The sequence below is a fragment of the Bombina bombina genome, chromosome 6, assembly GCF_027579735.1.
Source record: "Bombina bombina isolate aBomBom1 chromosome 6, aBomBom1.pri, whole genome shotgun sequence".
NCBI classification, from domain to species: domain Eukaryota; kingdom Metazoa; phylum Chordata; class Amphibia; order Anura; family Bombinatoridae; genus Bombina; species Bombina bombina.
This window is the reverse complement of record NC_069504.1, coordinates 404,919,639-404,991,727: the sequence shown is the minus strand read 5'-3', so window position 1 is coordinate 404,991,727 and position 72,089 is coordinate 404,919,639.

The following is a 72,089-nucleotide window of genomic DNA, read 5'->3' as shown; positions in this document are numbered from 1 at the left end:
GACAAATCTACTTATTTATTTAAAATAGAGTATATGCGTTCTTTATTAAAAGAAGTGTTAATTACTTTGGATATTGAGGTAACCAGTCCTATTGACGTTCAGTCTAATAAACGTTTAAATGCTGTTTTTAAACCTCCTGTGGTTTCCCCAGGTGTTTTTCCCATTCCTGAGGCTATTTCTGATATGATTTCTAAGGAATGGAATAAGCCAGGTACTTCCTTTATTCCTTCTTCAAGGTTTAAGAGATTGTATCCTTTACCAGCAAAATCTATAGAGTTTTGGGAAAAGATCCCAAAGGTGATGGGGCTATTTCTACTCTTGCTAAACGTACCACTATTCCTATGGAAGATAGCACTTCCTTTAAGGATCCTTTAGATAGGAAGCTTGAATCTTATCTAAGGAAGGCCTATTTATATTCAGGTCATCTTCTCAGACCTGCTATTTCTTTTGGTGATGTTGCGGCTGCATCAACTTTTTGGTTGGAAAATTTAGCGCAACATGAATTGGATTCTGACATATCTAGCATTGTTAGCTTACTGCAACATGCTAATCATTTTATTTGTGATGCCATTTTTGATATTATCAAAATTGATGTTAGATCCATGTCTTTAGCTGTATTAGCTAGAAGAGCTTTGTGGCTTAAATCTTGGAATGCTGATATGACATCCAAATCTAGATTACTATCTCTTTCTTTCCAAGGTAATAATTTATTTGGTTCTCAGTTGGATTCTATTATTTCAACTATCACTGGAGGAAAAGGAGTTTTTTTGCCTCAGGATAAAAAACCTAAGGGTAAATCTAAGGCTTCTAACCGTTTTCGTTCCTTTCATCAGAATAAGGAACAAAAACTCAATCCTCCTCCCAAGGAATCTGCTTCCAGTTGGAAGCCTTTCTCAAATTGGAATAAATCCAAGCCATTTAGGAAACCAAAGTCTGCCCCTAAGTCCGCATGAAGGTGCAGCCCTCATTCCAGCTCAGCTGGTAGGGGGCAGATTAAGGTTTTTTAAGGATTTTTGGATAAAATCTGTCCAAAATCATTGGATTCAGAGCATTGTCTCTCAAGGGTATCGAATAGGATTCAAAGTAAGACCTCCTGTGAGAAGATTTTTACTCTTATGCATTCCTGTAAATCCAGTAAAAGCTCAGGCTTTTCTGACGTGTGTTTCAGACCTGGAGTCTTCAGGGGTAATCATGCCAGTTCCTCCTCAGGAGCAAGGTTTGGGGTTTTATTCAAACCTATTCATTGTACCAAAGAAAGAAAATTTGTTCAGACCAGTTCTGGATCTGAAAATTTTGAATCGTTATGTAAGAGTACCAACTTTCAAGATGGTGACTATAAGGACTATTCTGCCTTTTGTTCAGCAAGGACATTATATGTCCACAATAGACTTGCAGGATGCATACCTTCATATTCCGATTCATCCAGAACACTATCAGTTTCTGAGATTCTCTTTTCTAGACAAGCATTACCAATTTGTTGCTCTTCCATTTGGCCTAGCAACAGCTCCAAGAATCTTTTCAAAGGTTTTGGGTGCCCTACTATCTGTAATAAGAGAACAGGGTATTGCGGTGTTTCCTTATTTGGACGATATCTTGGTACTAGCTCAGTCTTTACATACTGCAGAATCTCACACAAATCAACTAGTGTTGTTTCTTCGGAAACATGGTTGGAGGATCAATTTACTAAAAAGTTTCTTGATTCCTCAGACAAGGGTCACCTTTTTAGGCTTCCAGATAGATTCAGTGTCCATGACTCTGTCTCTAACAGACAAGAGACGTTTAAAATTGGTCGCAGCATGTCGGCTCCTTCAGTCTCAGTCATTCCCTTCAGTGGCTATGTGCATGGAAGTTTTAGGTCTCATGACTGCAGCATCGGACGCAATCCTCTTTGCTCGTTTTCACATGAGACCTCTACAGCTTTGTATGCTGAATCAATGGTGCAGGGATTATACAAAGATATCACAATTAATATCCTTGAATCCCAATGTACGACACTCTCTGACATGGTGGATAGATCACCATCGTTTGGTTCAAGGGGCTTCTTTTGTTCGCCCAACCTGGACTGTGATCACAACAGATGCGAGTCTTTCAGGTTGGGGAGCTGTTTGGGGTCTCTGACAGCACAAGGTGTTTGGAAATCTCAAGAGGCGAGATTACCAATAAATATTTTAGAACTCCGTGCAATTCTCAGGGCTCTTCAGTTCTGGCCTCTACTAAAGAGAGAACAGTTAATTTGTTTTCAGACAGACAATATCACAACTGTGGCTTATGTCAATCATCAGGGTGGGACTCACAGTCCCCAAGCTATGAAAGAAGTATCTCGGATACTTGCTTGGGCGGAATCCAGCTCCTGTCTAATCTCTGCGGTACATATCCCAGGTGTAGACAATTGGGAGGCGGATTATCTCAGCCGCCAGACTTTACATCCAGGGGAGTGGTCTCTCCATCCAGATGTGTTTTTTCAGATTGTTCAGATGTGGGGGCTTCCAGAGATAGATCTCATGGCCTCTCATCTAAACAAGAAACTTCCCAGATACCTGTCCAGGTCCAGGGATGTTCAGGCGGAAGCAGTGGATGCGCTGACACTTCTTTGGTGTTATCAACCTGCTTACATCTTCCTGCCTCTAGTTCTCCTTCCAAGAGTGATTTCCAAAATCATCATGGAACAGTCTTTTGTGTTGCTGGTGGCTCCAGCATGGCCACACAGGTTTTGGTATGCAGATCTGGTTCGGATGTCCAGTTGCCCACCTTGGCCACTTCCGTTACGGCCGGACCTACTATCTCAAGGTCCGTTTTTCCATCAGGATCTCAAATCATTAAATTTGAAGGTATGGAAATTGAACGCTTAGTTCTAAGTCATAGAGGTTTCTCTGATTCAGTGATTAATACTATGTTACAAGCTCGTAAATCTGTCTCTAGAAAGATTTATTATAGAGTTTGGAAGACTTACATTTCATGGTGTTCTTCTCATAAATTCTCCTGGCATTCTTTTAGAATTCCTAGAATTTTGCAGTTTCTTCAGGATGGTTTGGATAAGGGTTTGTCTGCAAGTTCCTTGAAAGGACAAATCTCCGCTCTTTCTGATTTATTTCACAGAACGATTGCTATACTTCCTGATATACACTGTTTTGTACAGGCTTTAGTTCATATTAAGCCTGTCATTAAGTCAATTTCTCCTCCTTGGAGTCTTAATTTGGTTCTGAGGGCTTTACAGGCTCCTCCATTTGAACCTATGCATTCTTTGGACATTAAACTACTTTCTTGGAAAGTGTTGTTCCTTTTGGCTATCTCTTCTGCTAGAAGAGTTTCTGAGCTATCTGCTCTTTCTTGTGAGTCTCCTTTTCTGATTTTTCATCAGGATAAGGCAGTCTTGCGGACTTCTTTTCAATTTTTACCTAAGGTTGTGAATTCTAACAACATTAGTAGAGAAATTGTTGTCCCTTTATGTCCTAATCCTAAGAATTCTTTGGAGAGATCCTTACATTCTTTGGATGTGGTAAGAGCTTTGAAATATTATGTGGAAGCTACTAAAAATTTCAGGAAGACTTCTAGTCTATTTGTTTTATTTTCTGGTCCTAGGAAAGGTCAGAAAGCTTCTGCTATTTCCTTGGCTTCTTGGTTGAAACTTTTGATTCATAAAGCTTATTTGGAGTCGGGTCAAAACCCGCCTCAGAGAATTACAGCTCATTCTACTAGATCGGTCTCCACTTCGTGGGCTTTTAAGAATGAAGCTTCAGTTGATCAGATTTGCAAAGCAGCCACTTGGTCCTCTTTGCATACATTTACTACATTCTACCATTTTTATGTATTTGCTTCTTTGGAAGCAGTTTTTGGTAGAAAAGTTCTTCAGGCAGCTGTTTCAGTTTGATTCTTCTGCTTTTTGATTTAAGTTTTTTTTCTTTCAAAAGTGAAAATAAACTTATTTTTGGGGTGTGGATTATTTTCTCAGCGGAATATGGCTGTTTTTGTTTTATTCCCTCCCTCTCTAGTGACTCTTGAGTGGAAGACTCCACATCTTGGGTATTGATATCCCATATGTCACTAGCTCATGGACTCTTGCCAATTACATGAAAGAAAACATAATTTATGTAAGAACTTACCTGATAAATTCATTTCTTTCATATTGGCAAGAGTCCATGAGGCCCACCCTTTTTATGGTGGTTATGATTTTTTTGTATAAAGCACAATTATTTCCAAATTTCCTTTGTTGATGCTTTCTACTCCTTTCTTTATCACCCCACTGCTTGGCTATTCGTTAAACTGAATTGTGGGTGTGGTGAGGGGTGTATTTATAGGCATTTTGAGGTTTGGGAAACTTTGCCCCTCCTGGTAGGATTGTATATCCCATATGTCACTAGCTCATGGACTCTTGCCAATATGAAAGAAATGAATTTATCAGGTAAATTCTTACATAAATTATGTTTTTTCCCAATGTGGCCATAGAAAATATTTTAACCAATTTTTTACAATGTATTAAATGTAATTAGATAGTAAATTGCAACATTTTAGATGGAGTTGACCTCCACATCAAATTCCGGGTCACTGTGGGTTTAAATAGGATTCAACTGTGATTATGCCTGATGAAACGGTCTGGAATAGACTGAGAAACGCGTTGCAAATAAAACACTGCTTGTTTTAAACCACGACCCAGTTCTTCTGTTGTTTCTTTGTCCTTTCAACAGGACACCGACTACTGAACTTTTGTGTACTGACACTGTCAGTTTTTGAGACGGATCTCGGCCGTGTGAGCAGAGTGGGGGAGAACATACCAGCTTCCAGAGCACTTATCCAGCTATTGGCCCCAAAGATCATCAGTGCTACCCTCCAGACGCCCGTCCAGATTCCATAGGTCCCCTGGGTGAGACCTCCAGCGTACTGACTGCTGGTTATTGAACTTCATCCTGCTTCTTTGCACCTTATTCACCTAAGGTGCCACTTCTCTTGTGAGTAGTTCACTGCACTTCACATTTATATTTTGTTGTGTATACGATTTACACTATGTTGGCGCCCCTTGTTCATTCTTTATTTTAGACATCCTGACCCACCACATCGTGGACACAAGAGGAGCACGCCAAGCACCTAAGCACACTATATCCTTTATGTCTTTGGATTGGACATTTTAAAATACAAATTTATTTTGGACATTTATATGAACTTTGAATTTTGAACTTTCACTATATTGTTATATTGAATGTTTTCACTTTATATATTGTTGATCAATTGCTTTTATTGATTTTTTATATACCCCTGTGCGTTCACATTTGATTATTCACACGTGTATTCACATTTGATTATGCACATTTGTTTTTACAATATTCACTGCTTTCAATAGCCCTATTGTTGTCTACGGGCACCAATTAACAGGTTTAACTAATTTCATCTGTGATTTTAGCGCACCCTCTTAGTTCTTCCTTTTAGGAATTACTTTATATATTATGTAAATCGAATTTCTACAATAGCATTCGTTCTAACATTCAAATTCAGATATAAAAACATTCGCCCATCCCTAGTAGCCAATTTAGCAGAATTTTTTTTTAAGGATAAAGGGCCAGCATTTATAAAGAGAACAAGTTAAATCTATGTCCTAGAAGAAATTATATATTGGAGAAGGGGGTCTTTTTAACCTTATAGACTTGAGGAGACAACAAATAAAAGGGTGTTTACCAATGGGCAGATTATTAATATATTTATGTCTAGCAGAAATTGCAGATCTAGAAAGATTTATAGTTCTATAAGCTAGACCAAGGTCGAAAAGATGAGAGAGAAAAATTAAATCTTGAGTTATAGGAGCTGAAAAGGGATCCAGATTCCTAGACATGAATCAATAAGACAATCTGGTCCATGCTGAAAGGTAACATGTGTGGGTACCTGGAGCCCATGATTCTTGCATGAGAGTTTCAGCTGCATCCAAAAGTTCATGGAGATTTCTGAGTTCCCCGTCATTGATGAAGCTATCAATCTGAGAACTGATTGAAAATGAGGTTGTGAGGGTTGCCTTCAGGATCTAAAAGAAGATCTGAAAGAAGAGGGATGAGAAGGGGAAGTTTGAATGACATTTTGAGAAGGGTAGGATACCAAGCTTGAGTTATCAGAGAAAAAGAGAGGAGGTTCCTGCGAACGACTGAAATTGTCTGAGCTTTGATAAAGATATTCTTGTCTAGGCACAGATTAATGAAATCTTTGGTAATGTTAGACAAATTTCTCAATTTTGTACCACCTAGATGATTAAGAAATCTGACTGCAGAAATGTTGCCCATCCAAAGGAGGATGTAATCTGGAGAAAAAGATTTTTCAAAGCTGTTTACAGTGAAGAACCTGGCCAAAAGTTCCAAACAGTTTATGTGGAGATTTTTATCTTCTGAGGACTATTTGCCCCCAAGCTCCCCAACCTAAAAGGCTGGCATCTAACTCTATTATTACATCTGGGGATTTTCCAAAAATAGCTCTCCCATTCCAAGTTTCCATGTGGAAAAGCCACCATGAAAGCTCCTCTTTGGTTTCCAATGATAAATGAGAATAAGAGAAACCTTTTTGTAAATAAGACATTTTTATCGTTGAAGTTCATGGTAGTGTAGAGTGGCAGAAAAGATAGCCTGAATAGAAGATGAAAGTAACTGATTGGTTTGGAAAGTGTTTTCGAAATCTCCTTCTTTATTTCTTTATTTTCTTTACTTAGGGAAGGCTCAAAGTGGCTTTCGTGGTATCTATAAGAAAATCGAGGAAAACAAGAGATTTGAAGGGGGTTAGAATAGATTTCTCTTTGTTTACCGGAAAACCTACGTTTTCCAGTAGGATCATGGTGGTGGTCAATTGAGTTTGAAGAGAGAGAATATTCTGATCATCAAAAGAATATAATCTAAGTAAATAATTAGATGAATTCCTCTGAGTCTCAGCCAAGATATCACAGGTTTGAGAAGTTTTGTAAAACTCCAGGGAGCAGATGAGAGGCCAAATGGAAGACATATGAAATTCAAAATGTTATCTTCCCAAGAGAAAGTTAGATATTTTCAATGTGCTGGTGCTACAGCAACAGTCAGATAAGTTTGTAAAGATCCAACCTGACAAGCTAGTTATTGTCCAAAAGACAATCTCTTAGAAGATATATACCTTCCTGCTTGAAATAGTTGTATACAACAAAAGCATTTAGGGATCTGAGATAGATGACAGGTCTGAATTGGCCATTTTCTTTTTAAGTATAAAAATATTGCTGGAAAAGGCCAGATGAAGATTTGAATTTGGAATAATTGCATTTTTTTAATGAAGATTTTGATTTTCTTTTTGAACCAGAATGCTTTCTCTGTGGGAAAAATGAATTGGATTTGGGTGTGAAATTGGAATTGGGGGAAAAGATAAAATCTATTCAAACTCCCTGAACCACTTGCAGAACCCAAGGATCTAATGTTATAATAATCCAGTTGTGGGCAAATATAGCTAGTCTCTTACAACTTTGAATGGCAAAGAAGAAAGAGTGTGTAGAGGCAAGAGATTTACCTGCAGGTGAACAATATTGTGACCTGATGCAGGCTCCTCTTTGTTGCCAACAACAAAGTGTGTGATGGGAAAAATTGTAGGAATGGATAAATTCTTGGTAGTATCTTGGAAATTAGAAGTGGGAAGGATTTTTTTGCTAAAATTGAGGTCTGGATAAAAGAGAGGCGCAGCCGTTAAAGCGACCTCTTCCTATACCAGCCATGTGAGAGAAATTCTGGTGATAAAGGGTTTTCCCCATAGAGGTTTTTACTTTATTTAAAGTAGTAAACATATTGGCGTATATATGTTAGATCTTTTAAAAATGCATCGCCAAAGAGAAGGCCATCTTTATCAAAGTGCAATTTGTTAACTGCAAAATCGCAGATTTTTGGATCAATTTTATGAAGTATGTTTTTATTTTCTTCTTCAACAAGATGTTTTGATTTGTTAATGTGTTTTTAAAAAAAACATTATGAGGCCTATGTATTAAAGGTCTTGCGGACCTGATCCCACAGTGCTGATCAGGTTCGCAATACCTTGCTGAATGCGGAGAGCAATACACTCTCCGTATTCAGCATTGCACCAGCAGCTCACAAGAGCTGCTGGTGCATAGCTGCCCCCTGTAGACTCAGGGAGGTGTCAATCAACCCGATCGTACTCGATCGGGTTGAATTGTGGCGATTCCTGTCCGCCTGCTTAGAGCAGGTGGACAGGTTATGGAACAGCGGTCTTTAGACCTCTGCTTTATAACTGCTGTTTCTGGCAAGTCTGAAGACTCACCAGAAACACGGGCCCACAAGCTCCATATGGAGCTTGATAAATGGGCCTCATAGTCTAAAGAGGAGTCAGAATCAGAATTGATGGAAGATAAATTATCTGAGTCCTCAAAAAAATTGTTGGAATGATGGGAAGTAGAGGATTCTGATACCTCTTCTTTATTAATCAGTTTACATTTTTCTTTTAATATTCAACAATAATATAGCACCCTTATCTTGAATGGGAAGCAAAAGAAAGAGGAAGATGGAGAGTGCATTGGTCTGTTTATGGACAGTATGGATCCTCTGATTGGTCCATTTTTACTTTAGTCTCTAACCTAGTCCCATCATTGGTTAGTTACATAGGCTCTTTTTTATCTGTATTACTTTAACTGTTTATGTGATTTCATGTTCTTTAAATGCTTCACACTAGTAGTAAAAGAAAGTAAATTAAAATATGAAGTCTCTGGTCTTGTAACAAAATCACAAATAATTTAAATAACTAGTAAACTAACTGAGGAAACGGCCAGGAGCTAGTGGCCGAGAAACGCGTTTTTAAGCTCTTTGTTACTTGTAATCTCAAATTATTGTATTAAAATTATACTGCTTTTAATTATACTTTGTTGCGGTTTTCATCCAGCAAAGATTTGGACTGTTTTTTATACACGCCTCGCAAGAGGTTTTTATTTTTTAAGCCGTCTATATAGCACACTGTGCTGCCTGATCCTGACACAGGAGAGATAACTACATCTAGACTTGACGCTGACATCAAAGGTTCCGTGTGAACTTTAAGGAGAGTCCACGGCTGCATCACCAATACCCTGGAGGATCTATCTCTCAGCGTACTGACACAGGATTCCGTGTGAGCTTGAAGGAGAGTCCACGGCCGCATTCACCGATCCCCTGGAGGATCCATTTCTCAGCGTACTGACTGCTGTTAAAGGTCAGCCTGCACATTCGCACTTCTTTCCACAAGAGTGCCAATTCCTTTGTGAGTACATTTGCTTTTACTTTTCAAGTTTATATCCACTTTTGAAGTTGTCTGCACTATGAGGCGCTGTCTTTTTTTGTCTACTTCACAGATTCAATGAAGGATCACTCAGTCACAAGACCAGCTGCCCAACGCCTTTAAAAACTTTTACCATCTTATGAGAGACTATTTTTTGAACTTTTATTAATATTATTATTTATTATTTTATGAATCTTCATTTACCTAGGTTTTTTCACATTGGTTTAGAATTGTATTGAGATTGTTTTTGTTTTTTTCACATTTCACTCTTTTTTTTCACCTCTCATCAACTAATTATTGGTTTTAATTTTATTCAAACATTATATGGTGACATTTTATGGTTATTGATTCTGTAGCTGGCGCATACTAATACTATATATCTTTATATAGTATTTTTTACAACTGCATCACCCTAGTTTGTATCTTAGTTTGTTTGATTGAAAGCTGGCATGCTTGGCTGTAGGTTAGGTACCTAGGTAAAAAAGAGGTTTTGATTCAGCAACTGGGCCTACACCCGAAGTGAACCTTGGGGTTTACAAGGGAAGCTTGGCCCCCCTTGAACTCCCCAGATGGTGGCAAAAAAGATAGTGAAGATGTGTGAATTACAGTACATCGTATGTATGTTTGATGCAGTGACTCAATGCACTCTTAGAAGATTTATGAAGTTACATCGTGCTTTACCCACAGCTGCTTGGGTAATGTCAGGTTTACCCGGGTAATGCTAGAATTAATCAATTTCTTACTTTACTCACAACATATAAATATATATATATATATATATATATATACAGTATATATATATGTTTATAAACTTTTATATATGATCAATATATCCCCTAGTCCTATATGGATTCTGAACTCAGTTAAAACCATACTTGTTTAATTTTCTTTAGATTTGTTTTCTCAATCAATTAAAAAAATGGGGAAAAAAAACTCAGTTATTCATTTAAATAATAAACGTATTATGAACATTTGTATGATTTTTTAAATGTTTTTAATATATACATTATTACACTGCAAAACATTTTTTTTTTACTTAAATCTTCTGATTTAGTTTTCTATGCTAATTATACATCTGGCTAGGACTATGTCATTTATATTTTACATGTACCAGTTAGCTTATACAGCATTGTGATATTAGTTCATTTGAAGGCTCTAACATAGATCCTCTGTCGTAACTGGTCAAGCTAAATTTGCCTCTAGTATGCTGAGGTATTGCAAGTTTGAATTACTTGAAAATATATTAATTGCTATGAGCGTGTGTAATCATTAGCAGTTAACTAGATTACGAGTTTTGAGCGCTATAGAGAAATTAACGAACGCAAAAAAAGTTACGTTATTTAATTTCCTATAGTGATGCCATTACAAGTTTCAAACATATACTCCTTTTGTGTGCGATATGGTTGCGTTGAGCTCCATACCGCACACAATCAGAGCGCTGCTGAGACATGATCGTGCACGATTTCCCAATAGACATCAATGGATAGAGCCGGTAAAAAAAAAACCTTACTCCTTCGATTGCGGAAACAAAAGTTCCGTAATGCAGCTCCATTGATGTCTATAGGGAAATAAAAATACAGTTTAAACCTAACACCCTAACATAAACCATACATCTAAACACCCCTAATCTGCTGCCCCCAACATCGCTGAAGCCTGCCTACAGTTATTAACCCCTAATCTGCCACTCCCGATATCGCCGCTACCTAAATAAAATTATTAACCCCTAATCTGCCGCTCCCGATATCGCCGCCACTATACTACATTTATTAACCCCTAAACCGCCAGATCTCACATCGCAACAAGCTAAATTAAACTATATTAACCCGTAGATCTAACCCTAACGTAACCCTAACTCTAACAAAACCCTAACCCTAATGTAACCCTAAACCTAACCCCAACACCCCCTAACTTTAACATAATAAAAGTATAGCTAAATTAAATTTACAATTATTAACTAAATAAACCTATTAACCCCTAAACCACCAGCCACCCCACATTGCAACAAGCTAAATTAAACTATATTAACCCCTAAACATAACCCTAACCCTAAACCTAACCCTAACCCCCCCTAACTTGAACATAATTAAATTAGATCTAAATTCAATTTACAATTATTAACTAAATAATACATATTTAAAACTAAATACAAACTTACCTGTGAAATAAAACCTAAGCTAGCTACAATATAACTAATAGTTATATTGTAGCTAGCTTGGATTTTATTTTTATTTCACAAGTAAGTTTGTATTTATTTTAACTAGGTAGATTAGTTAGTTAATAGTTATTAACTATTTACTAACTACCTAGTTAAAATAAATACAAACTTCCCTGTTAAATAAAACCTAACCTGCCATACACTAAAACCTAACATTACAAAAAATAAAAAACTACCATTACAAAAATAAAAAACCTACCATTACAAAACATAAAAAAACTATCATTACAAAAAAAAAGGAATTATCCAAAAAAATAAAGATTAATCCTATTCTAATACACTTAAAAAAACACCCCCCCCAAAAAAAAAACTACGCTAGAATAAAACTATGCTAGAATAAACTACCAAGGGCCCTTAAAAGTGCCTTTGTAGGGCGTTGCCCTGAGATAAACAGCTCTTTTACTCAAAAAAAAAAATACAAATACCCCCTAACACTAATTAGCCAACAGAATGAGAGCTGCTTAAATCCTATTTGCTGATTTGAATAGCCAATAGGATTTTAGCAGTCCTATTTCCTATTGCCTGATTTAAATTTTTCAGCCAATAGGAATGCAAGGGACGCTATCTTGAATCGCGTCCCTTGCATTGAAGATTCAGTGTACGGCGGCGACCGTATGAAGAGGATGCTCCGTGCCGGATGTCTTCAGGATAGACCCGCTCCGCACCGACTGAATGAAGATCGAAGAGGCTGTCTAGATGAGGACTTCGCCGGCTGGATGAAGATAGAAGAGGCCGCCTGTATGAAGACTTCTTGCCGCATGGTTGATGACTTCGCCAGCTGGATGAAGATCCTTCAAGCGGGACTTCAACAACTGTAAGTGGATCGTATGGGGTTAGTGTTAGGTTTTTTTAAGAGTTTTTTGGGTGGGTTTTTTTTAGGGTCTGGGCAATGTAAAAGAGCTAAATGCCCTTTTAAGGGCAATGCCCATACAAATACCCTTTTCAGGGCAATGGGTAGCTTAGGTTATTTTAGATAGTTTTTTATTTGGGGGGGGGGGGGCTTTTTTATTTTATAGTTTAATTTTAGTTTAATAATTATAATAGTTTAATCGTTAGTTTATTTTATTTTTTTAATTTGACAGGCAAGTTTTAATTTAATTTAATATAGGGAAATTTAAATTAGTTTATTTAATTGTGGGGATGCTAATGGTTAAGGGGTTAATAGTTTATTTTAGTATATTTCGTTGTGGGGGGCTTGCAGTTTAGGGGTTAATAGGTTTATTATAGCGGCGATGTGGGCGGACGGCAGATTAGGGGTTAATAATATTTAACTAGTGTCTGCGATACTGGAGGACAGCGGTTTAGGGGTTAATAAGTTTATTATTGTGGCGACAATGTTGGGAAACAACGGAATAGGGGTTAATAAATTTTTTTAGTGGCGGCAATGTCGGGAGCAGCATATTAGGGGTTAATAAATGTATTATAATGTTTGCGATGTGGGAGGGCCTTGGTTTAGAGGTTAATGGGTAGTTTATGGGTGTTTAGGGTACTTTGTAGCACTTTAGTTATGAGTTTTATGTTACAGATTTGTAGCGTAAAACTCATAACTACTGACTTTAGATGGCGGTACAGATGTAGGCTGTAACGCTCACTTTTTAGCCGTACCGCAAAACTCATAATACTGGCGCTATGGGTATCCCATGAAAAAATGTAATTATTAGGTGTGCTGGACTGACATTGCGTTACAGGCTAAAAGGTGTGCGATACACCTATACCGACAAGACTTGTAATAGCTGCGGTGATGTTTTAACGCTAAAAATGCCATATTTTCAGCATTACAAGCCGCAACACAAAACTTGTAATCTAGGTGAATGTTTGTTAAATGCAAAATAAAATAAAATATCACCCTCTAAAAAACCACAACTCATAATACATAAACCAACCATTACTCAGAACCTAGTATCCAACTTGCTAAAATATAATCACAGTCAAGGACTTTCACTTGAACTTCTACTCTAAAAAATATTATTAATAAAATAATAGTGATATTTAGTTAATCAACTGGGGATGCCTCGGTAACAGCATTAAAGTAATACCACATGGTCTATACCACACCATTTTGAAAAGTTTCCAATTTACTTCTATTTTCAAATTTGCTTTGTTCCCATGATATCTATGTTGAAGAGATACCTAGGTAGGCATCTGGAGTACTACATGGTAGAAAATAGTGATATATACAAAGACAAGCAAACAAAGTGTGTTTGTGCACTTCAGATATATGAGGTATTTAATTATACTCTGCCATCAATTGCCCCTCGGATAGTAAAATAATACAGAATTTATGTCAGAGATATGTATACAGACTTACTGGGAGTCAAATCTTCCGTGATGCAGCATCACACTCGCTCCATCTCAATTTCTCCGCTCATCGAATTCTCACCGCTTCTGGGTTCAGAGGTCAGTGTATTCCGTCCGTTGTTCGCTAGGAGAGCCCTGTGGGTAAGTCCAAATACTATCCGAAAATAACACAATCCCAGACCGGCTCCTCCTAAAACGGCTTTATTTCTTCAACTTAAAAAATAGACGTGAAGGGGAGACGACTTTATATGTCTGTGTTATTACTTAACCTGTAGGTGCTTTTGGAAGTGACAGGTTGTGCTACTAACTTTTTTATATGCTGTTGATGTTTATTTTTTAAGTTGAAGAAATAAAGCCGTTTTAGGAGGAGACGGTCTGGGATTGTGTTATTTTCAGAAAATAGTGATGCCATCTACTGCTCATTCAAATGGATACTATTCTTGCAAAACCGCTGCCATATAGTGCTCCAAAAATAGGCAAGCTCTTAAGCATACTACTCTGCTTTTCAATAAAAGATACCAAGAGAACAAATACAATTTGATAAAATAAATCATTTAGAAAGTTGTTTGAAATTGCATGCTCTATCTGAATCATGAAATATTTTTTTGGGGGGTTATATCCCTTTAATTGTTTATTATTATTATTATTATTATTATTATTATTATTATTATTATTATTTGTATAATGAATATGTCTAACATTGTCACAAGAGGTTAGGAAATTAACCATGGGAGTCATTAACCAAAATAAAGCTCTAGGACCATTGATATAAAGAACTGGTAACTGTTTATACTATTGAACACCATCTGCTTCCTCTACAGTAAAGATACAGCAGGAGTGTTTGCAAAGTCTTTGGTGAAAATAATAATATTCTAAGCCAAGCTGAAAAAGCAATTACATTTTTAAGGTTCTGGGAACTGAGGGCAAATTGCAGAGAAAAATAATCTTTCTGTTGAATTACAGAAATGTATCTGTTTACAGGAAGTAAAAAAAAAATTGTTTGATAGCAAGTGATTTACCTGGGTGCTTTATAAATCTCGAATGTTCCCCAAGTGTGCTACAAAAGGAGAATTCATGTGGAAACTTTGTGTTAAACTATTGACTAAATTTGGATGGATAAATTGACATTTTTGTTTGTTTGAAAACTGAATGCTCTTATACTAAAAATACTTTTTGAGTCAGATCTTTTTGAGTGCGAATTTTAGCCACTAGTAAATGGACATCTAAAATATCAGATGCTAACATATACTTTTTTTTTTACAGGTTTCACCGGAAATTTACTAAGTTTTCCTTTACTTGATGGGGAAAACGTGCTGCTTTTTCTAATACACAATACAAATATCTTATATTTCCTAATACATGATACAAATATCTTATATTTCCTAATACATGATACAAATATCTTATATTTTCAGTCCATTACAAGTTTAAATAAATTTGATATAGTACAAAAATGAAAAATGCATTACATAAAATGGCTGTATGTTATTTTAGGTCAAGAAACGCAATGCATAGACTTTACATAAGTTCTGTATTGTTTTCACAATAACTTGATTTTTAAGTGGGTTCAAGGCCAATTTGGTGATTTGGCATATGGGATTTAAGTTGGCTCTGAGCCATATAGACACCATTCTTTAGGTGTTAAGGGTCCTGTGAGTGTGGTGTGTGGTTTTTGGTACAATTTGTGATTTTTCATTAGATATGCTATGGGGAGCCCTACTTTGTTTTGAAGTAACTTTGTAATAGTACCTTTTAAGATATGGAAAAAATATTTCATTCAACCATGTGTTTAAAATGATTCTATGTAGAGCAACATATGTATCTCAAAAGAAAAGGATTGGGGTATACATATACAATGACTCACTGTAGTGTTTCAAAATAATGAGACAGTAAACAAAATTCATTAAGAGGTTTCAAGTTTCTGTATTAGTAAACACAGCTAATTCTTCGAGGGATGGAGAGATACAAGAGCTTTGGCAAACCATGTGCAAAGAATAATGTACCAGATTGTATAGATGGAGAGACTTGAGGCTGGTGAAGCTAATGAAGATAGAGAGACCTCTAATTTTAACACAGGAACTCAGTAAATATTACTCCCTAGAGAGTGCTCAACATTAGGTGTACCGAAGGAAAGTAGTTCAACTATCATAATGAACTGACACTAAATTCATTATTCCAATACCAAAATAGCTATTTTTACTGAATTTCGTATAGTCCTTGATATAGATCATTGATATATTGTGGAACACCTGTTTTTCCTACATCTGATAAAGTCTAAATCAACATTTTAAAATATTGCTAAACTAATTACGCCTCCAGTGTTACCAATAAGGACTGAAATTAAATGCAAACATATGCAGCAGCATTAATCCTCTCTGCCACAATGCTCTATTTATTAACTTCCATTACACCAGAATTACTCACCACAGTTCCACTTCTAACATATTAACCCCTGTCCACCCATAAAGCCCAATATAATGCCTCCCTACTGTCTGCTGGTGTTTACCTAATATAATGAAACCATCTGTATAACAAACATCATTAATGGCAAATATTATCATTTCATTAAGCTCCCTTGGGTGCTGCTCCCACCCACAGCACTGTAAGTTACTCTACCTAAAAGGAATAGCTAGAAGAGTTGTTATAATGAACTAAGAAGAGTAGTGTAAAGAGATAATAAGTTAGAGCTGATGCTGCTAGATGGGAACAATCTTGCTGTAGAAGTATGTGGATGATGGGGTTAGAGTTCAAGTTCAATTATTGCTTTTTGATAATAGGGAAGAGGTCATTTATTACTTTTTGATGATAGATAAGAGTGGTTTTCAAAACAGAAAATATTTTATGCTGTGCCCATGCAATTATGTGTTTAAATTGGACATAAACACTAAATACATGTTATAAGTATAGTATTGGGGACATTCCCTACCCCCCTCCAGTCATGGGTGCCGCCATTTTGAAATCTGGCTTTCATTGTATTCCAGTGCTGATATATGCAGCAAGTCTCCATCAGATACCTGCAGTGTAACCTAGGTTCTAAAATGGTGGTGCTCATAATTAGAGGGAGGTGTATAAAATGTATTAAATTGTTTAATATTCCTTATAAAGGGGCGTTTTCAAATTCCGAAAAGATTTTGGACACAAACTAGTTTGTCAAAAGCATTTGCAGCCTCTCCAACTTCTGTGTTGTTTCATGTTGCACATACTTAAAAAATAGAGAGCTGAGAAGACTGTTAAATTAACTGCTTCGAATATAGACGTAAAAATAAACTGTGAAGACTAGAGATGACTATAGTGAATCTAGTTCACTGTGAAATCAAGAGTTTCATGCTAAAAGTAAATTCCATTTCAGCTGCTCTATATGCCGCATAAAAACAGAAACTTTCCTTCAAAAATCTTTATAATTCTTTTTTTTAATCTATGATTGTTTTTATAAACCTATTATGTGTATTTTTTTCAAATAATTTGTGTTATATAAATTGATATGCAACAAATATATTTTACATTTTACATCATTTTAATCTATTATTATATACGCAAACAATAATATATAGAAGTGTTTAAAAAACTAATACCAACAGCACAAATACATGTATGCTGTACATCTTCAGTCATTCAGGTAATGATCGCCATCTAGTGTTCAAATGGGAAACAGGCTGAAAAAATGGAAAGCAGTGCTAAGTAGAAAAAAGTATAACTATATCTTGCCTAATACATATTCAGTATGTTTTTCTTATATATATAAAGATCAGGATCTTTAGTTAATACCTGTGGTAGAAGAAAAATATTACAAATATTGTAGTATTGTTTAAAAGCATTTATTTAAGATAAAGACATACAAATGTCTGAGTAATCTGAAGAGCTGAAGAGTTATTTGTAATAACTGATTATTCTGAAAGGACAAAAACCATTATAAAAGATGTAAACATAATCTTGATCAGAATTTATTTTTTAAAAATGACCTTGTCATTTTTTTGTTGTCAAATCTTTTATGGAAGGCCAATAATTATGTTTATCAGAGTGCCCTGCTATTGTCATAGGTTCTATGTTGAATGCTTTATTTATTTTATATAAGTTCTTCTCTATATTTTTGCCTTATTGTGTTTGCCATTTCTTCCCAGCGCACTGTATCTACAAATGATACATTCTTAAAACTTTCTAGATAACATATATTATAATGCATTGCTCTTTAAAGGGACATAATACTCATATGCTAAATCATTTGAGAGTGAGGCAGCATATCTGTAAAAAGCCGACATGAAAATATCACCTGAACATTTATATGTGAACTAAACTGAAAAGGAAAATAACATGACTGTGCCTGCACATGCCATATGCACACTACCTTGCAAGTCCTGGCAGTAGCATCCTGATTGGCTGCTTACAGTGGGGTGTAAATACTTAAAATATTTTGAGGTAAAATATCTTCCTTTTGTACATAGAGGTGTTCAGGTGATATTTTTAGTCAACTTTTTACAGCTATGCTGCATTACTTTCAAGTTCTTCAACAATTGGGTATTAAGTCCCTTTAAGTGTTTTTATTTGATCAAGTTCAAATACCTCAAGAGTTTGAATATAAGTTCTGGTTCATAGATTTTCTCATAAATAGGTTTTTATATTTATTTTGATAAAATATTAGGTAGTTTGTGTTCAGGTGAAAATATCCTTAAAGGGAAATTAATAAATGTCTTGATACTGAGGTTGTGGCATCTAAAAGAGAGAATTTTAAAATGCATTATAGTTATTTATTATTATTGAAATAGACTGCAGAAAAGAAAAAAAATGATGCTTGTGGATTTTGTGACTGTCCATAAGGATTAGTTGTAGGCAAAAAGGAAGTGTGCAGCATATACAAGTGACAAGGAGATAAACAATTAGCACTCAATAAAAGTATATACATATGTATACAATATCTATTATAATATATTAATATATTTAGAAAATAATACAGATCGCAGTAACAATGTTCATCAGTCAATAAAGGTAATTTGTTCAAACAATGGAAAACAATTATGTAAATGTTATGAGGTATGCAAGCATCAATTCCATTATAAAAACATCAAATCAGGTGTGTAGTTTATGTATTACTTTGCATTGGTGCCAAACAAATGTGATTAGATGAGCATTATTGGCATACTGTTTTTTGTTTTAAAGTGTTGGAAACAAATATACAATTTTTTTCTAGGCACATAATTTAGTCATAGAGATTGTTGATATAATGCTATAGCATCACCGGTGTCAGGTGAAAACTGTTACTGTTAGATGCTGCCACAGTACTCAAGCTGCGTACCATGCACTGAAGGACATGAGTAAATTAATTATCATAGGGAACTTCCGGGCACTGGCCATGAAAGGCTGCTTAATTGCTAGCTGCTAAAGGCTTCTACATCAATCTAGCTAAAATCAACATTTATATACACCATCGCTTGGTTATACACATTATAAGAGTCTCAGCCGAAGGAGCCCTTTAATTAAAACTAACCATTATCCCGATCAAAGCCAGCTACAATTAACTGGAGACTTTCTGAGGTTGAGTCCTCCTAACTAACCCCCCGGTGGAGCACCTTCAGGCCAAAGTCGTTAAGAAGTACTTTGAAAGTACAGATCCTGCCCATCTATAGTTGGGATTATTTGTCAAGCATACTGGATGGAGCCCAAGGAAGCTATTCTACTTGAGCAGATCACCAACATCTTGGATGAACATTTTGCTCATCTCACAAGAGCAATAGATGCAGCATGGGGAAATGATGGCAACACAGTCCCGCAGCACAGCGTAGACATAGTGAATGTGCTACCGCCTAGCCTAGAGCCTATTAAGGAGGGGAACCTCTTAGTAATAAAGCTGAATGAGTTACCACTAACAGAGGCCCAGTATAGTACCGTGTCTGTGGACACCTCAATTATACAGGTAGCCAAGACAACAACAAAAGCGGACGGGCGACTGCCTAACGTGATAAACGAAACAGTGGCAGTCCTGCATTGTTTTTGAGCACAGCCTGCTAAGGAACTCTGCTTCTCCGTGGCAAATTCAGAGAAGTGACTTCAAGAGATGCATTCCACCTTGCTTGGACCTCTGTTGTGGTCCTATATACCCCAAGTCCTGTATCGTTGTGTTGAAGACCGGTGTAGGTTAGTTAACAGCATATACCTGGGCTATGGAGATGAGTAGTAAACTCCTCACAACTTCTTATGTACGCAAACACCTAAAGCCACACAGACTTTTTGACCATTCATTTGCGAACTTAGTGTGGCCTGGACTCACAATTATTATTCGCTCAAAATTATAAGTTAAATAGCAGTCTTTTTTATTAGGCAACGCATGAATATGATAATGCTTAATCATAAAGTTTCCCCGTTTTTACCGGGTAATGGTTTGCTATAGTGGCTACAGCAGCAACCTATAGATTTCCTTTATTTGTGTAACTTTATTTTTTTGTTCTTATACACATCTTTGTTAGTTTTTTGCTTACTATAAGAGCTGATGAAACAAGAGGCCCAGTTTAGCACCTTATCTGCATAGACCTTTTGACCTCTCACCTGTGAACTAAATGTGGCCTGAACTTATAATTATCACTCGCTCAAAATTGCAAGTTAAATAGCAGTATTTTTGTTAAGCAAAGCATGAACATGATAATGCTTAACCATAAAGTTCCATCGTTTTTACTGGATAATGGTTTGCTACAGCAGCGACTTATAGATTTAATTTATTTCTGTAACTCTGTTTTTTTTTTGTTTCTCTGCACATGTATGCTAGTCTTTTGTTTACTATAATAGCTAAGTACTACAACCACATATATTCCGACAATAACCATATATAGTCTCACCTATTCAGAAACAGCAATTCTACTCCCATGTTGCCTTATTGTAAAACTCTTGAGAAAACTTAGGTTTCAACTCTTGGGAGGATCACAACTGCATATGAAAAAAAAAATATTTGTATCACCAAGACAATTGAGCTATTATGACAGCATAGACAAGCAGTCTGAGGTGAAATATATTAAACTTAGGTAAGTTGCTGTTAATGCAAGCACAGCAAAACAAAGCACACTGATTTCTCAGATCTGTTATTGCCTCACAGATAGGAATCAGTGTAGAACTGCAAGTAATTACAAAAGTCTTTTATGGTCACTAATAAGCAACACTAAACTTCCTTTATATACCTGACTGCAATAAATTGAGAGATTATGCAGGAGTGGTTGTTTGTGCAAAAAAAGAAGAGAGAGAGCAGCTTGATGTTTCTAGTAGTACTGTCTCTTTAAATAGCACACCGGAGCAGGTCTTGTGAATAAGCAAGTAAGTTGAAAGGAGCACAGAGTTTGTATAAACAGAGTAGAGCTTTAGTTGTTATGGCTGTATATATATGCAGTTAAATTGAAAGCAGATTCTATTTAAGCAAACCTCTCTGTGCTGTAAAGCTCAAGATGTAATGTGAGCTTAAAACAGATAAATAGTCCTTACTTTACAAAGGTAGTGTCCCAGGCTTGTCTGTGTAATGCAGCAGGGAATGCACACAGCTTGAACTCCAGGCAGGCTGACAGGTTTAGTTCAGTACTTCAGTAGAAATAAATGAAGCTTGTAATTTTGCAAAGCAATGATGTCCGTTTGCAAACAGGTAGCAGAAGTGCAATTAATCCAATTAGGAAGTATCAAGAAAGGAGTCTGAAATGAAGGCTTAATTTCCAAGTAGCAGGAACAAACAAACAAACTGTGAAATAGTACTATCTGCACTAACTAAGCACCTGTTTAATATCAGGTGATCCCTTAAGTAAAGGGAAAGGTAAAACCATGTGATGTGGAAATGGAAGGAGAGATGCAAAACACAGAGTGGAATCCTCACACTTATCTTGATGTTTCTAGTTGCTTTGAATTGTACCTAATACTTATCTCTTGATGTGGTGGTAAATGGGGTCCTGCTGTCTGTGGCCGGGATGGTGAGCCCTCAGCCTGGGATGGCTTGTCTATCATTAATACTAACTTGGATAACTTGCCCCATATGAATAGTAATATAGGTTATTTTACTGTATCTCTGCACCAGTTAAGTGCCTCCCCCCTGAAAACCTATAGCTCATACTACATTATGTGCATACCTCAGGTGAACCACTACTATCTCGATCCATACAACTATTGATTAATAATGATTATATACCTGTATGAACCCAGCCTTGTCTCTTCCCAGACATATGTACATATTTATAGCCCCTTCTAATTTTGGTGATGATGGACCGCTTATGACAGTATAAATCTAGACATACCCACACACCCTAAACGCCTCTGGTAGACCAGGTTAAAAAAGTTTCCTTTTCCCCCTTCATGACAAATATTCAACAACATAAAATTAAAACCTGAGGTTCAGACATTGAGATCCAAAAGTGGTCTCCTACAGTTGAGTTAACCTTCTGTTTTTTTATCATTTACTACATATGGTAAGAGGTCCAAGAGTGGCCTTTTTGAAAAGTTAAGAAGGTTCAAACAATATTTTCACTGGCGTACTGTTGAATTGTTTCTCTTCTCTTCACAGCAACTGTAAATATTACTAACAATAAGCTATACAGACTGCAGATATTGTTTGTTACATTTGCAATTTTAATGGGTAACCTATGCAAAGTATCTTGTTGCAAGCAATTTAAAATGCTGTAATACTTTATTTGTATGCCAAATAAAAAAAAAAAATTATCATATATGCTAAAAGCTGACTAGTTAATATTACATTTCCCTATGTGAAAAATAAATATATACTACCACAAAATTTGTCCAGAAACCACATCCCATTTTTAGAGGTAATTAAAGGGATAGTCTAGTCAAAATTAAACTTTCATGATTCAGTTAGAGCCTGCAATTTTAAGCAACTTTCTAATTTACTCCTATTATCAATTTTTCTTAGTTCTCTTGGTATCTTTATTTGAAAAGTAAGAATGTAAGCTTAGGAGCTGGCCCATTTTTGGTTCAGCATCAGGGTAGTGCTTGCTAATTGGTGTCAAAATGTATCCACCAATCAGCAAGCGCTACCTAGGTGCTGAACCAAAAATGTGCTGTCTCCTAAGCCTACATTCTTGCTTTTTCAAATAAAGAAACCAAGAAAATGAAGAAAAATTGATAATAAATTAGTAACTTGTTTAAAATTGCATACTCTATATGAATAATGAACGTTTAATTTTGACTAGACTATCTTTTTAAATCATCAAATCCAGATGCCTGTATTCGGATTGACAAGGAAGCACATATCTGGCATATACAATACAGTTACTTTCTTTCTATCTCAGATCAGGGAGAAATTTTGCTCCAAAATCTTGCAGGATCATAATGATATTCTGCAAATTAAAAACAACATCACACCGCAAAGAAAACATGTGAACTGAGTACAGCTTTTGCTAAATGGCTTGAATTTTTGCTTTTTTCACTATGTAGGTGAAAATTGAGAAAAGAGATAACTCATCAGAATTCAGTAACTGTTAATTTTATCTCAAATGAGGAGAAAATTAAGTATAAATCACTAAACATTTTCTTTTATCTATTCCACATGGATAAATGATAGACATGTGCATTGGTAATTTTAACCCTTTAAGGTCATCTGATTTTCATTAGGCATTCCATGTGTTTCGAACCATCCCAACCCCATTCCAAACCCCCTCCTTACACTTTATAACCCCTAAACTTCCACAACCCCATCTAAAAAAACTTACACTACGCAACCCCTAAAATACTGCAACCCCTTAAAAGGGCCTTTTGTAGGTCATTGTTTGAGCTCTTTTGAAAAAAAAAAAACAATTACAAAATCCCCCTCTTCAATACAAGAAACCCCCAATGACAATCTACCTAAAAAACCTATCCTAGAAAAAAAGCAAAAATAAAAATCTTATTCCTATTGTTAAAAAAAAAAACACTCCAAAAAAGCCCTAACTAACCACAAAAGTTGTACTCACTGTTGGGAAATCCTCTTGATCCATTGGTCCCTCTTCGTCCTGGTTCCTAGGGCCCAACTTCCACTGCCTTCGCTCCGCAATTTTCAACCACATCAGACCCTCTTCATCCTGGCGCGGGGGCCAAACTTCACGGAGGTGGACTTTGGAGGCCTCTTCCACCACCTCTGCATCTTCTTTCTTCGACTCTCTTTTTTTTGAGCCCTCGATTTTATGCGGTTGCCACCACAAACTGAAATTTTGGAAGCATGAAAACATAATATAGGGGTATCACTTAATTCAGATCGACTGATTTTGAATCAGTCAAACCCTATTGGTTGATTTAAATCAGCCAATAGCAAGAACGTTTTTAAATTTTAATTATCCTTTTCTTTTGGATGATTAGAATTTAAAATAATTCTTGCTATTGGCTAATTTGAATCAGCCAATAGGGATAGAAGAGAGACAAAGAAAAGAAGATGTGGAGTGTAAGCAGCAGAAGAGGCCACCAAAGTCTGTCTCTGCCACCGTGAAGATGGGCCCCTGGGACCAGGAACAGGATAAGAGAGCCCAAAGTCAGATCAAGAGGAGCTGGATTTCCTAACGTTGAGTACAACTTTTCGGGTTAGTTAGGACTTTTTTGGGGTGTTTTTTTATTTTTAACAATAGGCTCTTATTTTAACATTTCTTTTCTAGATTTTGTTATTTTGGGGGGTGGGGTATACTTGTATTATGGGGGGGGTAGTAATTGTTTTGTTTTTTAAAAGAGCTGAAAAAACTTTAAGGCAATGCCCTATAAAAACCCTTTTAAGGGTCATTGTAATTTATTTTGTTGTTAGGGTTTATATTTTTTTTATTTTTAGTGTTTTTTTATTTTATGGGGTATGTAGTTTAGAGTTAGGTATAATAATGGTGTTTTTTATTTTGGATACTGTAATCTATTATTTTTTGTAACAGATTTTTTATTTTATTGGAACAGGTTTTTTTTGGTAACTTATGGGGTTTAGTTTAGAGTGGGGGTTAGTTTAGAGGGCGGTTAGGTGTTAGGTAGAGTAGGGTTAAGTTGTGCTTGGGGTTGTGGTGGATTAGGTTTAATTTTTTTGTTACTTAGATTTTTTTTTTTTTTCTAACTTAAAGATTTTAGTTTAGAGGGGGATTAGGCGTTAGGTTAGTTTGCATTTAGGGTATGTGGCAGTATAGGGGTTAATAGCATAGTACTTGTGGTGGGTATGTGGCAGTATAGGGGTTAATAGTTTAGTATTTGCAGTGTGCTAGTGGTGGTATAGGGGTTAATAGGATAGATACTTGCAGTGAACTAGTGTAGTGGTGGTATAGGGGTTAAAAAGTAGATACTTGTGGTGGGTGTGTGGCAGTTCAGATCTTTATTAGTGTAGTGTTAGTTTGTGTTTGTGGGGTACCTTGGTTTAGGGGTAAATTAGGATTAGTGGTTAGTCACACGGCAATTCTATTCCAATGTGTCCTTTACTATACATCGCCAATATGGGCGGCGATGCTGGGTGTTGTCTATAGCCAGCATTGTCAACCAATGACATGTATAGTAAATGCCTCTCGGTGGATCCTTTGGAATCATCTGGGCCTTAGTGACACAAGTTAGCAAGGAGGGGGATAGGTCTGGTGTAGAGATGTAGATTTGGTAACTAACTTATGCGCAACTGGAGTAGAATGGACAAATCTATTGAGATATATATGTATATATGTATTTGTGTGTGTGTAAATGTATATATGTATGTATGTTGTTTCTTTGTCGTGTCTATGTTGCTTTTAGTAGCAGCTTACATAGCATCTAGGCCATAGTTTCTACATATATTTGAATGCTATGACTAATTTTTATAATGGTTTAGATTGCGCCCTCTCTAAAATTGATTATGCAAAATAATTTAATAATATTTTGTATTCCAGTGCTGATTACATATTTACATTTTTGATTGATTACTCATGAATAAAAGTAACAATTTATATTAATTTATATTTAAATGTATGCATGGTCTACTAGCTTGTTTCTTACCAGTTAACCTTGATGGAATATAAAATTCTTTAAGAATAACACTAGTTGCCCTGTATCGCCTGGAGTTAAATAAGGTACATGTATTGTTGAAAATTTTATAAATGCAACACTTGTATAGACTAATTTACATAGGCATACAAACATAAGGCAGGGCATTTTTCAAGGACAAAAACAATCTCCTTTTTGAATAGAAAACATAAATGTAAGTTTTGGATGTGTGATATGAAAGGAACTATTCATTGGGATTTCATGATACAAACATTTCCTAAGATAAACCATGCATATGGGAGATTAACTAATAAACAAAAACCTTAGGCTAACATCATGTTGTTCTTTTGAAAAATGTCTCTTTTGTGCTGCAATTAAATAAATTAATTCTAATTCTTAGAAATATTTTTTTTTATCATTCTGGCTTTATACATTGTAAAACCTTGTCATTACTTCAAAGAAAGCATCCCAAGAAAACAGATGATCAATTCTAACGGCTAGATTTGGAGTTTTGTCGGTAACGACCCGAAAAACTAACGCTGGCTTTTTTTTGGCTGCACCATAAAAATAACTCTGGTATTGAGAGTCCACATAAAGGCTGCGTTAGGCTCCAAAAAAGGAGCGTAGAGCATTTTTAACGCAGCTTCAACTCTCGATACCAGAGTTGCTTACGCAAGCGGCCAGCCTCAAAACGTGCTCATGCACGATTCTCCCATAGGAAACAATGGGGCTGTTTGAGCTGAAAAAAAACCTAACACCTGCAAAAAAGCCGTGTTCAGCTCCTAACGCAGCCCCATTGTTTGCTATGCGGAAACACTTCCTACGTCTGCACCTAACACCCTAACATGTACCCCGAGTCTAAAAACCCCTAACCTTACACTTATTAACCCCTAATCTGCCGCCCCCGCTATCGCTGGCCCCTGCATATTATTATTAACCCCTAATCTGACGCTCCGTAAACCGCCGCTACTTACATTATCCCTATGTACCCCTAATCTGCTGCCCTAACATTGCCGACCCCTATATTATATTTATTAACCCCTAATCTGCCCCCCACAACGTCGCCTCCACCTGCCTACACTTATTAACCCCTAATCTGCCGACCGGACCTGAGCGCTACTATAATAAAGTTATTAACCCCTAATCCGCCTCACTAACCCTATAATAAATAGTATTAACCCCTAATCTGCCCTCCCTAACATCGCCGACACCTAACTTCAATTATTAACCCCTAATCTGCCGACTGGAGCTCACCGCTATTCTAATAAATGTATTAACCCCTAAAGCTAAGTCTAACCCTAACACTAACACCCCCCTAAGTTAAATATAATTTACATCTAACGAAATTAATTATCTCTTATTAAATAAATTATTCCTATTTAAAGCTAAATACTTACATGTAAAATAAATCCTAATATAGCTACAATATAAATTATAATTATATTATAGCTATTTTAGGATTCATATTTATTTGACAGGCAACTTTGTAATTATTTTAACCAGGTACAATAGCTATTAAATAGTTAAGAACTATTTAATAGCTACCTAGTTAAAATAATTACAAAATTACCTGTAAAATAAATCCTAACCTAAGTTACAATTAAACCTAACACTATACTATCATTAAATTAATTAAATACAATACCTACAATTACCTACAATTAAACCTAACACTACACTATCAATAAATAAACTAAATACAATACCTACAAATAACTACAATGAAATAAACTAACTAAAGTACAAAAAATAAAAAAGAACTAAGTTACAAAAAATAAAAAAATATTTACAAACATAAGAAAAATATTGCAACAATTTTAAACTAATTACACCTACTCTAAGCCCCCTAATAAAATAACGAAGACCCCCAAAATAAAAAATGCCCTACCCTATTCTAAATTACTACAGTTCAAAGCTCTTTTACCTTACCAGCCCTGAACAGGGCCCTTTGCGGGGCATGCCCCAAGAAGTTCAGCTCTTTTGCCTGTAAAAAAACCCATACAATACCCCCCCCCAACGTTACAACCCACCACCCACATACCCCTAATCTAACCCAAACCCCCCTTAAATAAACCTAACACTAAGCCCCTGAAGATCTTCCTACCTTATCTTCACCATACCAGGTTCACCGATCCGTCCTGAAGAGCTCCTCCGATGTCCTGATCCAATCAGCCAATCAGATTGAGCTTGCATTCTATTGGCTGTTCCGATCGGAACAGCCAATAGAATGCAAGCTCAATCTGATTGGCTGATTGGATCAGCCAATCGGATTGAACTTGATTCTGATTGGCTGATTCCATCAGCCAATCAGAATATTCCTACCTTAATTCCGATTGGCTGATAGAATCCTATCAGCCAATCGGAATTCGAGGGACGCCATCTTGGATGACGTCCCTTAAAGGAACCGTCATTCGGCTAGTAGGCGTAGGGAGAAGAGGATGTTCCGCGTCAGAGGTCTCCAAGATGGATCCGGAAGAAAGAAGATTGAAGATGCCGTTGATAGAAGACTTCATCCGGATCATGGACCTCTTCAGCTCCCGCTTGGATGAAGACTTCATCCGGATCATGGACCTCTTCAGCTCCCGCTTGGATGAAGACTTCAGCCGGATCATGGACCTCTTCAGCCCCCCGCTTGGGCTTGGATCAGGACATCGGAGGAGCTCTTCAGGACGGATCGGTGAACCTGGTATGGTGAAGATAAGGTAGGAAGATCTTCAGGGGCTTAGTGTTAGGTTTATTTAAGGGGGGTTTGGGTTAGATTAGGGGTATGTGGGTGGTGGGTTGTAATGTTGGGGGGGGGGTATTGTATGTTTTTTTTTACAGGCAAAAGAGCTGAACTTCTTGGGGCATGCCCCGCAAAGGGCCCTGTTCAGGGCTGGTAAGGTAAAAGAGCTTTGAACTGTAGTAATTTAGAATAGGGTAGGGCATTTTTTATTTTGGGGGTCTTTGTTATTTTATTAGGGGGCTTAGAGTAGGTGTAATTAGTTTAAAATTGTTGTAATATTTTTCTTATGTTTGTAAATATTTTTTTATTTTTTGTAACTTAGTTCTTTTTTATTTTTTTGTACTTTAGTTAGTTTATTTCATTGTAGTTATTTGTAGGAATTGTATTTAATTTATTTATTGATAGTGTAGTGTTAGGTTTAATTGTAGGTAATTGTAGGTATTTTATTTAATTAATTTAATGATAGTATAGTGTTAGGTTTAATTGTAACTTAGGTTAGGATTTATTTTACAGGTAATTTTGTAATTATTTTAACTAGGTAGCTATTAAATAGTTCTTAACTATTTAATAGCTATTGTACCTGGTTAAAATAATTACAAAGTTGCCTGTCAAATAAATTTTAATCCTAAAATAGCTACAATGTAATTATAATTTATATTGTAGCTATATTAGGATTTATTTTACAGGTAAGTATTTATCTTTAAATAGGAATAATTTATTTAATAAGAGTTAATTAATTTCGTTAGATTTAAATTATATTTAACTTAGGGGGGTGTTAGTGTTAGGGTTAGACTTAGCTTTAGGGGTTAATACATTTATTAGAATAGCGGTGAGCTCCGGTCGGCAGATTAGGGGTTAATAATTGTAGGCAGGTGGAGGCGACGTTGTGGGGGGCAGATTAGGGGTTAATAAATATAATATAGGGGTCGGCGGTGTTAGGGGCAGCAGATTAGGGGTACATAAGTATAACGTAGGTGGCGGTCGGCAGATTAGGGGTTAAAAAAATTTAATCGAGTGGCGGCGATGTGGGGGGACCTCGGTTTAGGGGTGCATAGGTAGTTTATGGGTGTTAGTGTACTTTAGAGCACAGTAGTTAAGAGCTTTATAATCCGGCGTTAGCCCAGAAAGCTCTTAACTACTGACTTTTTTCCTGCGGCTGGAGTTTTGTCGTTAGATGTCTAACGCTCACTTCAGACACGACTCTAAATACCGGAGTTAGAAAGATCCCATTGAAAAGATAGGATACGCAATTTACGTAAGGGGATCTGCGGTATGGAAAAGTCACGGGTGAAAAGTGAGCGTTAGACCCTATTTTGAGTGACTCCAAATACCTCTAACGTTGGTTTTCATGGCTAACGCCAAACTCCAAATCTAGGCCTAAATATTGTATCTCAAAATAATGAAAGTTACATGTTACAAGTTACCAAATTGATGGTAATCTTTTTTTTAGAAAAATTGTCTTGATGCTTAAGGTATAAATTTTTTATTTAAAAGGACTTAAAAAAAAATTAAAGCTTTTTCTTTAAACCTTTAACAACAATTCAATTGTTACTGCTGATGTATAGCATGGATTCATAGGAAAAATAATTTAATTTCTATAAATGCAGGCAATGAAACCCAAACATGAGGGTGGTAAAGTGCCAGAAATTTTGTTATGAATACCACTTTAGGCATTTTTACATTGGGTTCATGTTTAATGAAAGTATTACAGTTAGCAGTCAAACCACTATGAATGAAAAATTAATGGGCTACTTTATGTTGACATCATTTCTATATTTCAATTACTTTTCATCTAGTTTAAAAAATGTTTAGATACCTGCAGTAAAGGTAAATATGGAGTAATAAAATGAGAAAAAAAAATATTTGGTTGGAGATCTAAAGATCATTCAATCAACTGTCTTACAGAACTATGAGCTAGGAGGCAGATAGAGTACTGGAATTTAATTATTTCAAGTTTGGAGTTTGAAATTAATATTAACACATCAAACAAGTAACTCACCAGCAGGCTTTTTAGTTATACTAAACAAATACCTTTAGTGCAGAAATCTGATGACAAGCAAGGCATTGCCATTATAAGTTTTTTTATTAGTTTTTTATTAGTTTTAAGCATACCCACATAGCTGATTATTTATATTTTGAAAACAGAATATGAAGATTATAATATTTGTGCTCATAATAAATAAGTAAGTAAGTAATAAATTAGAGCATAAGATAAATTCTACCGTGTTCTAACATATGCGTGTCAGAAAGCATGGGTTCGCTAAAGCCTTCACATAATAGCTGAAAAACTCATATTGGCTATCACTTGAGCGATAATCTGATGGTTCTCTAAGCAAAAAGTGCACTAAGCCAAAAGTAAAATTTTATGAATTATGATCTATGTTATAAAGCAGTTCCATAAGGTTTGCAGAATGTTTTGTACTGTATAAAATATCATTCTTTTTCATAACAGACACACAAACAAAGTGGTTCTAACAATACAAATATTTTATGTTTTCATACATGTTTCAGGCCTATTTACGTGTAAAGCAAAATTATTGTATTGCTCTATTGTATAATAGTATGTGGCTGTTAAGCAGGATCATCAAGGTATGTGTTATTTTTAAAATGTGATTTTGTATTAAAATATAAGTTAAAAACACTGCACATTGTAAGGTTGTCAAGCCCTTACCTTAGTGCGGTAAGGGCCACTCAGCACTTCTCTGCAGCGTACAGTGTCGCTCTGTGAGAATGGTTAACATGGCTGGATCTCAGGGCCGTGCTGAAGAAGGGAGATTTTACACTGGAGATAGCCCATGCTGCGAAGAGATTCTAGAGGGCTGAACTAAGTTTAGCACACAGGAGCTGCAGCATTTTTCTATGGCCTTTAACACCTGTGCTAAAGGTAGCACTATTTATGACCTGAATGTCCTAAGTGACCCTGCAGTGATTTAATTTATGCTATAAAAATCCTAGTGTTCTTGCCCCAGCATTGCTTTCTTGGTTTTAACCCTTGCTTACATCCTGACAAGCCTTATCCCTACTAGTTCCCTGATCTAAAGACTGATTTACTGGCTATTGATTAGTGTAGGGTTTATTGTGGTTTAGGGGTTAATAGTGTAGTGGGGTAGTTTGCGATGGAGGATGTGGTGGTTAAGGGGCTAATAGCGTTGCAAGGTAGTTTGTGACAGTTTAGGGTTTAATAGTGTAGCAGGGTAGTTTGGGACGGGGAACTGGTGTTTTAGAGGATAAAAGAGTAGTAAATGGGTTATTATAGTAGGGGGCTTATTGCAATGGGTGTTAATGCATGAGTATAGGTGTTAGTTTGTATTTTTTTTAGCTTTGCTGCAATAGCACAATCGCATTATTGGGTTCTTAACATTTTGCTAAGCACACAATACCATCGCTACCCAACGTGCAGGTGTGGTAACACTTCACTTGTAATCTAGCCCAGTATAATCAAACAGGAATAAAAAAAACTAGGATTTGGAAAAGCAAAAAGGGTACTCTGTTGAATAGTTGCAGTGGTCATGGAGTAGATTATCATTCAAGGTTGAGGAGCCAGGAGTGTCAAATATCAGCACCAGGTGAAAGTTTACACTCAAGGATGTCTGGTAAAAAAAAACAGTAATATATTAGGGAAATAAAATTAAAAAATGATATGGCAAGATATGCAATATGCAGAGGGAGAGAGAGAAAGAGAGATACACACACATATTCATAGATATATACAAAGATTTAGCCAAAATATTTTTTTATATTTTTTTACTTACTGTCCATTTATGTATATTTTTAAATATTTTTTTTAGTTATTCCTACAGAACCCATACCTTGATGATCCTGCTTAACAGTCACGTATTATTATACAATATAGCAACACTTACATTTTGCTTTACACATAAATAGGCCTAAAACTTATCCAAACATAAAATATTTATATTGTTAGAACCACTTTTTTGTGTATCTGTTATGAAAAAGAACACATATTTTATTATGTTATTTTATACGGTACAATAAATCATACAAACCTTGTGGAACTGCTTTATAGAGTAATTCATAGATCATGTGTCCCAATATGACTTTCTAACGAAGGAATCAAAATGAAATTTTACAACTTAACATACTTACAACAAAGACAATAGAAATTTGATCCAAATTGACTTAAACATGTGGAAATGGAACACTTTGTCAAGCCCTGAACCTAAAGCCTAAAACAGAGATGCAAACAATTGCAGCATTTCCTCACATCAATGAACACAAGCTATACCTTCAAAGATTAAGAAAATAAAACTCTTTGTTGGACATGTGATAATAATTTGTAGGAAAATACAGTCATAGTTAGAATGAAGTGCTATAAAAAAATTGCATTCGTAAAAAAAATATGCAACAGCATTACAGAAAACGTACAAATGGATTCGAACATATTTTTTATCTGATACTTTGATTAAGATTTGGATTTCATTTTCAGCTGGGTAATGTAAAATATTGCAAAATACCAATATACTACATTGAACTAGCAATTGATTTCCTTTTGTCTATGTTCTCTTGTGTTCTTTTTAGACATATAGAACTTTGATTTATGACAAAAGTAAGATGAAGGATAATTTATTCATTATTGATGATGATTGTCTCATGTTTTGGAAGGTAGGTATTCTTCAAGGCATACAAGGTTGGCAAACGTCATTTGAAAACAGCAGGATCCAGTAAAGCCCCAGAGATCAACATGTGTCCAGCTGAGCCCAGGTTCAGAAAGAATACCACCACAATGAAGACTGCCAGCATTGACTAAGTGTAGGCTGGCACTTTTAAATAATATAATATAGTCATGCTGTTATCACATGTTGTAAGATCTAAAGAGCATGTCTTAGCAAAAAACAGCAGCATCCACATGTGAAACATCTGTTTGTAGCACTGGCGGAGAGCTGTCGTTGTGACACTTGTGACAGATTCCTTTCAATAACCTGAGGCAAATAATAATGAGATGTAGAATGGCTTTAGATGAACCCATTGATCGAGCCCCTTTCTGTATTTAAAATATATTTAACCAGCTGCAACTCTGAAACCTCCCAGTCAAGGAAACTACTATTAAATATTCTCTTTCACCTTCACTCTCTATCTCTCACTAGTCTCCTAGTCCTGGCTGAGCTGATTTCCATCAAGTCCATCAAGCAATAAGGAATGCATATATTCACTTGTAGATCAGTCATCCTCTACTCATATCCAAAAGCATGCCTCTATAGGACAATGGGATCATATTAAACATGGCTAGTGCTCCACCTGACCCTGTTATTACAGACATAACATTTATACAAATAAAACTGAACACTACTCTCTCAATTGATATGACAAGGAGGGCTTCGACATGTAAATAACTCTTTTTATATCTAATCAGGCTGTAAGCTTTTATTGAGAAAGCAAAACATAATTTGGGAAGTTAATTTATTCAACAATGAAAACAATAGAAATATATTCAAAACTATTTGAAACTATGAAGGCACTTTGAGGAGGTTCACTAATGATTCCTATTTGAGTGTATTTTATTATGTATGCAATACACCTCTTTGCTTATTATTCCAATAAAGATTAAAGGGACATGAAAACATTTCATGATTCAGACACAACATACATTTTTTTAAAGTTTCCAATTTTCGATTGTCTGAATTTATTTAATTCTGAAGGTATTCTTTGTTGATGAGAATACCTAAGTAGATACTGTGCATGTGTCTGGAGAACATTCTTGCAAAAATGGTGCCATGTAGTGCCCCTGACCTGTGCATGCTTCTGAATCTAACCACCTGCTATTTTACAAAGGATACCAAGAGAACAAAGTACATTTGCTAATATAAATATATTGGAAAGGTTTTTTTGTTGTTTGTTTATTTGTTTTAAATTGTACATTCGATCTGAATCATGAAAGAAAAAGTTTGGGCTTCATGTTCCTTTCAATTGAACAAATGTAACATTTGTCAAAAGCAGAAATTATTTTTTAAAAGTGACAAAAATAAACCAAGCAATAAAAAGAATTTAAATATATTAAGGCTGTTAAGAAAGAATAGTTAAACATATTTAATAGAATACAATGAATATAATAAATATATCCACATTAATAAGTGAACACACTTAAAACAATAAAAATAGGGGGGAACTTTCGGGCAGCGGCCATGATCGGTCGCAAAGCTGTGTGCTGCTGCAGTTTTTTTCTCTAATAAGCGTAGAAATCCACATTTTAACAGATCGATCTACTTCATTTATGTATGGAGCTGACTTATAACTTAGAGGCTGCAACTATTTCAATCAGTGTTCCAACAATCACTGCTGGCATCGGAGCCCGGAGCCGTTAAAAGACCTCGGCCTACAACACACCCCCCGGCAGGGCGCCTGTGGCCCTGTCGTTAGGCGGCACCTATAGTGCTGTAATTTATAGCAGCATACTTGAGATTCTGCACTTCTGCTATTATTTTACTCTCAGGCAAAGAGCTCACTATGGAGAATGCTACAGCTATTATTGAAGACATTTACAGCCTGCTCAAGGGCTATTTAAAGACATATGAGGCGACATTTCACAAGGAGCCCTCAGGCGGTAGCGCGATCACTTTCACACAGCCTGAACTAACAGTCCTAAACCCGCACCGCAAAGAGGGAGATGATACCCCGGAGATTTGGAGCCTGCAGCCCACCAATATTAAACTATTACCAGACCCTAAGGTCAGCCTGAAAAAGTCAGATACCAGATCCAGAGGGGAGACGGCTACTAGATTAGAAAATATTGGCGGGCGTCAAATGAGCCTAGCAGACGGAAAAAAAGTGCCTACCTATGAGCAGTTCCTCCCACACACTAACAGCAGTGGGGACACTCGGAGTTAAGAACAACCTGGCTGGAGCTCCTGGAAAAGTATCACTGCAGCAACCGACCGCTCTAAGACCAGAATCTATACAGCATGGCGGCTTCTTCATTACAGCTCCATCTATTGTCCGGCCGCAGGCGGTGAAAAGGCCAATGAAATGGAATCTAATTGGATCTTCTTGGGGGAGTTTGGTCCGCTTCATTCTCGCTGACTATCGAATCGCAAACGAAGGAAGAGATCCGGTATTGGATGACCTGTATATTACTTGCTAACCGATATCAGATTCTCTGTTTGCTGATATCGCCATTTGGGGCTTTCCATACTAAAGCAAATTTTACTGGCAAGTGTCGTCCTTTTTTGTTATAACCTTCTTATAACTTTTGGGTTGCTCTCTCTAGGGCAACTCTGAGGTCTGTTTTCAGTAACTATATTGGAGCGAATTGGGACTGCTAGAAACACTGAAGCATGCTAGCCCATACGCTGATGTCCTGTCTGAGTTTTTCTTGCCTTTTATTAACTTTATTGTTATTATTCTCTATTTTGTTGAATCCTCATGATGAGACTTACAGTTTTTTACACAGTAGAGCTATGGAGTTGCATATGTTTCCCGCAATGTTCTTCTACCTTATCAAAATGCTAATAAGTATTGCATGGGGCACAGATGTATTTTATTTGGGTTAAGGCGCTGTAATTCTTACTAATGTTGACCTAATGCAGTTAAAAGCTACTATATTGAGATGAGTCATCATATACAATATTATTTTTTTGTAGATTGGTATCGGTGTTCTGCCTGCGGCCGGGGCAGATATACTGGTGCCCATTATAAATGTACAACATTATAGAAACATAGAAACATAGAAACATAGATATTGACGGCAGATAAGAGCCATAGGCCCAGCAAGTCTGCCCGACCTTACCTAACAGTATAGTATTATATTGTTATGTTTTTTCATTGTCCATCTCTATATCATTACGACTTTTTAATATACTGTATCTTATTATGCCTACATATCTATGCTTGAATGTGTTACCGTTGGTCAAGAGCTTACATATACTACCCCTTATAGGATCAGGACGTCAAGCTTAGTTAAGTTTTATTCTGGTATTGAGATTGATGTCTGACTCTTGCAGCAGCTATCTACTGTCCTATCTTTGGGCTATCAATATAAATATCATTAATAGCAGCCCTATAGGTTATGACCCCATTAGGAAGAGAGAGTTTTGACCACACTGTGTGATAACCAAGTTTATTTCTCATACAAATCTCCAGTTTTTATTTGAGAGCCTATATCTGTTCATGCTAGATTTTACCAGAACCCGTTCCCATAAAATACAGGAGGAAAGTGGTTGACCTAAATACTAATATAATTAACCTCCCCACTGTACTCTAGAGTAAAAGTTTCACACCGTGTTTTGAGATAAAATTGAAATCCCGTGCCATTTACACAATTACCTCCCTTAAGCAGTATATGCCAGGCTACCCAGAATGTTTAGTAGTGTAATTCTATAAAATCTAGGTTTCCTTAACGTGAGCTCATCCTAATGATGTGTAGTTTTTCAACACCCATTCTTACAACTATCTATTTTAACATCCTACTATAAAATACACTATACCCCAACAGTATAGCAAAATAAAAATAAAAAAATAAAACAATTCTGAGGTCAATGAGATCCACAAGTGGTCTCCTCTAAATCAGATAGCTCTCTCCACATATTATTATTCTATTAGATGTGGGGTCCAAGAGAGGCCTCCTGCATAGATCTGAGGGCTTAGTTCCTTATCCTGGCTTATAATTCCTTAAACTGTTTTTTTCCTTTACAGCAAACTTTTAATTCATAGAGAAGATATCGTTCACTATTCAAACACTTATAAGATGCCCTCTGGGTTTTGTATTTTTGTTACAACAGTTATTACTTATTGTATGTGTTCCTTCTTTCTGAAAATGTATACTGCTGTAAAGCTTATTGTGTATGCCAAAATTTTACCTCAAATAAAAAAAAAAAAATAAATAAAAAAAAATAAACACATTTGCTCAAGAAAAAAAAAAAAAAAAAAAATACTTTTAAACTGGAGCAAACTCGATCTGTGTAAAGTTTGGCCAGATTCTCTCGCACATGTGTACAGCTGATAAAGGGGTATGGCCTTGACACACCATTTTCTATTTTTTTATTCTTAAAGGCCACATTAGTCTTACTACCTCTATTTTAATTTTTTTTTATCTGTCACAAACAACCATTCTAATAATGACAATAATAATGACAACAATTTGCCTTTGTTTTTGTGAACACTCTTTCAGTCCATTAATGAAAAATACCCTGCTAACAATTGGCTAGATTAAGAGTGAAGGGCTATAATTTCCAAGTGAGCGACATTGGGTTTTCAAGGCTGTTTGTGTGCAAGTTAAATTTCGCCTGTATTACAAGTTGAAAGTAAATGCAAACACGTGAGTGCAATTGCAATTTACACTAGATTAATTAGTCGAATAAGAGTGACAAAACACTTCTAAAGTACATTTAAAAGTACAGTTACACTCATAATAATACTAATAAAAATTATTACAAAATTGCAATAAAAAGTTATAAGGGCTCAAAGATATGAGACAGGGACAGACTGGGAATAAAAAGCAGCCCTGGAAAAATATAAAGACCAGCCCTAATTTCCATTGAGTCGGTAGAATGCACATGCCCCATTTTTCTCAAAGGGGATTACTGGGATACTTAAAAAAAAACGCCAAATGGTGGTCATAGTAACCACCCTGTCACATAGTAAACAAGCAATGTGTATATAAAATTACCAAAAATCTGTCTGAGCATGGTTAAAAGTGAATAAAAGTGACATATAAGAGGCAACCAGAATTGCACAAATATGGAACCTCAATGCAGAAATAAGTGTGATAGTATTGAATATGTTATGCTTAAAGGCAGAAATGCACAAATGAAAAAGGAAACAACATTCAAGAGAGTGCAAAGCGTGTCCTCAGGACCTACTCCAAAGCTGGTGTCTGCGTTGCTATGGTAACGCACCGTTTAATGCATTGATGTTCTTTATTTGTGCAATTCTGGTTACCTCTTATATGTCACTTTTATTCACTTTTAACCATGCTCAGACAGATTTTGGGTATTTCGATATACACATTGTTTGTTTACTATGTGACAGGGTGGTTACTATGACCACAATTTGGTGGTTTTTTGGTACTAATTGGGGGTGGGGTTTTGTTATGTTTGCACTTTAAATTGTTTGAAATGTTTATACACTGTGTCTGAGGAAGGGGATACTTTGTCCCCGAAACGTTACTACTTTTCACAGTGAAAGAGTTTTTTTGAAAAAGACCAGAGAGTGCAAGTTTTTTGTTTTGCTATAGTCACTCTCTACTAGTACCCTGGCAGTTGTGGCATTAAGTGAGAGTGCCATCGATCCTATATTTATATGTGTATATATGTACAGTATTTACAGACATATGTACACATATAAACACAGAAATACATATGTACACACATGTATACAAATATACAAATACAAATGTGCAGAATATTGGATTATGAAATATGCAATGTTATCTTCTTATGTTGCACTTTAAAATAACCGCAATCGTGTTTGCAAAACTTGTGGGTGGTTTTTTCAACTTTTTTAACTCCCTTGAAATCTATGGGAGAATGCGATTTTGTGTTCTATTTGTCACTGCGATTTTGCAAACTCGAGAGCGCAAACTTTTTACTTTTAAAGGGACATAAAACAAGTTGGGATAGAGACAAAATAATATAATATGTACTTTAATTACTTTAGCTGCAAATGTATACTGCAGTGCCTCGTCATTAACCCTTTCTTTTTAGTTTCTGAATTGTAGAGCTCTAACTCCCCCCACACATTTCCTTCTATGGCTGTAGCTATAGCAACCTTTGTTTTGGTAAAATGAAGAAGTCAATAGGGATTTTCTGCTGGAGCATGCCTAGAAGCTGTGAACTCAGTTGAAATACAATGCCTCTGTCTAAACACTGATAAGGGGGGTGGAGTTAGCTGCTCCAGACAGCACAGCTTTGTAACTAATTTTCCTTATGTTTGAAAATTATTTTAAAATACTTGCCAGCGATTTTTAAATATTTTTTTTTATGCAAACTATTTTTACTTAATTAGCCCTTTTAGGATATGCACAGATCTCACCCTGTTTTATGGCACTTTAAATCGTAATACGAGCACAAATCGCTGAGCGCAAATAAATTAATTTTAACGGTTTTAATGCTCAAACACAAGTGCAAACTATCGCTCCACTCCTAATCTATCTTAATGATTGCAAAGTTAAACAAGGATTTTTCATATTTTGATATTTGATAGAATATCTTTATATCTTGGACAGATTATCAGGCAGGTAAGCCATGCAAGAGATAATAAGTGAGCTCGGAATTAACATTTCATTATACAGCTAAATGCAAATCTTTGGAAGTTGTTAAGACCATTATTTTTCTCTCACTCATTTATAATTCATATCACAAGGTAATCTGAAGATATATATTTTTATTACTGTTATCATGGTAAAATAATCAGTAACTGACTTGATTAAGATGTAAAAGCTTGTGAGATCAAGCCTGTGATTGCTGCTAATTGCACATAATCAACAAACCCTTAAAACATGTTAATTTAAAACATTTGAAATAAAGCATTAATTTATTGAATTAAAAAGGTGGCATTGCATTTACACATAGACGATGAAATCAAATATATTATGTGATTTTAGAAATGCCTAGATTTTGTATAAAGCAATTGTGAGGATCAAAAAAGGGTATGCTCTTATGCTAAAACAGTTGACAGTCTAAGTAATTAGTTTGTTTGGAGGTAGTAATAGATATTGTAATGATTTCATAGGGGCCATTCCATGAATGTCAAAGGTGCTAATAACTAATCATTCTCGGCCAGATTACAACTTTTGCATTATGAGTGGCTCGGTAATAACTTGCAAGTTATTTCCACCGATCACCTTTAATAGCGCTGCTATTACAGGTTTTCCAAAAACTTGCGTTTGCGGCAATATGGCAGTGATGAGCTCCATACCGCACACAAATACCAGCACTGCTTTGAGCTGGTTTAACATGCTCGTGCACGACTTCCCCATAGACATCAATGGGGAGAGCCGGCTAAAAAAAAGCCTAACACCTGCAATGACGGAGCGTAAAGCTTCGTAACGCAGCCCCATTGATTCCTATGGGTAAAGAAAATTTATGTTTAAACCTAACACCCTAACATAAACCCCAAGTCTAAACACCCCTAATCTGCCGCCCCTGACATAGCCGCCACCTTCATTACTTATTAACCCCTAATCTGCCACCCCTAACATCGCCGCCACCTACATTACAGTTATTAACCCATAATCTGCCGCCCCCAACATCGCCGCTGCCGCCACTATACTAAAGTTATTAACCCATAAATCTCTGGCCTCCCACATCACTAACACTAAATAAGTTATATTAACCCCTAAACCTAACCCTAACCCTAAGTCTAACTTTAATATAATTAAAATAAATCTACAAAAAACTTACTATCATTACCTAACTAATTCCTATTTAAAACTAAATACTTACCTATAAAATAAACCCTAAGCTAGCTACAAAATAACTAACGGCTAGATTTAGAGTTGGGCGGTAGCCGTCAAAACCAGCGTTAGAGGCTCCTAACGCTGGTTTTTACCGCCCTCTGGTATTTGGAGTCAGTCAGGAAAGGGTCTAACGCTCACTTTGCAGCCGCGAATTTTCCATACCGCAGATCCCCCTATGCCATTTGCGTATCCTATCTTTTCAATGGGATCTTTCTAACGCAGGTATTTAGAGTCGTGGCTGAAGTGAGCGTTAGATATCTAACGACAAGACTCCAGCCGCAGAAAAAAGTCAGTAGTTAAGAGCTTTCTGGGCTAACGCCGGTTCATAAAGCTCTTAACTACTGTGCTCTAAAGTACACTAACACCCATAAACTACCTATGTACCCCTAAACCGAGGCCCCCCCACGCCGCCACGCTATTAAATTTTTTTAACCCCTAATCTGCCGCTCTGTACACCGCCGCCAGCTACATTATCCCTATGTACCCCTAATCTGCTGCCCCTAACATCGCCGACACCTACATAATATTTATTAACCCCTAATCTGCCCCCCCCCAACGTTGCCGCTACCTTACCTACACTTATTAACCCCTAATCTGCCGACCTAACCGCACCGCTACTATAAAAAAATGTATTAACCCCTAATCCGCCTCACTCCCGCCTCAATAACCCTATAATAAATAGTATTAACCCCTAATCTGCCCTCCCTAACATCGCCGACACCTAACTTCAAACATTAACCCCTAATCTGCCGACCGGAGCTCACCGCTATTCTAATATATTTTTTAACCCCTAAAGCTAAGTCTAACCCTAATACTAACACCCCCCTAAGTTAAATATTATTTTTATCTAACGAAATAAATAACTATTATTAAATAAATTATTCCTATTTAAAGCTAAATACTTGCCTGTAAAATAAACCCTAATATAGCTACAATATAAATTATAATTATATTGTAGCTATTTTAGGATTAATATTTATTTTACAGGCAACTTTATAATTATTTTAACCAGGTACAATAGCTATTAAATAGTTAAGAACTATTTAATAGTTACCTAGTTAAAATAATTACAAAATTTCCTGTAAAATAAATCCTAACCTAAGTTACAATTAAACCTAACACTACACTATCAATAAATTAATTAAATAAAATACCTACAATTATCTACAATTAAACCTAACACTACACTATCAATACATTAATTAAATACAATACCTACAAATAAATACAATTAAATAAACTAACTAAAGTACAAAAAATAAAAAAATATTTACAAACATTAGAAAAATATTACAACAATTTTAAACTAATTACACCTACTCTAAGCCCCCTAATAAAATAACAAAGACCCCCAAAATAAAAAAATGCCCTACCCTATTCTAAATTAAAAAAGTTCAAAGCTCTTTTACCTTACCAGCCCTGAAAAGGGCCCTTTGCGGGGCATGCCCCAAAGAATTCAGCTCTTTTGCCTGTAAAAAAAAACATACAATACCCCCCCCCAACATTACAACCCACCACCCACATACCCCTAATCTAATCCAAACCCCCCTTAAATAAACCTAACACTAAGCCCCTGAAGATCTCCCTACCTTGTCTTCACCTCACCGGGTTCAGCAATCGGTCCAGAAGAGGGTCCGAAGTCTTGATCCAAGCGGCGGCTGAAGAACTCCATCATCGGGCTGAAGTCGGAAGTCCATCATCGGGATGAAGTCTTCTATCAAGCCGCATCTTCAATCTTCTTTCTTCCGGAGCGGAGCCATCTTCTTCCCAGCCGACGCGGATCCAACCTCTTCAAGCGACGCCTACTCGCCGAATGACGGTTCCTTTAAATGACGTCATCCAAGATGGCGTCCCTCGAATTCCGATTGGCTGATAGGATTCTATCAGCCAATCGGAATTAAGGTAAGAATATTCTGATTGGCTGATGGAATCAGCCAATCAGATTCAAGTTCAATCCGATTGGCTGATCCAATCAGCCAATCAGATTGAGCTCGCATTCTATTGGCTGTTCCGATCAGCCAATAGAATGCAAGCTCAATCTGATTGGCTGATTCCATCAGCCAATCAGAATTTTCCTACCTTAATTCTGATTGGCTGATAGAATCCTATCAGCCAATCGGAATTCGACGGACGCCATCTTGGATGACGTCATTTAAAGGAACCGTCATTCGGCGAGTAGGCGTCGATAGAAGAGGATGTTCCACGTCGGCTGGAAGATGATGGCTCCGGAAGAAAGAAGATTGAAGATGCTGCTTCATAGAAGACTTCATCCCGATGATGGACTTCTTCAGCCGCCGCTTGGATCATTCATATAACAAATCAATAATTTTGCAAAGAAAATGAAGGTGCAAGAAAGCTTGAGAATTGAAGAAAAAGCAAAGCCGTGGTGTACGGAGCGGCAGATTAGGGGTTAATAATAATATGCAGGGGTCAGCGATAGCAGGGGCGGCAGATTAGGGGTTAATAAGTGTAAGGTTAGGGGTGTTTAGACTCGGGGTTCATGTTAGGGTGTTAGGTGCAGACTTAGGAAGTGTTTCCGCATAGCAAACAATGGGGCTGCGTTAGGAGCTGAACGCTGCTTTTTTGCAGGTGTTAGGTTTTTTTTCAGCTCAAACAGCCCCATTGTTTTCTATGGGGGAATCGTGCACGAGCACGTTTTTGAAGCTGGCCGCGTCCGTAAGCACCGCTGGTATTGAGAGTTGCAGTGGCATTAAATTATGCTCTATGCTCCTTTTTTGGAGCCTAACGCAGCCATTCTGTGAACTCTAAATACCAGCGGTATTTAAAAGGTGCGGGGGAAAAAAAGCACGCGGAGCTAACGCACCCCTTTGGCCGCAGAACTCTAAATCTAGCCGTTATAGTTTTATTGTAGCTAGCTTAGGTTTAATTTTTATTTCACAGCTAAGTTTGTATTTATTTTAACTTGGTAGATTAGTTAGTAAATAGTTATTAACGATTTGCTAACTATCTAGTTAAAATAAATACAAATTTACCTGTAAAATAAAACTAATATTACACTAAAATTAAATAAATTACTTTAATTAAATACAATTAACTGAATTACAAAACAAACCCCACTAAATTACACAAAATGAAAAAAAAATTATCAGAAATTTAAACTAATTACACCTAATCTAATAGCCCTATCAAAATAAAAAGTCCCCCCCAAAATTAAAAAAAACCCTAGCCTACACTAAACTGCCAATAGCCCTTAAAAGGGCCCAAAGAAATCAGCTCTTTTACCTGTAAAAAAAATACAAACAACCCACCAACAGGAAACCCACCACCCACACAACCAAACCCCCAAAATAAAATCCTATCTAAAAAACCTAAGCTAATCAGCCAATGCTCCAATCAGACAATAGAATGTGAGCTCAATCCTTTTGGCAGATTGCATCAGCCAATAGGATTTTTTACCCTTTAATTCCGATCTTCAAGATCCAGTGAAAGAAGAGGATGCTCCACGGCCAGATGTCTTGAAGATGAAGCCGCTCCGCGTCGGAAGGATTAAGATAGAAGATGCCGTTTTGTCGAGGACTTCTGCCCACTTGGATGAAGACTTCTCCCGGCTTGATGAGGATTTCCGGTCTTCTAAAACTGTAAGTGGATCTTCGGGGGTTAGTGTTAGGTTTTATTAAGGGTTTATTGGGTGGGTTTTATTTTTAGATTAAGGTTTGGGCAATGTAAAAGAGCTAAATTCCCTTTTAAGGGCAATGCCCATCCAAATGCCCTTTTCAGGGCAATGGGGAGCTTAGATAGGATATTATTTGGGGGATTGGTTGTGTGGGTGGTGGGTTTTACTGTTGGGGGGTTGTTTGTATTTTTTTTTACAGGTAAAAGAGCTGATTTCTTTGGGACAATGCCCAGCAAAAGGCCCTTTTAAGTGCTATTGGCAGTTTAGTGTAGGCTAGTTTTTTTTTATTTTGGGGGGGGGGGCTTTTTATTTTGATAGGGCTATTAGATTAGGTGTAATTAGTTTAAATATTTGATCATTTCTTTTTTATTTTGTGTAATTTAGTGTTATTTGTTTTTGTAATTTAGTTAATTGTATTTAATTAATATGTAATTTATTTAATTTTAATGTAATGTTAGGTGTTAGTGTGAGGCAGGTTAGATTTATTTTACAGGTAAATTTGTATTTATTTTAACTAGATAGTAAATAGTTAATAACTATTTACTAACTAGTCTAACTAGTTAAAATAAATACAAACTTACATGTGAAATAAAAATAAAACCTAAGATAGCTACAATGTAACTATTTGTTATATTGTAGCTAGCTTAGGGTTTATTTTATAGGTAAGTATTTAGTTTTAAATAGGAATTATTTAGTTAATGATAGTAATTTTTATTTAGATTTATTTTAATTGTATTAAAGTTAGGGGTGTTAGGGTTAGGGTTAGACTTAGGGCTAGGGTTAGGTTTAGGGGTTAATAACTTTAGTATAGTGGCGGTGGTGATGTTGGGGGCAGCAGATTAGGGTTTAATAAGTGTAGTTAGGTGGCGGCGATTTTGGGAGCAGCAGATTAGGGGTTAATAACAGTAATGTAGGTTGTGGCGATGTTAGGGACAGCAGATTAGGGGTTAATAAGTGTATGTAGGTGGCGACGACATTGGGGACAGCAGATTAGGGGTTAATAATATTTAACTAGTGTTTACGATGCAGGAGTGTGGCAGTTTAGGGGTTAATATGTTTATTATAGTGGCGGTGATGTCCGGAGCGGCAGATTAGGGGTTAATAATTTTATTTTAGTGTTTGCGATGCTGGAGGGCCTTGGTTTAGGGATAATAGGTAGTTTATGGGTGTTAGTGTACTTTGTAACACTTTAGTTATGAGTTTTATACTACAGCTTTATAACGTAAAACCCATAACTACTGACTTTCAGTTTACGGTACGGATCTTGTAGTTATAGGCTGTACCGCTCACTTTTTGGCCGGACAGACAAACTCGTAATACCGGCACTGTGGGAGTCCCCTTGAAAAAGGACTTTTTAAAAAATGCGGTAGTTACGTTGCGTGATGGCCAAAAAAGTGTGCAGTACAGCTGTACCTACAAGACTTGTAATACCAGCGGTAGTGAAAAAGCAGGCTTTTTCACTCATAACGCAAAACTCGTAATCTAGCCGTCTATTACTTATTGTCTCTTTGGTTTGCTACATTACCTTTTTTATTTTACCCCTTTATTCTCCTTTGTATTTAGGCATATCATAGTAATTAGCACAAATCACCCACTTATGGATTCATACCCCGACTTTTTTTTTTATCTACTTACAAGAACAACATTCTCACATTAACAGTATATGCATATAGGTATTACTCTTACAAACAGAGGACATGTATAGTCATTACGCTCACGTATAGGGAACACACTTATAGTTAGTGGCATCATTTCTTATATGGGAGGATACATTTTCATGCTACATAAAGAAGGGTGGCATATAGAAAGCAGAAAATCAGTCATTCTAAATGCATAGGCTTTGTACACATGGGGGTAGATTTATCAAGCAGTGGGGTGTTTTTTTTTAAGATTAGGGCTTTGGGCTTGATAAAGAGCTGAATGCCCTTTAAAGGGCAATGACCATACAAATGCCCCTTTAGGGGCAATGGGTAGCTTAGGATTTTTTAGAGTTAGGTTTTTTTTATTTTGGGGGGTTGGTTGAGTGGGGTACTTTTAGGGGGAGGGGAATTAGTAATTTTTTAAGGTGAAAGATCTGTTTAATTTAGGGCAATTCCCTACAAAAGGGCTATTGGTAGTTTATTGTAAGTTAGGGGGTGTTTTTATTTGGGGGGGAGCTTTTTTATTTTTAAAGGGCTATTAGATTATGTGTAATTGTTTTTATTTTTGATAATTTCGTCTATTATTTTTTGTAATCTTAGAGTTTTTATTTTTTTCATAATTTAGTGATTATTACTTTTTGTAATGTTAGATTTTTAATAAAAAATTGTAGTGTTAGGTTTTTTAAATTTTTAATTTAGGTTTTTAATTGGTAGTTTTTTTATTTTATTAGAATAGTTATGTTAGGTTAATTTATAGTTTAAATTTTTTTAAAAAATATTTCACAGGTAAGTTTTTATTTATTTAAAGATAGTTATATTGTAATTTTAATTTAAAGTTAGGTGAGTATTAGGTTTAGGAATTAATAGTTTAATTTAGTGTTTTGTGATGTGGGGTGGCGGCGGTTTAGTGGTTAATAGGTTTAGTTTAATAGTTACGATGTGAGGGGCTGGAGGTTTAGGCGTTAATAGGTTTATTTTATTAGTTACGATTTGGAGGGCTGGAGGTTTAGGGGTTAATACTTTATTATAGTGTTGGCGATGTGGGGGTGGCGGTTTAGGGGGTTAATAGGTTTATTTAGGTGTTGGTGATGTCAGGGGGTGGCGGATTAGGGGTTAATAACTTTTATTAGTTTCAGCAATGTCGGGGAGCGGCGGAATAGGGGTTAATAACTTTTATTAGTGTTGGCAATGTCGGGGGGCACCGGTTTAGGGATTATTCATTTTTTTTAGTGTCGGCGATGTCAGGGAGCGGTGGAATAGGGGTGTTTAGACTAGGGGTTTATGTTAGGATGTTAGGTTTAAACGTAACTTTCTTTTCCCCATAGACATCAATATTGTTGCGTTACAGCGATCTCCTTTCAGCGTTTGCAGGTGTTGGCTTTTGTGCGGTATGGACAAACGCACCATAATGCACAGCACAAGGAGGTTTTTCAGTAACTCGTAATTTCAGCGATATGGAGAGTGCAATAACGCAAATTTTGTGGCATTATTTCCGCGCCCTGTTTAGCCAAATCTTGTAATCTAGGTGATTGTGCTTATTTTTAGACTCCTAACTAAGCCCCACAGTGTCAGATGTATACACTCATTTACAGTCTACTGCTGGCTTCTGTTTGTCTAATCTGTCTTTTCATATGCAGGGAAGAGGGAGGGGAAAATGTCTGTTTTCAGCCCCTTTCACTGGGTGTCCCAGAATACCTCATTAACAGTGCTAAAATTGGAACTTCTTAGTGAGTTTTTAAAAGTTTTTACTGGATTTTTAGATCAAAATATGTGCATATTCTTCTTTATAGTAGTGTCTATTACATGCAGTTATATGTAAATTGGTGTATACTGTCCCTTTAAAGTGTTCCTTAGTTAATTATTTTAGACCTTGTTTTATATTCTTTTTTCCTCTTTTTTTCCTTTGCTTTTTCTTCAATTCTCAAGCTTTCTTGCACCTTCATTTTCTTTGCAAAATTATTGATTTGTTATATGAATGTTTATTTTACTGTTATTTTCCACCTGTTATGGATCTTATACACTGTGAAACTTATTTTGGTATGTGCTTTGGTTTGATTATATTTCGTTGTACTCTTTTTCTCAATTAACCTTTACTTGAATTTAATAAAAATAATTAAAATGTTTATATTTATGTACAAAACACCGAATGGGACTGCACTTTCAGATTGGAAAGGGTACACATCCCATGACCCTGCAACATGCTCAGCCCTGGGTGCTTAATAGCACTCTCAAGAAGCTGTGCTGTCCCCAGAGTCCCATTCAGTTAACCCTAGTCAAGTCTGGGTGCAAGGCCCATAGGGAAAATTACAAAATAAATTAATACAACGCACAGAGAAAGTCCATTACTCACTTGCAAGCTCTCAGCTAAGATTAAGAGCAAAACTGGAAGAGTTAGTTACCGCATCTGGTCAGTCTGAGAGTGCAGTCCCCTTCCATGTTTTGTATATGTCTAGGGTGATTACATAAGTCTGTGAACCCTTGACTTGTTCCCAGTTTGTTTGATTTAGAGCTTGCATTTGTATGACCGTATCAGGGACCTAGGTTTTGGGAGAGACCATGATGTGATACCTGGGCTTGTGACTCTTCCAGTTTTGCTTTTAACCTTAGCTGTGAGCTTGCAAGTGAGTGCTGGACTTTCTCTGGGTGATATATGTATGTATATATATATATATATATATATATATATATATATAGTATCTTACAAAAATGAATACACCATCCAAATTTTAGAAAATATTTTATTAGAACTTTTCATGTGATAACACTGAAGAAATGACACTTTGCTACAATGTAAAGTATTGAGTGTACAGCCTGCATAACAGTGTAAATTTGATGTCCCCTCAAAATAACTCAACACACAGCCATTAATGTCCAAATCGTTGGCAACAAAAGTGAGTATATCCCTAAGTGGAAATGTCCAAATTGGGCCCAATTAGCCATTTTCCCTCCCCAGTGTCATGTGACTCGTTAGTGTTACAAGGTCTCAGGTGTGAATGAGGAGCAGGTGTGTTAAATTTGTTTTTAGCGCTCTCACACTCTCTCATACTGGTCACTGGAAGTTTTACATGGCACCTCATGGCAAAGAACTCTTTGAGGATCTGAAAAAAAGAATTGTTGCTCTACATAAAGATGGCCAAGGCTATAAGAAGATTGCCAAGACCCTGAAACTGAGCTGCAGCATTGTGGCAAGACTATACAGCAGGTTCACAGGACAGGTTCCACTCAGAACAGGCCTCGCCATGGTCGACCAAAGAAGTTGAGTGCACGTGCTCGGCGTCATATCCAGAGGTTGTCTTTGGGAAATAGACTTATGAGTGCTGCCAGCATTGCTGCAGAGGCTGAAGGGGTGGGGGGTCAGCCTGACATTGCTCAGGCCATACGCCATACACTGCTTCACATTGGTCTGCATGGCTGTCATCCCAGAAGGAAGCCTCTTCTAAAGATGATGCACAAGAAAGCCTGCAAACAGTTTGCTGAAGACAAGCAGACTAAGGACATGGATTACTGGAACCATGTCCTGTGGTCCGATGAGACCAAGATAAACTTATTTGCTTCAGATGGTATCAAGCTTGTGTGGCGGCAACCAGGTGAGGAGTACAAAGACAAGTGTGTCTTGCCTACAGTCAAGCATGGTGGTGGGAGTGTCATGGTCTGGGCCTGAATGAGTGCTGCCGGCACTGGGGAGCTACAGTTCATTGAGGGAACCATGAATGTCAACATGTACTGTGACATACTGAAGCAGAGAATGATCCCCTTACTTCAGAAAATGGGCCGCAGGGCAGTATTCCAACATGACAATGACCCCAAACACACCTCCAAGATGACCACTGCCTTGCTAAAGAAGAAGAGGGTAAACCCTATTGAGCATCTGTGGGGCATCCTCAAACAGAAGGTGGGGGAGCACAATATCTCTAACATCCTCCAGCTCCGTAATGTCATCATGGAGGAGTGGAAGAGGACTCCAGTGGCAACCTGTGAAGCTCTGGTGAACTCTATGCCCAAGAGGGTTAAGGCAGTGCTTGAAAATTATGGTGGCCACACAAAATATTGACATTTTGGGCCCAATTTGGACATTTCCACTTAGGGGTGTATTCACTTTTGTTGCCAACGGTTTAGACATTAATGACTGTGTGTTAAGTTATTTTGAGGGGACAGCAAATTTACTTTGTTATACAGGCTGTGCACTCACTACTTTACATTGTAGCAAAGTGTCATTTCTTCAATGTTGTCACATGAAAAGATATAATAAAATATTTACAAAAATGGGAGGGATCTACTCACTTTTGTGAGATACTATATATAGTATTCCTTGTATTTAACCGTTGGCACCCTATCAGCTGATTGTAAGGTGAGTGTACTCTCTGCTGGACTATATATATATATATATATATATATATATATATATATACATATATATATACTCCTAATCCACCTCCCTCACATCGCAAATACTAAACTAAACCTATTAAGCCCTAAACCAGCAAACACCCACATCACGACTACCTAAATTAAACTATTAACCCCTAAACCTAACACCATCTAATTTTAAATTAAACTTTAATATAACTACCTTAAAGGGCCATAATACCCAAATGTTTAAACACTTGAAAGTGATGCAGTATAGCTGTAAAAAGCTGACTAGAAAATATCACCTGAACATTTTACCTCAAAAGTTTCTCAGTAGCCACATCCCCTTGTAAAAGACTTCTAAGCAGCAAATCAGTATGTCTGTCCAGGGACAGGGGAAGGAGCGAGCTTTCGTGCACACTCATCTTATTTCCCTATTCAGTGTAAGGAAGTTTACAATGAAATCTCATGAGAGTTAAGTGAAATCTCATGAGATAACAGTAAAAGAGTTCATGACCTCAGCACTGTTGATGCTGATTGGCTGCTGTTCATTTCTTCATTTATTTTCCTGTCAGCTTTTTACAGTTATACTGCATCAGTTTCAAGTGATTTGGCATATGAGTATTTTGTCCCTTTAACATAAAAAAAACTTACTTGTGAAATAAATAAAACCTAAGCTTAAACTATAAATAATCCTAACATTACTATTTAAAAAAAATATATATATATCAAAAATAAAAAAACTAAATTACAAAATTAAAAAATCCTAACACTACGAAAAAATAAAAATAAAAAACATTACAAACTCTAAAATTACGAAAAATAGAAAAATTCTAAGATTACAGAAAATAATAAATTAAATTATTCAAAATAAAAAATAAACCTAATCTAATACCAATATAAAATCAAAAAGTCACCCCAAAATAAAAACACCCTCTAATCTAACACTAAACTACCAATAGCCCTTAAAAGGGCCCTTTGTAGGGCATTGCCCACAGTTTTTTTTTTTTTTTTTTTTTTTTTAATTTTTTTATTGAGGAAAAGAATAGAACAGTACAAAGTAACCACTTACAAAGGCCCTCAACCCGTAAGGGCAAATTATAGTAGTATACAATAATATTCTTATATTACAGATGGCAATATTATAAGGCATAAATGGTAAGATACAAATCAATAACTACAAGTAACACGATTCTATGAGCCAGAGATTATTCTAGTATTGTAATGCTAGCTATGGGGTTCATATGGAGAAAAAGCAAACCTCCTATTTTCAAATTAACAACATATAGGATCCCTTTTGGGCCCTTGTAACTATAATTGCACATATAAGTTTATACAGGAGCACTAGAAATCTAAACAGGAAAGAAACAGTAAACTGAACTTGGGAAACTGTGGAGCTCTCACTCCCAATACATCCTTCTGCCATGATATCAATAATAGGAAATCCTATAGAGATCAACCTATAAGCTTGGACTGTACAAGATTAGTAGTATCAATATCAAAAGTATATATGAAATAGGAGGACTGTCTGACATAAAGTTCAATCACTTAAGGGGGTGGTATAGAGGGGATCTGAGAACCAATATACTAGGGCAGAATAACATGGAGGATTATACATTATTGACTGCTGGTCAAATGCCAAGGTTGTGAAAAGTGGGGGTGTCTCTTACTTTGTATATACTCTACAGAGATCAAATATATAAATTGAATCCTAATGACATAACCATTAACTCTAACATGGAAAAGTATTGTGCTGTCAGTAGCTTAAGATTTAAACCACTTAAAAATGTTTCATAGTCTCAGTGGGCAGGATATCTTGGACGCAATTAGTAAAATCCTATCTCATAAATGTATGTATTCAGGGTGCAGGGGTTCAAAATAGTGAATCATGAACCTATAGATACGCATACATCCCACATACAAATATATAATATACAAGAGAGGGATTATTAAATAAAGTGTAGTTTAATAGGAATAGCCATTGGCAGAGAAAAATTAATTTCCATCTATCCTGAAACACAACTCAACTATCAGCTCTTCTGAAAAGATATCTAAATGTGATACACAGCAATCCCTTCTGAGTCATTACAAACATTTTGGATAAAGCACGGATATATACATAAATTAGCGATATAATTAGCATAATGTTTAGGAATTGGGCCTGTGGGGGTTAGAATTTACTAGTACCCATTATGAGTATATGTATTTCACAAAAGTCAAGTTCAGAACATACTAGAGAACATTCATATAAGCGTATACACAATGTCACTACTGGGTCAGAAATAATAACTAAACGCTGAAGGTTATGAAATTAACCATATAGTGATCTTATCTTATCCCAGCTCTGATGTGCATGATTTCGCAAACAAGAATGAGAAAAAAAAAAAACAGAAAGCATAATGGTAAAACAGATAAATACATCAACCCATATTTATCAAACCTGTTATAAGCAACGAAAAAGAAAAAATTGTGCAGACAAATAGGCAACTTTTATCTCTAACATGTAATTTCAAAAATAGTGTTATTTATTCCTACACTGTAGTAGAAAAAGCATAGTGAACTGAGATTGGTAACCCCTATAGTATGGGAAAACTTATAGACAAACAAACCCATAGAAACATTAAACTATCCTAGTAGATCATTAAATAGTTCAGGAGCATGCAGATACTAAATGATAATTTTGTCCCAGCTCCATGTGAATAAAGTAGCTGGTTTTCACATCCAGGCAAATCCAGCATCATGAGAGTCTATCCTATGCCAGTCTTTAGTTTTTCCCCTAAGGCTAGATATCGATCACCCCAGTTAAAGATATAGGCCAAATGAGTGTTTCCACTATCGGCAACTGTAAAAGGTGGGATACTTATGCCATACACACTGATTGTAAAGGCAGCAGAACCAGTGATTATGTTCCCTAGTATGGAGCGTTGTGCAGTAATGCGGGCTATGTCCTGCTTGCTTTTCTTACTGTCCGGGTTAGCTGTCGGAACCTCTGCAGGTACTACATCTTCTACTGAGCCACCATGCCAGACCTCAGGCTCTATCTGAGCTAAAAATATGTCTCCTCACAATCTCCAATTGCTGGGCTTACTTGTGCGATCCGGTGCTCCATAGCATCACAGCTCTCCATGGTCGTCTCGGATCCCCGTGAGATTTGTGCATCCACCATAGATATGGAGTGGTTGATATTGCAGACTAGATTAATGGGACTGCCGCTCCCATTAATCTAGAAGCTCCCCAGGTTTCACAGAATATAAGCAGCGTGAGCTATTTACGAAAGGCATCGTTGCACTTGCGATGATATTTGATATAGGGCAAAGTAAGTCCACATACCCTATCAAAGAGGATACTTATTTTCTCATAAGGTGCTCTAGATTTTTGGAAATTCTGCAGCGCAGATGGCTGGATATACTGACAAATAAGAATAAAGTGGGGGGTAGAGAAAGGTCTAGGCCATTGCAAGGCCTCTGCTGCGCACCTCCTCTAATCAGGTCTGCCTGTGCTCGTTGATATGTGTAAAACACATAAATCCGTTCTACACGTATTTCTTTTCACCTATCTCTTGAATGAAAATAACATTTTCTAGTCTAAGGAGGGATAAACAGCAGATTTATCAGCTCCAATGTTCCACTTTATTCAAAAGGCAGCCATCTTAGTTGCTGGTCGGACACGCCCCCACAGTTTAACATATTTTTTATATTAAAAAATTACAAATTAACCCCTAACAATAAAACCCTCCACCCACCCAACCCTCCAAAATAAAAAATCTAATCTACCCATTGCCCCTAAAGGGGCGTTTGTATGGGCATTGTCCTTAAAAGGGCAATCAGCTCTTTAGTGCCAAATAAAATAAATTAAAAGCCCTAATCTGAAAAAAAAAAAAAAAACTAAAAAAAACTAACACTAACCCTGAGATAGGTACTCACCATTCCTGAAGTCTGGCTGTAAAGGTCTTCTTCCAGACGGCTCCATCTTCAATCTTCATCCCGGTGTCACAGAGCCATCTTACATCTTCATTCAGAGATCGTGGAGCTAAGGCGGTGCAGAGCAGAGCAGGATCAGCGACCGTGATGACATCTGACGTGGAGCCTCCTCTTAATCCTATTATCTGATTTGAAATGTTCAGCCAATAGGAATGCAAGGTACCCCAATATAAAAAAGGGGTACCTTGCATTCAAACATTTATTTTGGGTGGTTGGGGGGTTGTACTGTTAGGGGGTAAATTTGTATTTTTTTAAGTAAATGTGCTTTTAAACCAAGGGCAATGCCCTACAAAAGGCCCTTTTAAGGGCTATTGATAGTTTAGTGCTAGATTAGGGGTGGCTTTTTTGTTTTTATAGGGGTATTAGATTAGATTATTTTGGATAATTTTATTTATTTTCTGTAATCAGATTTTTTTATTTTTCGTAATTTTAGAGTTGTTTATTTCTTGTAATGTTAGGTTTTTTATTTTATTTTTTAGTAGTGTTAGGATTTTTTAATTTTGTAATTTAGGTTTTTTATTTTTGGTATATTTTATTATTTTAAAATAGTAATATTAGGTGTATTTATAGTTTAAGCTTTAGATTTTATTTATTTCACATGTAATTTTTCATTTATTTTAAGGTAGTTATATTGTAAACTTAATTTAAAGTTAGCAGGTGTTAGGTTTAGAGGTTAATAGTTTAATTTAGTTTGTTGCGATGTGGGGGGTCGGTGGTTTAGGGGTTAATATGTTTATTTTACTAGTTTACAATGTGGGGGTTCGGTGGTTTAGGGGTTAATAGTTTAATTTAGTTTGTCTCGATTTGGGGGCCCCGCAGTTTAGGGGTTAATAGGTATATTTAGTGAGTTGCGATGTGGGGGGTCGGCAGTTTAGGTGTTAATAGGTTTATTTAGTGTTGGCTATGTGGGGGCGGCAAATTAGGGGTTAATACTTTAATTTAGGTAGTCGCAATGTGGGTGGGTGGCAGATTGGGGATAATACTTTAATTTAGTTAGTCGCTATGTGGGTGGGCGGCGAATTAGGGGTTAATAGGTTTATTATAGTATTTGCGATGCGGGGGTAGCAGTTTAGTAGTTAATAGGTCATTTATGGGTGTTAGTGTACTTTGTAACATATTTTTTATGAGTTTTGTGAAACATTTTTGTTTTACAAAATCCATAACTACTGGTCTTTGATTGCAGAATGGATCATTGCGATATAAGCTATAACGCTAGCTGAATAGCCATACCGCACAACTTGTAATACGGGTGAGCTGAACTTTCCACACTGAAATAACCTGAACTCGTTAATTTTCCAAAACAACAAACAGAAAAAAACAACAAAAACAACAAAATAACAGCCACACTTATACTAACTTGGGTAGCCAATTAGTATATGAGAAAATGTATAATAAGGTTTTATCAGAGAACATCCCATCATAAGTCTGAAGGTCTATTTTGCATATAAATAATGCAAATTAAGGTTTAGTATAGTACAGTGCACTAAGCTTTATAAATAACATGAAAGGTACAATCAGAAACCAAATTAAAACATTTTGGGCTAGATTACGATTGGAGTACAAAATTGCACTTTCGCGAACATTGTATTTGCGCTCCACTCAGTAATATCAGCGCACGCAAATGTGCTTTTGAATTATAAGTTAAGCGCTCTGCACACACAAACTCACATTTGCATTGCCTGGAAGCATTCCATGAGACATGGCAAAGAACCTGGCGTGGGGGTAAGTTGCGCAGCATTGGGCATCAAATGTAACATAAATATGTATATGAATATATACATACACACTGGGGGGTAGTTATCAACGTGTCAACTTTCCTGCCTTTGCCGGCCCAATACGCCCGCCTAAGCTCGCCTCACATCGCCGCCGCAGACCTGAAAAATTTCGCCTAAGTTATCAAATAAAGCTGTCAAAAAGCCGCGCACCAAGTACGGGGCGATGAGCAGCGGACTGTGATAGTTATCACTCATCCGATCTTGCTGCTCTTCGGCTTTTTCCCAGCTTTATTGCTAGCCTGTCACTAAGCACCCACACTAAACTACACTGTTCTACCCCCTATACCGGCACCCCCGGTGCCCCCCGCAACTAAATAAAGTTATTAATCCCTAAACCGCCGCTCCTAGACCCTGCCGCAACTCTGATAAATGTATTAACCCCTACACCGCTGCTCCCGGACACCGCTGCCACCTACATTATACCTAGTAACCCCTATCCTGCCCCCCCTATACCGTCGCCCTCTATAATAAAGTTATTAACCCCTATCCTGCTGATCCCGCACCTCGCCGCAACTAAATAAATAGTTTAACCCCTAAACCGCCGCTCCCGGACCCTGCCGCAACCTATATTAAATTTATTAACCCCTAATCTGCCCCCCCTACACCGTCGCCACCTATAATAAATTTATTAACCCCTATCCTGCCCCCCACTACACCGCCGCCACTGTATTAAATTTATTAACCCCTAAACCTAAGTCTAACACTAACCCTAACACCCCCCTAACTTAAATATTAATTAAATAAATCTAAATAATATTTCTATTATGAACTAAATTAATCCTATTTAAAACTAAATACTTACCTTTAAAATAAACCCTAATATAGCTACAATATAAATAATAATTATATTGTAGCTATCTTAGGATTTATTTTTATTTTACAGGTAACTTTCAATTTATTTTAACTAGGAACAATAGCTATTAAATAGTTATTAACTATTTAATAGCTTACCTAGCTAAAATAAAGAGAAATTTACCTGTAAAATAAAAACTAACCTAAGTTACAATTACACCTAACCCTACACTATCATTAAATAAATTATTCCTATTTAAAACTAAATACTTACCTGTAAAATAAACCCTAAGATAGCTACAATATCATTAATAATAACATTGTAGCTATTTTAGGATTTATATTTATTTTACAGGTAACTTTGTATTTATTTTAGCTAGTTAGAATAGTTATTAAATAGTTATTAACTATTTAATAACTACCTAGCTAAAAGAAATACAAAATTACCTGTAAAATAAATCCTAACCTAAGTTACAATTAAACCTTACACTACACTATCATTAAATAAATTAAATAAATTAACTACAAATAACTACAATTAAATACAATTACATAAACTAACTAAAGTACAAAAAATAAAAAAGCTAAATTATAAAAAATAAAAAAATAAGTTACAAACATTTAAAAAATATTACAACAATTTTAAGCTACTTACACCTAATTTAAGCCCCCTAATAAAATAACAAACCCCCCAAAATAAAAAAACTACCCTATTCTAAATTAAAAAAGTTCAAAGCTCTTTTACCTTACCAGCCCTTAAAAGGGCTTTTTGTGGGGCATGCCCCAAAGAATTCAGCTCTTTAGTTAAAATAAATTGAAAGTTACCTGTAAAATAAAAATAAATCCTAAGATAGCTACAATATAATTATTATTTATATTGTAGCTATATTAGGGTTTATTTTAAAGGTAAGTATTTAGTTTTAAATAGGATTAATTTAGTTCATAATAGAAATATTATTGAGATTTATTTAATTAATATTTAAGTTAGGGGGGTGTTAGGGTTAGTGTTAGACTTAGGTTTAGGGGTTAATAAATTTATTACATTGGCGGCGGTGTAGTGGGGGGCAGGATAGGGGTTAATAAATTTATTATAGGTGGCGACGGTGTAGGGGGGCAGATTAGGGGTTAATAAATTTAATATAGGTTGCGGCAGGGTCTGGGAGCGGCGGTTTAGGGGTTAAACTATTTATTTAGTTGCGGCGAGGTGCAGGATCAGCAGGATAGGGGTTAATAACTTTATTATAGAGGGCGGCGGTATAGGGGGGGCAGGATAGGGGTTACTAGGTATAATGTAGGTGGCGGTGGGCTCCGGGAGCGGCGGTTTAGGGGTTAATACATTTATTATAGTTGCGGTGGGCTCAGGGAGTGGCGGTTTAGGGGTTAATATGTATAGAGTAGCTTGCGGTGGGCTCCGGGAGCGGCGGTTTAGGGGGTAAACACTTTATTTAGTTGCGGCGGTGTAGGGGGGACAGCTTAGGGGTGTTTAGACTCGGGGTACATGTTAGGGTGTTAGGTGCAGACATCTCCCATAGAAATCAATGGGATGTCGGGCAGCAGGGGACTTGTACTTTCGCTAAGGTCAGACTCCCATTGATTCCTATGGGATCCGCCGCCTCCAGGGTGGCGGATTGAAAACCAGGTACGCTGGGCCGGAAAAGTGCCGAGCGTACCTGCTAGTTTTTTGATAACTAGCAAAAGTAGTCAGATTGTGTGCGGAACATGTGGAGTGACGTAAGAATCGATCTGTGTCGGACTGAGTCCGGCAGATCGAAGCTTACGTCATAAAATTCTACTTTTGCCAGTCTCTAGCCTTTGATAACTAAGGTGAATCAGCCTCGCCACAAATACGCTGCGGAATTCCAGCGTATTTGAGGTTGACGGCTTGATAACTAGGCCCCACTATATTTATGTGTTTATATGTGTATATACACATATTAACACATAAACATATATGTATATAAGCATATACATATACATTTCAAGTTAAAGCACAGTCCCCATAGACTTCAATGTAAAGGCACTTTTCAGTTCCGTTTTTTTTCTAACACCCCACATCCCCTCACTTTAACCCCTTATAACTGCTTTGTGCAGTTATTTAAAACAATGCTTATATATATATATATATATATATATATATATATATAAATTTAAATGGAAGTGTACACTTTATTTTAGGGGCAATTGCGGGTAATTGTTTTAATTAATCAGAGGTTTGACCTCTGGTTAGTTGCACTTTGTAGTAGCATTAACCAGGCACATGTAATGGCCAAATTTACCCCTTTTATGGGCGAACATTAAATTAGCGCCTCATTTGTAATCTAGCCCTTTATTGTAGACTAGACTAGACTGAGTTATATCAATCGTTAAAGCATGTCTTTCCTCCTATACTTAATATTAAGTTTACATCTGCATCTTCTATCTGAATAATTCCCATTTAACTTAGGAAATGATATAAAGCTAAATTTATAAAAGTTTTGCAACAAAAACTTCTAGCAGACAGGTGAGATGAAGTCTAGGCAATGGGCAGTTTTAAGTAGTAAACAACATATTATCTGAAAAATAAAGTAATAAGATATATGCTGTCATGTAGGGCAGTCAGAAGAATATCAAAGAGCTGTACATTTTCAGAAGCCATAAATGCATCAATTCAAATAGCAGCTTGGTTTGAAAACAACAAAATATTATTAATATAACTAAAATATATATTTTTAAAACAAACAAATCAATTATTGCTACTCTTTCTAAGATTACTTTCCACAATAAGATTTGTTTAAATTACAGATGAAGCCCTTTGGCTAAATTGCACTTATGAGCTTTATCAGCACTTAGCATAAATCAAATAAATATGTGAGCAAAGATAATTTTCAGTATCAGAAGGTGTGGAGGCCAGTGTTTCAAACTGTCCCTGTTCTTATGCTTATGAAACAATAACGGAACTGAAGGAAAATAGGACTGCTTCTGGAACTGTCATAAAAGGGTTGACCTATACCTACCCTTATTGCACTGTCCTCATCATGTTCAACATACAAAAGGCATATTCATGTGCAGAGGACATTCATTGAAGCTCTGAGGAACAAAAAGAATTGTAGCCAATATGGGGGAAATAAAAAGTTCTCTATGTGATTTGGAATTTCGCCATGCAATAACCAAAACACTGAGCAAAGAAAGCTGTAAATACTGAAGATCTACTTACTCGAAAAAAACCTTCACCTGTCAATCTTCCATTCTGTCCTGATTAGAAAGAGTTAGATGTGTGATGCCTAGGTTATAGATCGTTTCATGAAATACTGTGACTGGAAATGGGCAACAAGGAAATGGAGCAAAATCATTACCCAACATAGGACTAGATTACAAGTGGCACGCTATTGTTTGTGAATGAGCAATATCAGGTTTTCCCACAAGTTTATGTGCAAGTTAAATTCAAATTGAAAGTAAATGCGAATGAGTGAGCGCAATCATGATTTACGCTAAAATTATTACTGCAACCTAAGAGCTCTGGTTAATTGTTACGCTTGAATAAAAAGTTACACAAAAAAACATAAAAAATACATTAAACAGTATAGTTACACTTATAATAACACTGTCTGACAAAAAATATTTCTTAACAAAAATTGCATTAAAAAGTTATAAGAGCTCAAAGGTAGAAGATGTAAGGTGTTTAGAAAGAAAAATGGTCTGCAAATGGCATGTGTGTGTGTGTGTTTGCATTGGAGCCTTGTTTTTTTTTATTATTATTATTATCAGTAATTTGTAGAGCGCCAACAGGTTCCGCAGTGCTAAGGACATGGGTCTAATATGCCAGGTGACTGTTATGAGAGACAAAGGGATAGAGGGCCCTGCCAAGAGTTTCACTGTTGTAAATCATCTCTCATGAAAGTGATCTACAAAGCAGCTAGGCTCGTAGGCTTACATGTAAAGGGGGTTCAAGGGGATAGCTAAAGGAGGAGAGGAACTAATACAGGGAAATGTTAGTGTATATTATATGCATCCCTAAACAGAGTCTTTAAAGGGACATTAAACACTTTGAGATGGTTGGTAATATAAAATGATAAATTGTATATATAAAACAACTCTGCAATATACTTTCATTATTTATTTTGTCCTCTTTGCCTGTAATTCCATTCTGAAATTGTGAGCTTTTCAGTTCCTGTTAGAAATGGAAGTGCAGAACACTGATAAATCCAGCACAACCATTGGCTGCACACTCTAGTGACCTATTTATAATGGTCCCTAATTGGCCACAGCAGAGAAGGTAACACAAGTTACAACATGGCAGCTCCCAGTGTTTTATAGACACTAAAACTTTACACTTATTTTGTCACTTTTTAAACAACTAATGAAACTTTAAAAAATACATCTACATGTTAGTCATGGACTAATCTTTTCTTTGAATGCATCATTCTATCTAGCATGTATTTAGTGTTTAATGTCCCTTTAAGGAGCACTTGAAAGTTTGAAAACTAGTGGAGAGTCATGTAGAGTGAGGCAGAGAGTTCCACAAAAAAGGGGCCAGTCTGGAGAAGTCTTGTAGATGGGAATGTGAGGAGGTAACAAGAGAGGAGGAAAGAAGGAGGTCATGAGCAGAGCCAAGGGAATGGGATGGCGAGTATCTGGAGACTAGGTCGGATATATAGGGTGGCCAGTGGAGCAGAGTTATTGAGAGCTTTAAAAGTTAGATTCAGGATTTTATGTTTTATTCTGGAGGTTTGAGGAACCCAGAGAAGAGACTGGCAGAGAGATGCAGCAGATGAGAAACGATGTGTAAGGAAGATCAGCCTGGCAGAAGCATTTATTATGTTTTGTAAGGGAGATAGATGGCAGCTAGGGAGGCCGGAGAGGATGGAGTTGCAATAGTCAAGGCGGGAAATGATTAAAGAGTGGATTAAAGTCTTAGTTGTGTCTTGTGTTTGCAGTCAAGTAGATGATAACAGGAAAAATCATAGTTAATGCAATTATCATATTTAGTAAGGTGTGATACTGTGTATTTACTGTGATTATTATACATTCTAATGTTCTACACATAGCAGAATATGATCTATGTATTTTTAAATATATATTTCTATATACTATACATCTGTGTATATCTATACCTATATATCATCATGTATATATATATATATATATATATATATATATGTGTGTGTGTGTGTAGCTATATATATACTGTGTATATATATATATATATATATATATATATATATATATATATATATACGTATATATATATATATATACATATATATATGTATACATATACAGTATATTTGTGCAAAAACCTATCAGATTTACTGTATATTAAATATCTCTTTAGCAATATATATTCTGCATTGCACAGAGCATTGGATTATGAAATATGCAGAATTTGTTTTTTTTTCAACTTTTTCGACTACATTTAAGTCTATCAAAGTCTATTTGTTACTGCAAGTATTTACTGTCAACTCGTAATATGAGCATGAATCTCTAAGCACAAATAATTACTTCTAGAACTTTTAATGTTCAAACGTTAGCTCAAACTACCGCTACACTCATAAACGAGCAAATAGTATTGCCCAGACATTGACGTCTCTGCCTATCGCATGTGTTGAACCAGCTCAGGTAAGATAAATTGTGTTGCTTCTACAGTATAGGTATGTGTATCACAGAGCTCCTTTACCAGGCTGGAAGAGTCCACAAGTGAACAGTCTCTATAGTGAGTAGATGACTGGTCCACTTGCCAGATATAGGGCTAGATTACAAGTGGCATGCTAACTGTTGCAGGCGAGCGATTAGGGGTATATCGTAGGACTTTGCGTGCCTCAGGAGTAGCGTCCATATTACAAGTTGAAAGTAAACAAGGTTGCTTGAGCACAATTGAAGTTAACATGTTTTGGGATAGCATGACTACAGAACTCTGGTTAACTGTTACGCAAGTTAAAAGCACAAAACACATCAAAAATACATTTAAATGTGCAGATACTGTGAGGGGGTTAGGGTGAGTGGAACTCAAGTGCAGGAATAGATACGCTGAACATCTAAAGTCTTTTGAAATAGATTTACTGAATGAATAGTAAACAGAAAAGTTGGTAGTTCTGGTACACAGAAACAGCAAGTCTTTAAATAGGTCAAAAGCCTTGTTTTATTTCAGGGAACTCAGTGGGGTTGCAGTAACAAAGTCCTGTGAATCTGAATACACTAGCTGGAGTAGATTAGTCTGCCATAGAATAAAGGGTAGATATAGGAGACTCTGCAGTCACAGGGTACCATGTAGGTACTGTAGTTGAAGCTGTCATGGGATGCCAAGTAGGTACAGTAGGCACAGCAGGAACAATGAAAGATGTCACTGGCATAACAGACACAGTAGACTCAGGATACCCAGTGGATACCGTTGGTGAGGCTGTCACTGGATACCAGGTAGATACAGCATTTACAGCAGGTTTGAGGAAAGTTGTAAATGGTATAGCAGACACAGGAGACTCAGCAGGCACCGGATACCCAGATGGTACTGTTGGTGAGGCTGTCACAGGATTCCAGGTAGATACAGTAGGTACAGCAGGTTTGAGGAAAGCTGTCCCTGGTATAGGAGACATAGGAGACTTAGCAGGCACAGGATACTCAGCAGGTACTGTTAATGAGGCTGTCATATGATACCTGGTAGGTTCAGCAAGTACAGCAGGAACAATTCAAGCATACACAGGTACAAGACAAGTATACTTCAGCTTCTGGAACAAGGTGAGCATAGGAAGAAACTTAGTGAGTATCTTTCTGTTTCAGGAACAAGGTGAACATACACAGGTACAAAGAAAGTATGCTTATGATTCAGTAAAAAGGATGGCTCAAAATACACTTAGCACAGAGTGATGGGCTGAGTGACCTTTTATAGCAGGAATGGGGAACCTTGGCACTGCTGATGTTTCACAACTACATTACCCATGATGCTTAGGCACTATGAAGTCCAATTGAGCATCATGGGAAATGTAGTTCTGAAACATCTGGAGGGCCGAGGTTCCCCATCCCTGTTTTATAGGAACTCCCACACCTATAGCCTCCAGGTGGGAGTTTCGGTAATTAGGGGATGGCCCCTTTAAATCTAGGCAGGACGCAACCACATGCACTGAGGCCCCAATATTCAAAGCATTTACAGACCAATGAGAAACTGCCTTTCTGGCCTTGTATGTCTTGCTGTCTGTTGGTCTGTCGATAATTTCTAAAAAAGGGGTTGGACCCGCTAAGTGCCGGTGAGTGGCAATGTGTTTCCCATAGGATATAATGGGGAGCGCAATGTCAGCTAAACATTACCAACATCACCACTTGTCAGCAGTTTCTGTGGGTGGGGGGGGTGTATTTGAAGTGTTTCAACATAGTGCAGACAGTGTGCTCAATGAAACCAAACACAGTCTCTGTGACAGAACACTTCAAATAAGGCCTGTGTGTAACTATAACTACACCTACACTACCTGCCTCACACTGTAAAGTCTCACCAGTGAAAAGGCTGACACCCTACTCGCAACCTGTTCTTCAGAGATTGGAATATATTGCACTGCTGGCGATGTATCCTAATCAAGGTACGGGTTACTCCACCTGGAACGCCCGAGTAACTCCCACAGAACGCCTACACCTATGTCATACTCTAGCTACACTCCCATGAATAGTCTAGCTAACTCCCTAATTCCGCCTACACCTACGTCATGCCTTCCCTATACTCCCCCTGGAATGTATGCAACCTACCTGCCTAATAAAGTATACAAATAAAAATCCTCCCTATTATAACTATTGGCTAGATTACGAGTTTTGCGTTATGAGTGAAAAAGCCTCATAAGTCATAACGCTGCTTTTTCACTACCGCTGCTATTACGAGTTTTGTAGGTACAGCTGTACCGCACACTTTTTTGGCCGTCATGCAACGTAACTACCGCACTTTTTAAAAAGTCCTTTTTCAATGGGACTCCCACAGTGCCGGTATTACGAGTTTGCCTGTCTGGCCAAAAAGTGACCAGTATAGCCTATAACTACAAGATCCGTACAGTAAACTGAAAGTCAGTAGTTATGGGTTTTAAGTTACAGAGCTGTAACATAAAACTCATAACTAAAGTGTTACAAAGTACACTAACACCCATAAACTACCTATTAACCCCTAAACCGAGGCCCTCCCGCATCGCAAATACTAAAATAAAATGATTAACCCCTAATCTGCTGCTCCGGACATCGCCGCCACTATAATAAACATATTAACCCCTAAACCGTCGCACTCCCGCATCGTAAACACTAGTTAAATATTATTTACCCCTAATCTGCTGCCCCCAATGTCGCCGCCACTAAACTGAAGTTATTAACCCTTAAGCCTCTGGCCTCCCACAACACTAACACTAAATAAATATATTAACCCCTAAACCTAACCCTAAGTCTAACCCTAACACCCCTAACTTTAATATAATTAAAATAAATATAAATAAAACTTACTATTAATAACTAAATAATTCCTATTTAAGACTAAATACTTACCTGTAAAATATAAACCCTAAGCTAGCTACAACATAGCTAATAGTTACATAGTAGCTATGTTAGGTTTTATTTTTATTTCACAGGTAAGTTTATATTTATTTATTTTTTTTAAATATTTTTATTGAGGTTCTTTGCAAAACATACAGTCAATAATTGTCAATACACATTATAAAGGAAAATAAGCTGTTACAAAACAGGCTACCAAAACAAATCATATAAATGAGTATAAAATATAGGTAATTGACAATTTACCATTTTGTTACATGTAATAAATGCTGCTCAAACCATATACCCACCATGACAGTTAAGTGGCCGCTCTTGGGCCACAGAGTTACAATAAACCTGATATAATGTGGGTAAATATTGATGTGGAAGGGTCACTCATGGGCCCCAACTGAAGAACCTCTAGTTTATGTTTTTCAAATTAGTCTAACTCAATAGGCCACTATTGGACCTAACTGTAACATTAACTCAAGGTGGGAGAGAAAAACCATTTAGCATGTTCAAATTAAGTGAGAATATGGTTCTATTATGTAGATAATATGGTGAAATATATAAGTATAGGTAGTTTGCGGCATAGGCAAGAGAAGCCGCGTAATTAGACCTTCTAGATTAGGAGGTTCATTATGGGGATGGGGGGGAGGTGGGAAGTTGAATGCGATAAATAGGGTATGTAGCTGAAGAGGCATTTAAGTTGTAGTATGTTGCTCGGGGGAGTATAACAACCGGATAGACAGCAAATATTAAATATAATGTAGAACGTAGGGAAATCATGAATGTGGATATCAGCGTGGGTCCAGCCCACCATGATGTCATAGCTAATGTTGCATTGCTGTGCCATGCTTCACCCCAATAGAGGCTGCATCAACAGGTTAATAGGTTTGCAGATCATAACTTGCAAGTAATAAAGAAAAGCATACAAACTGGCTTTTTAGGCAAACAAAAAATGCAAGCATTGTCTCAAACATAACAGATATAAGGACTTGGATTACCATATCTGATAATATAATGTAATAGCAACATGGGAACAGAGGGGGGCTCAAGAGCAAAACTGTAGTGCACTCCAATCAACTATTTACAAAGAGCCAGGCTTAGCATTATACACCCTGAGGATTATGTGTAGGGAATGTATAGCAGTAATAAACCAGAACATGCTAAACAAAATATACCTAAGTCCCTCTGGATTCTATGGATATATGGCTTGTATGGGGTACTGTAATCAGTATAGGTGTGAATGGGAATTGAAAATAATCTACATGAGGGGAGCAATATTTTATGTTAAATATGCTAGCAGATAAAATGGAATACAGAGCGCCGCCTCGGCCGCCGGCAGCCGCTCCACAGTCCACAAATCAGCAGAGTTGCAAAGAATGGAATGTGTGGGGTCTTCAATCCATACATAAAAATACTAAGAATATAAATTCAATTCCCAATCAGTTTTCTCTGTAATGTAATTATCTTAACAACTAAGATAAATGAAATTTGCTCTCTAAAACATCTATATTGACCAATAATAATATGAGGCAGAGTGTGACATTGATACAGGAAAACTATGTATAAAAGTTGCCAATAGAAATTAGCTATATGTGTGGTGTAGGAGTATATTCAACAACAGATCAATAGTGGAGACCTACATGAGTGCCCTATATCTGCGTTCTAGGATCCTAATAAAGAGAGCAGTATAGTAGTCACATGAGAGGATCCTATACCAGAAGTATATGCCAGTGTGTGTCCAGTATGTAAGATTAATAATATGAGCAGGAGAGAATTAAACACAAAGCTCAATAAACCTTGAAACAGGACAAAACACTTACACCTAGATTTAGAGTTCTGCTTTAGCCGTCGAAACCAGTGTTAGGGGGTCCTAACGCTGGTTTTGGCCGCCCGCTGGTATTTAGAGTCAGTCAAGAAAGGGTCTAATGCTCACTTTCCAGCTGCGACTTTTCCATACTGCAGATCCCCCTACGCCATTTGCGTATCCTATCTTATCAATGGGATCTTTCTAACACCGGTATTTAGAGTCTTGGCTGAAGTGAGCGTTAGAAATCGACAAGACTCCAGCCGCAGAGAAAAGCCAGGAGTTAAGAGCTTTCTGGGCTAACGCCGGTTCATAAAGCTCTTAACTACTGTGCTCTAAAGTACACTAACACCCATAAACTACCTATGTACCCCTAAACCGAGGCCCCCCCACATCGCCGCCACACTATTAAATTTTTTTAACCCCTAATCTGCCGACCGCACACCGCCGCAACCTACATTATCCCTATGTATCCCTAATCTGCTGCCCCTAACACCGCCGACACCTACATAATATTTATTAACCCCTAATCTGCCCCCCCAATGTCGCCGCTACCTTACCTACAATTATTAACCCCTAATCTGCCGACCGGACCTCACCGGCACTATAATAAATGTATTAACCCCTAAAGCTAAGTATAACCCGAACCCTAACACCCCACTAAGTTAAATATAATTTTTATCTAACGAAATAAAATAAATCTTATTAAATAAATTAATCCTATTTAAAGCTAAATACTTACCTGTAAAATAAACCCTAATATAGCTATAATATAAATAATAATTATATTGTAGCTATTTTAGGATTAATTTTTATTTTACAGGCAACTTTGTATTTATTTTAACCGGGTTCAATAGCTATTAAATAGTTAATAACTATTTAATAGCTACCTAGTTAAAATAATTACAAAAGTACCTGTAAAATAAATCCTAACCTAAATTACAATTAAACCTAACACTAAACTATCAATAAATTAATTAAATAAACTACCTACAATTATCTACAATTAAACCTAACACTACACTATCAATAAATAAATTAAATACAAATACCTACAAATAAATACACTAACTAAAGTACAAAAAATAAAAAAAGAATTAAGTTACAAAAAATAAAAAAAGAACTAAGTTACAAAAAATAAAAAAATAATTTAAAAACATTATAAAAATATTACAACAATTTTAAGGTAATTACACCTACTCTAAGCCCCCTAATAAAATAACAAAGCCCCCCAAAATAAAAAATGCCCTACCCTATTCTAAAATAAAAATTGAAAAGCTCTTTTACCTTACCAGCCCTTAAAAGGGCCTTTTTCTGGGCATGCCCCAAAGAATGCTGCTCTTTTGCCTGTAAAAAAACATACAATACCCCCCCAACATTACAACCCACCACCCACATACCCCTAATCTAACCAAAACCCCCCTTAAATAAACCTAACACTAAGCCCCTGAAGATCTTCCTACCTTGTCTTCACCACGCCGGGTATTACCGATCCGTCCAGAAGAGGGTCCGAAGTCTTCCTCCTATCCGGGCGATGTCTTCATCCAAGCGGGGGCTGAAGAGGTCCATCATCCGGCTGAAGTCTTCATCCAAGCGGGGGCTGAAGAGGTCCATCATCCGGCTGAAGTCTTCTATCAAGCGGCATCTTCAATCTTCTTTCTTCCGGCTCCATCTTCATCCCGCCAACGCGGAACTTCCTTCCTCTATGACGAACTCCAGATGAATGAAGGTTCCTTTAAGGGATGTCATCCAAGATGGCGTCCCTCGAATTACGATTGGCTGATAGGATTCTATCATCACCCACGCGGGCAAGGCTTCCAAGTAGGATGGTGAGTAGATTGAGGGTCGATTTCAGGTGCGTGGCTAGCAAGGAACATTGTGTCGGCTCGTGTGTAGCAGCTGAGCGTGAGCATCTGATATGTCCCTTAAGATGAGTGCTCAGTGGAGCCGTACTGTGTACCTGAGAGTCCACTGTTGTTATGTCCTGGGTGGCCTCGGGTGTCACACAGTCGCTAGGATATTTGAGACCTTCAAGTGGGTCTCCGTTGTCAGCACCCGGCTTCAAGAGGGTCTCTGATAAGGGATCTGGGCTGAAGCTAAAAGCTGCTGCCATGTGTCTTTCCATCTTGTGAAAATGCTCGCGTAGGAGTCCCTCCAAAGCTCTGAGGAAAGTAGTTGGTTCCATGTGTGGATAGCCTTCAACCAATTCCCACCATTGAAGGGGATCGCTATATAGTAGGTGCTGCTTAGATATTAAGTCGACCGCTCTCTAGTACTCCAAAAGGCTGGCTGTGATGTGGAAGTAAACGACATTTAGTGCACTTTAGGTTATTTCTTTAGGATTAGGGTTATCCTTTTGTCAGGGTGCAGTTGTAGCTGCAGCCATATCGCGTTAGATGATCTTGAGCAGTTAGAATCATAAAATTTGTCAGCTTATAGGGAGTACAGAATTATTAGGCAAATGAGTATTTTGACCACATCCTCCTCTTTATGCATGTTGTCTTACTCCAAGCTGTATAGGCTCGAAAGCCTACTACCAATTAAGCATATTAGGTGATGTGCATCTCTGTAATGAGAAGGGGTGTGGTCTAATGACATCAACACCCTATATCAGGTGTGCATAATTATTAGGCAACTTCCTTTCCTTTGGCAAAATGGGTCAAAAGAAGGACTTGACAGGCTCAGAAAAGTCAAAAATAGCGAGATATCTTGCAGAGGGATGCAGCACTCTTAAAATTGCAAAGCTTCTGAAGCGTGATCATCGAACAATCAAGCGTTTCATTCAAAATAGTCAACAGGGTCGCAAGAAGCGTGTGGAAAAACCAAGGCGCAAAATAACTGCCCCTGAACTGAGAAAAGTCAAGCGTGCAGCTGCCAAGATGCCACTTGCCACCATTTTGGCCATATTTCAGAGCTGCAACATCACTGGAGTGCCCAAAAGCACAAGGTGTGCAATACTCAGAGACATGGCCAAGGTAAGAAAGGCTGAAAGACGACCACCACTGAACAAGACACACAAGCTGAAACATCAAGACTGGGCCAAGAAATATCTCAAGACTGATTTTTCTAAGGTTTTATGGACTGATGAAATGAGAGTGAGTCTTGATGGGCAAGATGGATGGGCCCCGTGGCTGGATTGGTAAAGGGCAGAGAGCTCCAGTCCGACTCAGATGCCAGCAAGGTGGAGGTGGAGTACTGGTTTGGGCTGGTATCATCAAAGATGAGCTTGTGGGGCCTTTTCGGGTTGAGGATGGAGTCAAGCTCAACTCCCAGTCCTACTGCCAGTTTCTGGAAGACACCTTCTTCAAGCAGTGGTACAGGAAGAAGTCTGCATCCTTCAAGAAAAACATGATTTTCATGCAGGACAATGCTCCATCACACGCGTCCAAGTACTCCACAGCGTGGCTGGCAAGAAAGGGTATAAAAGAAGAAAATCTAATGACATGGCCTCCTTGTTCACCTGATCTGAACCCCATTGAGAACCTGTGGTCCATCATCAAATGTGAGATTTACAAGGAGGGAAAACAGTACACCTCTCTGAACAGTGTCTGGGAGGCTGTGGTTGCTGCTGCACGCAATGTTGATGGTGAACAGATCAAAACACTGACAGAATCCATGGATGGCAGGCTTTTGAGTGTCCTTGCAAAGAAAGGTGGCTATATTGGTCACTGATTTGTTTTTGTTTTGTTTTTGAATGTCAGAAATGTATATTTGTGAATGTTGAGATGTTATATTGGTTTCACTGGTAAAAATAAATAATTGAAATAGGTATATATTTGTTTTTTGTTAAGTTGCCTAATAATTATGCACAGTAATAGTCACCTGCACACACAGATATCCCCCTAAAATAGCTATAACTAAAAACAAACTAAAAACTACTTCCAAAACTATTCAGCTTTGATATTAATGAGTTTTTTGGGTTCATTGAGAACATGGTTGTTGTTCAATAATAACATTAATCCTCAAAAATACAACTTGCCTAATAATTCTGCACTCCCTGTAGAGCCGGAGCTGTGAAAAAACAGGTCTGCTCAGTTGTTCAGCTGGCTCCGCCCCAGTTTGTATTTATTTTAACTAGGTAGACTAGTTAGTAAATAGTTATTAACTATTTACTAGCTACCTAGTTAAAATAAATGCAAATTTACCTGTAAAGTAAAACCTAACCTGTCTTACACTAAAATATATATTTAGTTAGTGATGTGGGAGGCCAGAGGTTTAGGGGTTAATAAGTGTAGGTAGGTGTCGGTGATGTCGGGGGCAGCAGATTAGAGGTTAATAAGTGTAATGTAGGTGTCAGAAATGTCGGGGGCAGCAGATTAGGGGTTAATAAGTATAACGTAGGTGTCAGCAATGTCAGGGGCGGCAGATTAGGGGTGTTTAGACTCAAGGTTTATGTTAGGGTGTTAGGTGTAAACAGAATTTTTCTTTCCCCATAGGAATCAATGGGGCAGCGTTACGGAGCTCTACGCTCCATTATTGCAGGTTTTAGGCTTTTTTTTAGCTGGCTCTTCCCATTGATGTCTATGGGGAAATCGTGCACGAGCACGTAAAACCAGCTCAAAGCAGCCATATTGGTATTTGTGTGCGGTATGGAGCTCAACACTGCCATATTGCCTGCAAACCTGTAATAGCAGTTATTAAAGGTGAGTGGTGGAAATAACTTGCAAGTTAGTACCGAGCCGCTCATAAACCAAAACTCATAATCTGGCTGTATATGAGCTATGTCCTACATTTATATTCAATGTTAAAATGTAATGCATTATCATCTGTAATGCATATTATTTTGCGTAGTGTATCTAATTTAAAATGTAGTTATTTTTGATTGATCATTTATTATTATAACCTATTAACCCCTAA